This window comes from Myxocyprinus asiaticus, chromosome 26, assembly GCF_019703515.2.
Source record: "Myxocyprinus asiaticus isolate MX2 ecotype Aquarium Trade chromosome 26, UBuf_Myxa_2, whole genome shotgun sequence".
In the NCBI taxonomy this organism is placed as follows: Eukaryota; Metazoa; Chordata; class Actinopteri; order Cypriniformes; family Catostomidae; genus Myxocyprinus; species Myxocyprinus asiaticus.
In genome coordinates, this window is record NC_059369.1 from 4,891,131 (window position 1) to 4,963,219 (window position 72,089).

Sequence of the window (72,089 nt, forward strand, 5' to 3'; positions counted from 1 at the left end):
GTCATTGATGGCATTGCTATGGCATATCAAGCTCAGGATGTACCACCCCCAGCTGGGTTATGAGCCCACCACTCTACCAGGAGTTTGGCAGCCTCCTGGGCCCTGGCCAGTGGCACCTCTTTGGCAGACATCTGCAGAGCAGCGGGCTGGGCAACACCAACACCTTTGCGAGGTTCTACAATCTCCGGGTTGAGTCAGTTTTGTCCCGTGTAGTGGCAGGCACAAGTTTCGGGACAGCTGGCCGGGTGTACCACTTGTGCATAGCACCTTTCCCCTCCCTTGAGGGGAAGACGTGCGCTCTTGACTCCCAGTCAAGTCACAGACTGTGATCCCTGGATGACTTCCTGTGGCAGACGAGTTTGCGGAGAAACTCGCTGCCAGCTCAGTAAGTGCGCTGGTAAGGCCCTGTACTGAGGTAGGTGCTCCGCATGCGGTGGTTCACCATAGGTAACCCCATGTGTTATATCTTCCGTAAATTAGTTTCCCTCTTGGTAAACTACATCTTCCTTAAGCAGAGGGCCCTCTGCTCCGGTCACCATGCTTGTAGAACCTGTAGACCTTCCATGCGACTCTCCACATGACATACTTCCGACAAGACTCCATTTGATGTATTTCCACTTGAAGTACCCCCCCCCCTTTCTCTGGGCAGGGTGTGGTCTCTGCGGTGTCTTCCACTTGGGAGTGACACCCCCCCTCCGACGTGTACACTCGCGGATCCCAGTCCGTTAACAAAATTCCACTCTTTTTGGGGAGAAAAAAGAGGGAAAGAGGCCTTGGCTGGGCTAGCCTGTCCCCATAGTTGGGCAGTCGACTTGTTCCTGATGGACCGTTCAACGCCCTTAAAAGCGTTGGGGGAGGTTACGTGATGGCCTGGTGTGCTGGCTACGAGGCACACAGCAGTCTGCCCATCACACACCGCCAGTTCACGCAACACAGTTCAGCTAGTTGTGGCGTTTTGTATAGGGACCCCTAGTGTCATTACATCGACACAACGTCGAGTGAGTGACAGATAGGGAACATCAAGGTTACTTTCGTAACCTCCGTTCCCTGATGGAGGGAATGAGACATTGTGTCCCTCTTGCCACAACGCTGAACTACCCGCTGAAATGTCCAGGACCTTGTCTCGGCTCCACAGCACAAAACCTGAACAAGTGGTTGCATACCAGCTCCTTTTATACACGTATGTCCGAGGGAGTGGCATGCAAATTCCAATCACCAATTCTCATTGGCCTTTTTTCAAAAGATCAGAGTTGTTTCAGGCTCCCAAGAGTGACCCCTAGTGTCACTACATCGACACAACGTCTTGAGGTTATGAAAATAACCATGATGTTCCCTGAGTGGTAACGAGACGCTGCGTAGCTGGCCATACTCTCTTGCAGCTGCATAGGCTCGTGCCTTCCTGCAGAAAATCTGACTCAGTAGCGCAAAAGCGAGTGCCTTAATGATGCCCGTGACGTAGCTCCCTAGGGGCATCAGTTAAGCGCCATCAGCCAATAAATTTGACGTGGTGGTATAAGGGCTTCAGACCACGTGACACTCAGATGTGTCCCATAGCGATTACGCAGTATCTTGTTCACACTCAGGGAACCAGGGTTACATTGCATGTAACCGAGATGTTTCACATTGAACACTAAAGTGTCTAAACTAGGGCTGTCGAAATTAACGCATTTAATTATTTTACAATGTTTGACACTTTTTTTTTTTTTTACGAGATTTAACATAATTACCAAGTTGACACACACTACAAACAAATTCACAGCAGCAATTCCGAGTTCATGATCAAAGTGATGGAGAAAGGACCTCAACCTTATGTGGTGTTTGGGTCAAACTGACCCACTTCAAATTTATACTAAAAGAAAAATTATACAAAGATAAAATTTTTCAACCTGAAACTCCATGGCCTTGGCTTATTTTCTGTGAGGAACATGTAAAAGAAAAACAAATCATTGAGTACACATGCTACAATGCCCCCACACATTCATGTCCTTCATACGATGTTTGGGTCAATTTGACCCGCATACACACAGAGACACACAGAAACACACACACACACACACACACACACTCACACACTCACACATAGAGAAAGAGAGAGAGCACACACACACACACACACAGATAGAGAGAGAGACATACACACACATACACCTGCTACATTGTAACAATCCAAGCACCGAGAAGCCGTCTGCTCCCGCTTTCCCGCTCTCTTTACCCTCTGTAGTGTGGGAACCTACACAGACACACAGACAGACACACAGAAACATGCATACATGCACGCACACATGCACACACACACATGTTGGACTCTCCATAGACATAATGATTTTTATACTGTACGAACTATAGATTCTATACCCTAACCCTAACCCTCACAAAAAACTTTCTGCATTTTTACATTTTCAATAAAACATTGTTTAGTATGTTTTTTAAGCAATTTGAATTATGGGGACACTAGAAATGTCCTCATAAACCATATTTATAGCATAATACCCTTGTAATTTACAGTTTGTAACCTAAAAAAAAGTCCTTGTAAACCACTTAAACCTGCCCAGCCCCCCAACACACACTCACACACACACACACTCACTCATTCACTAGATAGGTACATTTCCTGAAGAAAATGTGAGTGGTGCTTGCTGTGGCAAACTTTCTCACCACGATGTCCCACCAACTGTCCCAAATTGAAAACGGCCATCCACATGACAGTAGGATGTTCTGGTCCAGAGATATTGGTGTTGTTCCATGGTTGCTAGGGTAACCACATCTGGTTGCTAGGCAGTTACCAGGGTGATTCTTATATAGACTCCTTGCTATCCTGAGTGAAATAAGTCAACCCGGACGTCTATACGATGTTCTGGTGCAGAGATATGTTTTGTTTTGCTATTTGGTTGCTAGGATAAGCCAATGTGGTTGCTAGGCAGTTTCCAGGGTGATACTAAGAAGGCTGCTTTCTGTCTTGAGTCATACAAGCCAACAATGAACTCTCTATGACATTCTGATCCTGAGATACACATCTAAGTGGTTTGGAATGGAAGTCAATGGGGTTTGGTTGCTAGGGTGCTCTAAATGGTTTCTAGGGCGTGGCTAAGTAGTTTCCATGATGATACTTGAAGACTGATTGCTCACCCAAGTTAAACAAGCCAACTCTCATGTCTCCAGGACATTGTGATCCAAAGATATCCCTCTCAGCCTTTTTGAATGGATGTCAATGGGGATGGTTGCTCGGGTGCTCTAAATGGTTGCTAGGGAGTGGTTAACCATTAAACAGAGTGATTCTTATTGGCTGCTTACTAACCTGACTCAAAGGCGCTAATCCGCAAGTCTTTAAGACATTCTGTTCTGAAGATATCCAAGTCTTTATTATAGTGGATTTTTTACATAATTTATAACTTTATCACAAAAAACGAATGACACTTCCATTGTTCAATGTGATCTAGCAGAGATTAATTGCAAAAATTAATCATATATGTTATCTATATTGTTTAGAATTGAGATAAAGACAATATATGTTAAGGAGTAATTTTATGTACATTTTTATTTCTGTATTGCTTTTAAAACCCCAATAATGTCCAAGGGGTCCAAAAAGTGAACACCATAAAAGGGTTAACAATAATTTTTTTGTACAAAACAACCCCAGATGCAGAAAACTAAAGCCACATTCACACGACTCGTTGGAGTGAAGCAGCCAGTGTTTCCTCAGCACCTCGTTGCTTTTCCGTCTTACCGGACTATTCGGATAAAGTATCATTATGTGGGCAGTATTAGAGCTAAAAGCAAAACAAATCCCTTTTCGGATGGTCATTGTTTCTCAGGGTGACGTCTGTAAAAGAAAACACATGCCTTCAGATGACAATTAATTCAGGGTGGGAGAGCGATCTCGGTCATCCTAAGAACCTGGAAATTTGCTTCTCACATGGTCAGTCATGAGTAATATTTGTTTTAGGGTGTGTACAGTTTAGTCGACTAGTCAGTTAGTTCTGCCACTAGTCAGCACATTGGGTTTGTGCCTACTAGTCGAGGATCACATTAATTCAGTTGCATCTGTTCCATATGGTGACAGCAAGAGGAAATTCCTCAGTCCACAAACTGTGTTCTATGTATTTTGTGAGAATACATTTTCAAATATAGGCTATGAAATTATATTTGGAATTACACTAAGGTGTAAATAGAGTGAACACGGTGCACTTTGCTCATGCTTTCATTTCTCACATGCTGAGATGAGAGTGCATCATCAGTTACGCACACGCTCTCTTTCTCTCTCCAGCACACAATGAAACACACAAACAAGTGCACAGGAAGAGAGAGAAAAGCCGCACATATACCACGTACAGCAAAGAAAATTTTGAAAATTCTGAGAAAAGTTAGATTTTATTTTATATTTTTTATTTTTTTTTCTTATACGTAAGTGCTCCCACTCAGTGTGGTGGAGCAGGGTTGTAACTTTATTAATGTGAATAATTTTCAACATTTCTATGCATGCACATTACCATAAATCTTGACAAATAATAGCCATGCAGCACTTGGCAGAGGTCAAAAAGGTTTTCCAAAATGAATTTTGCACTGATTTCTGCTTTTAAACTCAGAGATGTGGATTCAAATGGGAATTAAATTACCACACGACCTTGGTGTTTGTCAAAAAGCAGTAGGTAATTCGGCCAGGAATTTTCTCGTGGGTGGTGGGAGACAAACACCGACATTTAGGATTTGGACGGCAATAAAATCACTCACTAGCCCTGGTGAATGCTGGAATTACCTTACATCCTCATGTAAAACAATTAGCGTCCGAATAGGGCTCAAGACGCAGCGCTTTTCATGAGGAGTTCAAAGCGGTGTGAATCATGTGAATGCGACTTCACGATTGCTGGACAGCCACAGCCTATCGGACAATTAATATTGTGGAGGATGAGGGTTTAACCCTATGCGGTCGACGGATGCGCCAGTGTGTCCTGCTGGATTTTCCGCATAACAGCGGAAACAACGTAAAATACAGATAAGTGTAAGACATCATTAGAGACTATAAAGTGTCTACTATTATTTGTGTACACTCACAATAACAACAAAACCTTGTGCTTTTGTAAAATAAAGACTTTCAGTCGTCTCCACGAGCATCTTTCTGAAACACGTCACAAAAATTAAGTGAAACTCCGCGAATATTTATCACACAAACATGAAACATATGTCTAAAGAAAGCTTAAAATGTCTACTTTTAAATAAAACAATTCAAATTTAAAACAAATATTCTGCTGCAATGTAATCTGTATGAAACAAAGCGATGTACAGTTTCTCCTGGCTCAGCTCGTTATCTCTAATGTGATCACACCCACCAACAGAGTGCGCTATTCATACGGTAATGTGCTGAGGCGATTAATGCAAATGGTAAACGCCCCCAACAATGCCTTAAAAAACATCAAGTTCATCATCAGATTTATTCACTTTCCTGCACGTTTGGAAGATGGCATGCTACACAGGTGAGGAAGCTCTGCATATGGTCCTGGATAGTGACGAAGAGTTCACATTTTCCTCAGAAGAAGAGCGGGAATCCGACGAGGAACGTTTGCATCTTGAAGAGCGACTTTATCCAGCCGAGGATACAATTCCGGATGAGTAAGTCATTTAGTTTTACTTACATTAGTTGACATGCTATTTTATATAAACATGTACATATTTTACTAGCTGGACTATTTCCAGTCTTGCCAGCCAGGATTCAAAGTATTGAAATTTGAAATATGTCCTAATAGGCAAGTTTTAGTTACATTTAAATGTTGTTTCGGCTAAAGCAGGTATTTAAATTGTATGCTGTATGATATAAATATGATATGTAATATGATATAAAAATAATATGAATGTTTAGATTATATTTTAACTAGTGTTTATGCTGCCTCATTATCATCAATGAAGCTTGTGCTTGCAAATATCTGTTCGGGTGTAAATGTGTAAAATGTGCTGCACATATGCCCATATTATAAAATCAGCATATTAGAATGATTTCTGAAGGATCATGTGACACTGAAGACTGCAGTAATGATGCTGAAAATTCAGCTTTGATCACAGGAATAAATTGCATTTTACAATATATTCAAATAGAAAACAGTTATTTTAAATTGTAAAAATATTTCACAATATCACTGTTTTTGCTGTATTTTGGATCAAATAAATGCAGCTTTGGTGAGCAGAAGAGACTTCTTTTAAAAACATTAAAAAATCTTACTGATCTAAAACTTTTAAACGGTAGTGTAGGTCTAAAGTTTTTAAGTCTTTATGTAAAGAAAATGTATAGTCAGATTACTTCTTAACTTAAACTTGATTTTGTGAATAAGCTACAAACATTCATTCTCTCTCAGGGGAGGGGTCTTTGTCTCCTCAGGTGTGAATCACATCAATATCCATGATCATCCACGCCTCCTCGCATATGGCCTTTCTAACACTAAAAGTGTCTTACAAAAGTTAAATGACTATATTGTTTTGTATGAATAAGTGATCAGGATGGTTTCACATCATTTTTGTAGCAAAAACGCTACAAGATCCAGTCCTCAAAAGTCTTGAGAACAAATGTTTAGTATGTGTTATATGGCCTTATTTCAGTGACTTAACATTTTTGTTTTTTCAAAAACCACGCATAAAAGTTATTTTCTCAAAAATACAAAAATGTACATACATGTTGTTCACATATTATTGTAGCCCAGTTTGTGCTGAATACAGTGTTATCAGACTTTAGCCATTAATATGTTTTTAAGCAACTGAAAAAAACACAAATGTCAAGGCATGTCAGAACTTCTCCAGGGCCCAAAACACCCTCAGACCCCAGAGGGTTAAGAGATTTAATGTGCGTTGCAATGAATACGCAACCTATGTGAACAAGTTCTTTACATTTTTGTACCTCCCACTTAGACTTTGAGAAACGTTTAATGGTACTTGGTGCTATTTTAGTGCATTTCTATCTTTATAGTGTGAAAGGCTTTGTTTGGAAAATATTAATAAAACATTATTGCATATTGTTTTCTTTTCTTTTTTAAGTAGGAACTAAATGCACTTTGACAGGAAAATAACTATATTTCATATATCAGTCATATTTCAGCGTTTTTAAAATCTGTGATTAACTATGAAAAATCATGCAATTAATCATGATTAAATAATTTAATCAACTGACAGTGCTAATGTTTATACATTTATACATTGCCATTTTTTATGATTATTTTATACTTATATATTTCCTTGTGAAAGTTTAATTGAAATATTGCATTGCTGATGCTCAGGTGTCTTAATGGTCAGTCACATCTTTAAAAGCTTTTAAACCTTCTTAAACATTTGAATGTCAATATATTGCTGATTGCTAATAACCTGCAATGTACTTGCAGTCATTGGTCTAGTTTTAAGAATTTAGGGAAGTATAGCAAATGTATTAAGCAGTTCTGTGTGAGGAACTGAGTGAAACTTAAGGTGTTAAATGCTAAAAAGCTTCCCCTCCATACAGGAGGTTAGTCAGCATAATGTGGCCAATCCTAGCGTACCAGAACTCTGAAACAACTTGCAGACTTATCGTGTGACAGTGGCGATTGCTTTAAAACTGTTCTCGAGAAAACAGTAGAACTGCAGTAAAAGTGTTAATTTGTATGCAGTATTCCTGCATTTTCCAATACTCCAGTTCAAGTGTGGTAATTTGAATGCAATATTCCTGCAGTTTGCAGCACTGCAGTACAAGTGTGGTAATTTGGATGCAATATTCTTGCAGATTCCAGTACTGCAGTACAAGTGTGGTAATTTGGACGCAGTGTTCCTGCAGTTTTCAGTACTGCAGTACAAGTGTGGTAATTTGGATGTATACTGCGTCCAATTTACCAGACTTGTACTACAGTTAAAAAACTGCAGTTATTTTCTGTAAGGGTAATATTACTCCGAGCCATATCCTACATTCATCCTACACTCAAAGGCATATCCAAAATTGTGTCTAATAAAATGCTCTCAAAAGTGAGAATGACCCTCCTTCAAATCATTGTTCACATCTGTGATGCAAACTAAAAGCTATTGCTATTTAGAAAAAGCCCTTTGACAGGTCCAAACTTTATGTGTCTTGAGTTCGACTGGGACTTGCTGAAGTTTAGAGCTGTCATCTGTTTAATTTTTAATCCAATTAAAAACATGATATGCAGATTTATTAATCAAATTAAAATATGATATGCTGTTTTATTAATCAAATTAATAAGGTTCTAGTTAGCTTCTTAAATGTGAAGCCTGCTCTCTTATATTTTGCTACTCATAGGTAAGAATATCAAATGATTTCTCTAAAAGAGGGTGACCATACATCCTCTTTTTCCCGGACATGTCCTCTTTATCGGACCTTAAAAAAGCGTCCGGCCGGGATTTCTAAATTTGCGAAAATGTCCAGGATTTGGCTTTAGTTGCATTATGATGTGCATCTGGTCTAATACTTCATTGTGTGTGCATGCATATTTGCATTGCTTTGTAAGTCCCGCCTTCTCACACACCAATTGGACGCTTGAAGTAACTATTGGCCAAATTCCTGCCTGTCAATCTCTCTGTGAACATGCGAAGCACTGTTGTGTTCGGCATCAAACAGTTGCTTGACAGTAGCAGCAAATGAGAGCTGAGTGGAAACAATGCCCAAACGAAAGTGCAAATTTACAGAAGATTTGCACAGAAAATTCCCATGCTTTCATACAGGTCGAGATCTGTGGGAAGCAGAATGTATGACATGTAAAGCTGGCACTTATGTGTCAGTTGCTAATAAAGGTGCAAGTGATTTAGAAGCACACATTAGCTCTGCGAAGCATAAAGGGTCAGCAAAAGGTGAAAGTTCATCAGGTAAATTAACGGACTACTTTTTGCAACCAGGTAAAATTGTTATCACATTGCTTCATTTTCCATGGCCATTCAAAATAATAGTAATAGTAAATGAAGGTACACTCATGTCATCAAATAGTTTATTTTAGTACATGGACATTCAAAAGAATGTTGGAAATTTGTATTTATTTATATATATATTTATGTTATGCTAATAGAGTGTCTTTTTCACTGTATTAAAGTTTGCATTCACAGTAACTCTGTTTTGAACCCTATTATTCCACCCCTATTATATAATAAAACATATTGCCGTTAAATACACAATATCTGAAGATTGCCAAGCCTGTGATGGAGTTCTCCGAAATAAGGTGAGAACCAACAAGTCGCATTTCCCTTATGAGGCTGTCCTGATTGTTTGGTGAATTTGCCACAAAATCTCTTGGTTATTGGTTTTGTACAGATTTATGTTACAGCTTATGGACACTTTATGTTTAGAGCACAGCATCATTCAAATATCAGCAATGATACCCATTTATTACTCTGCATGTTTTTATAATCATCATAATCAAACCCTGACTGAAGGAGGATATATCTGTTGATATGGCATCAGGTATCGCACAGCTTCTGGCCCAAATTTCACCAGAGCGTGGGACTCAAGGGCCAAGACATGCAGCAAGAAAAGCCTCTTTTAAAAGTAAACAGATATGTAATTGTGAAAACAAGGAAGAAGTAGGCATCCAGCGCATGTGGGCATTCCTGGAATGTCGGACCCTCAGGACAAAGAGCTACAGTGATGGAAACAGCCACCAGACCGCAGAACTGAAGGAAAAATACCAGATTGTGACTGGAGAATTTTTCTCATAGTGAAAAGGGTCAAGGGACCCTAAATGCCTGTTCTTTGGCTGCCCTTTCTCCACATGAGTATTGTGGGGGAAGGCAAGCCAACATTCCCAGCTGCCTTTGTGCATTAATTGTATCAAGTTGAAATTACAGGTCGATTGCATTGAATTCCGTGAAATCTTTTGGTCTGCATTGTTCTGTGGCTTCAGGAAAAGGAATGTTTCAGCAAAGTTATCAAAAACAGCTCATTTCATTTGAAAGTGAACTTCATTGTGCCCTACTCATTTTGGAGGGCACAGGACTTGAAGACAGTCCTTTGATAGAGAGTCATACATGTCACTGGTACTTTATTTTGAATCAGAACTTTACTTTAATAGTGCAGCAGCAAAATTCATGTGTATAGCTGTCTTGTTTAATTCAAATTGCATGTGTCTGTGCAAAGGTTGCACTTGAAATAATTTGTATCCGTCACTTTATGGACTGAGTTGTAAAATTTCCATCATGGTCTATTTTTATCCGTCATACTTGTTTTCATTTCATAAGAGCTAGGGTTACATTCAGGATCGTAGCATCCGTTATAATCCATTAGTGGATTGGGGCTGGGTGACATGACGATATATATTATGGCGACGATATAAAGTGTCAATCAATAGAGACTTTGCTATTTCATGTCTATTGCGATATGTAAATATCCATGAGCGCAGCGTGGGCTTATATCTATCAGTGGGCAGGGCTTCACATGAGACAGAGAATTTGAGAAACATAGACAGGGTTTAGAAAAATGTTGGCGTCCCCCCAAGCAAATTCAATTACATTCATCTCACGATCTACATTTCATAAGCGCTTAATATGCTTCTCATCTGATGCGTGCATCAGTGTTTTATGTGCACGTCGCGTGCGCTATCTCTGGAGCACGCAAGTGTGCGCGAGTCCAGTATGCTTCCTGATATTAAAAGGAGAGTGCAAAGCAGGATCACACACGATACTTAATAATTTTATACCCTGGAAATACCCTGAGAAAAACATCTCCACAGAACGGGACAACTCCCAAACAAGTCAAGAAAATGAAAAGGGGCTTTTTATTAAAACAAGTGTGACATCTGTGGTGTATGTTCACAAAACCCACAACCGAGCAGAAAAATATAATATGCAAACTGTGTCATAATGAGATAATCACTCATAATAAAAGCAATTTGTTTTACCTAAAAATTAAGCATGCAAAAGTATATTATGAAAGGTGTGCTCCACATTAATTCAGCTATACATATATATATTTTGTGAGAAGTGTATATATTTATTTGATATTTATCTTCTGCAAGAAGTGTTTACATAATTTTGAACATGTTCCGCTATAAGTGTTTATTTTCATTGCAATATATATTTATTTATTTTACTTATGTATTATTCTCTATGTTGTACTGCTTTAGGTTTCTTGAGGAACGTTTTAATATTGGTCAACAACATATCAGACTGAAATGTGGCATACTGTGAAATTTAGTATTACGGTATTTTTTTTTAAAACAAGTTGTTGTTTTGTTTGTTTTTTGTACTTCTGACTATTGCTTTGCGGGGGCTCTAAGCGCTTGCTTGTACTGCTTTTCATGCTTTCTTTTTGTTCTTATACTTTTTAGCACTTAATTATCATGCAGTGACACAATAATTAATTACATAAAAATTAATGTTATGAACTCAGAGACACTCCATTCGAAATCTCAACACAAATGGTCAAAAGAGACACATATTGCAGGTAGAGAATTAATATTTAAACTCGTTTGTCTTGAACAGGACTTTAACTCTATTGTCTTTGTTTGTTATGTCCCGAGGCCTTTCCGAGCACAAAACCTCCCACCGCAGAATAAAACATGCAAGGACACATGCTAAAGAGCATAGAGCACTGTGTGTAATAATGAGTTTTGGCACAAGATCTTGCTCTTCCATTAGGTGCCTAGAGTTTGCAGATGAGGATGACGCATCGCAAAAGGGTAGAGAAAAAAACACAAAGGTTTGCGAAAGTCCATTATGTGACCAAAAGTTGAGAAAATGTTGACTTTTGCAAAACAGTGTCACCGATTGGAGAAAGAGAATTTTAGAGAGGTGGGTCCCATTGTGCTTTTGGAAATCCAATTCACTGTATTTAGGGGCCAAGTTCCGAAGGGGTGGAGCCCCTATTGTATTTGTTAGTGTTCCTATTATTATTATTATTATTCTGGCTGGGAGTCTATGGCAGCCCAAAGAACTGTACAAAGGAAAATGATTAAATTAGTCACTGATAGGGGTGGGCATGAAGAGCCCCCAGACAAAATTTGGGGTATCTATGACAAACTCTATAGTGCCACCACCAGTTTGACTTTTTGACTTTTTAACAGCTGATTACTTTTGAACCATATGGCCTGCAGAGATTAATCATATATCTTCTGATTCGTCTGCTCGTGAAATGTTTGTGAACACTCCAGTTTCCACCCACAACTTTCAAAAAACACTGACTCTTACCAACAGTTTGGCATATCAAAGCGAAACTTAGTCAACATTATTAGCACTATGCCCTGAACTGACCTAAGTAGTTTGGGTACAGTGCCTAGTTTTAAAATATATATAAGTCCTTTTAACTTTAAAAACCCTTGGCTTAAAGGGGTCATGCATTGGAAAATCAAACTTACCATGATATCTTGACATATAAGATTTTATAGCACTACAAAAACATACAGTAAATTTCACAACCGAAAACTTCTTCGTTAGTCCAAAAAAAGGCTTTATTGAAACCAAAGTGCCAAAATGACTTGTTCTCTACTTCCTCCTCACTAATATGTCATAGTGAGGTATTACATCAACACAGGCCAGGTTCTGCATAAACAGATCAACGCCTACTTTATCATCGACACTGCTCAGGCCCGCCCACCGGTCTTGCGGTTAGAGCGGTGAGATTATTTTTGGAACAACAGGAGATGTCACGATGGCCACAAAGATGTCAAGACGTTGTGCAGTGCCAGGTTGTGGGAAACTAGATTTCTTGCTTTTGCTTCGCAAGGATCCCAACATTAAGAAAGAGTGGCTGACGTTTATTTTTAATGAAGTCCCAGATTGCGCCGGTAAGAATGTGTTTGTTTGCTCGCTTCATTTTACAGATGATTCTTTCAAAAACAAGACACAGTTCGAAGCAGGCTTTGCAGAGAGACTTAAATTAAAAGTTAATGCAGTGCCAATTATATTGCACCCGACAGTGATGTCGCAACAAACAAGTGTGAGTATCCATGTTAATTGTTTTCTTCGTATGTTACAGACTGTTAGATGAGTACTGAGTATTTGATTTGATCCTAGTGATTTTAGACACTTGTGTATTAGTTTTAATGCACAGGGATCTCTAAGCAGCATATATTTTCTTGTTCTGTTGGCATGATGGCACAATTGCCACAGGTGCACCTTAAGAGTATTGATATCAATATATTTACACAATCTCTTTCCTTTTTAATGAAAACATGACTCATTGTTATGAACAAAGTATGTGTTTGTCACTACACTGAATATATGATGAAAGATGATAATATGACAAACGACAGTGCGACAAACACCGGTGAATGTATCCTGTATATGTTTACATGTTGCACGGTAAGTGTGTCCTTTCACAGCTATAAATGTGATTGCACCATGTATTTACAATTTATTTGGTACTGTCATGCATTACTCAGCATTTGTAAAACACGGAAATGTTTCACCTTTGGAAAATGCCCCAACTATGAAACAAGATACACACTGTTGTGTGCCGTCTTGGTTTAAACAACAATAAAAGTAAATGACAGTGATTACTTACCACGCTGTCACAGACTGCAGTATCTGTGGTGTTTGTTGAGGGGGATAATTTTCTTCAAATTCAGGATCAGACTCTGGCTCAAACATGTATGAATGAATTTCTCTGGTTGTCATTTTTTTTAACCATCCAAAGTTTTCAAAACAACCCCACATGCGCGTAATGGCGGGGGCATTTACACTTATCCACATGCAAAGATGTTACCCAATCACAGCAGTGGGCATTTACACTGAAGTCTTCAAGAACACACGCCCCAAAAAAACGGAGCATTTGAATCAGAGGCACAAAAACTGGATAGAAAATGACCAGTTATTCCTAAATTATGACTACTTTTAATTTAAAAATCACACTAACATTATAAGTGGACCTCAAGAAACATTATAAAATAAAATTAAAATCCAATTCATGACACCTTTAAATGAATGATTCTGATCTCTTCAGGTTCCTTGCGTCATACTTAATACAATGATACCAATCTTCCCAAAGTTTGCGATTTTGCATGTTGACTTTCATCTGCCGTTTCAAACTCGTCCTACAGCTTTCATTAGACCCTTCCCAAATTTTGGTCAGATAATCTTGAGACCTAGCTGATAAAAAGTTATCAAAAGATTTTTCATATTCCAAACAGTTTTCCTGTAACATGCCAACAAAGTTGACCATAAAGATGTCCATCAGAAGTAAAATTTTATCTCAACAACAATTTGGCCAATTCACACTACATTTGGCTTAAATGATTGTCAAACCATGCCAGACAAAACTTACTTAATGTGTGCTGTATATTAATTAAAGTTTGCAACAGTAGTATCTTAGCAATATTCATGTGTGCTACCTCTCATATTTGTATGTTAGTTCCACTATGACACAACAGTGTGTCTGTTGTGGCTCAGAGTGTTAGTTCATTTGTGATCAGAACATTCATCAGAGCGTGGGTTCGAATCAGGACTTGAATATGATCATAAATGCTTCAGTTGCTTTCCACTTTGTATCTTTTTCAGCACAATAAAGGCTGATGTCATAGACTAAGGTAGTCAAATGGATGTTTTAAATCAATGCTGCCTCTCATACTGGTATGCCTGTTCCGCTATGACACAACAGTGTGTCTGACTTTCATATTATTATGCCTCTTTTGTTATGATACACCAGCACAGCTAGTGTGGTTTAGAGTTTTAGTGTGCAAACTTGTAATTAGAACATTCATGGGAGAGTAGGTTCAAATCCAGCCTTGAACAAGATCATAGATGCTTCTGTTGCACTTGACTTTGTTGATAACAATAAAGGCTGATCCCATGGGCTAAAGGTCTAAAGTAGTCAAATGGATGCTTTTAAGTATTGGTTCTCAATCCTGGTTCTGAGGTTCCACAGCACTGCACATATTGTATGCATATTTTATGTGACACACTCATGCTGTATCCAAAACCAAAGGTAGCTGTCTTGTTGCCTCGCTGCCCTATCAGTCAATGACTCAACAGACAGCGTTTGTGTACGAAGTTACTGTACCTCCAGAAAATGGTTTCAGACAGGCTACTGAGGCAGCATAACATCACATCACTGCGAGGATACCAGCAACTTATTATCACCATCTGGTGTCCATCAAAGGTAACGTGTCTGCTTCATTTTGGTTCGGTTAGACTGAATGGTCTAATAACCTAGAGTGAACTTGGTGATAACCAAGTGTATATTTAATAATTACATTACTACTTTCTTGCTAGAAATGGAATTAAAAGTTGGAAAAAGTGAATAAAAACATACATTTATACACAAATTGGCTGTCAACTGCCTCTTCGGCTGCCATTTTTTTTTTCCTTCAGCTCAACTGCTATGGATCTGCACACACAGTCTTGTGGGATTTCATAGGCAGCGAAGGATACATCTATACTGCCTTCAAAAATCGATCAGATGAAGGTATCTCAGTAGACAGGAGGTGACACAAACATTGGATTCAGATGTGCCTGGGTCCCTTCCTACCTCCGTATACAGCCTCCAGAGGCAGCATTTTCCTGGTTTTGGATGAAGACTCAGTTCAATGCTGTGCTAACCAGCTGATGATTTGAATCAGGTGTATAAATTAAGGGAGCAGTGTGCAGTGCTGTGGATCTACATGACTATTGTTTATCTCTTTGGCCAAGTTGAGCTATGTGAGCGGAGTGGCGCAGTGTATAAAGCAGTGACCTAACACTGCAAACGCACCCAGTAGGGTGTTTAAGGGACATTCTAAAACGCTTAACGTGAAAAATGCTTAACATGGCTTAACGTACTAAAACAGTGATATTTGAAGACCAAATTCAGTATGTACATTATTAATGATGCATACTATATACGGGCAAGCAGATAAGCCCAATATCTAAATGCAGCATGCAAATTTGCACGTTAATTGTTTTCCTCCCATTGAAAACCGTTATAAAGAAATCCCTGAACATGCACAATTGCACGTTGCGTTTAGATTCTGGGCTCATCTGCTTGCCTGTATATAGTATGCAACAACAATAATGTGCTTACTGAATTTGAACTTCAAATATAACTGTTTTAGTATGTTAAGCCACATTAAGCATTTTACATGTCAAGCATTTTAAAATGTCCTGTGTTTAAGTCCCACTGAGACTGGTGTGAAACATTAGCTTTTGGTGATGCTTGAGTCCTCACATTGTGCTTACACATTACCACTACTGCAGCTTCCACGACTCATTGCAAGATCACTTTAATGTCCACCTCCTCCTCAACCCACACCAAACCCACCTATTAAACACTTTCTCATTAACACACATCGAGGCTACATGCTATTCATCTCCTCCTAGTCTAATGGGACATCAGGTCGATGAGTTTGGTTTCAGTACAGAAGTGCTGAGATGGTCAGTGGTGGACACTTCTGCTCGAGTGTGCACTTCTGTCCAGCAAAATCATCTATTAACCCAGATTCACTCTCTGTAACTGCATGAACACTTGATATTCTCAATCAACTTCTTTTCTGCTGTACAATTAGTCCTACACATGAGAGAAGCGATTTTTTTGACAAAAACACAAAACAGCTTAAACTAGACTAAGGTGGTTTGTCAGTCTTGGTTGCAGATGGTTTAACTGGTCTTCTAACTAGGCCATACTGGGTGACTATGCAACTAAGCGTAAGTTTCCACCAGCGCGTTTTGCTTTCAATTCATTCCTATGTAAGTCGAGACAATATTTCTGACTTCAAACAGACACCAAATGATGATTGCACACATTCATTGTGGCAGTACTTTGGCTGGGAAGGGCTCAAGTGTACTAAATCGACATTGTTTGTACACTGTAGGCATTCGGAAATGAAGCTGGCATCTTTCCAACTGTAATCGCGCAAATACAGTATAAGATGATATTATTGCTCGTATACTGAAAACGATGAGAGACAAAAAGCACTGGCTTTTTATATTACAAACATGCCCCAAGGCGGTAGCTGTCTAGTGTGTTGAGCAGGGTTGTGCATTTTTTTTCCATGCTAGCGGAAATGTACGGTTGCCTGTTAAGCTAGTTTAAGCAGTTTTTTTAGCAGGGCACTCACATATACTGTAAATGAAAAGGGTATTACATGTTCCCTGATGCCCAAAAGGTTTGCGAGTGTACAGTACTTTAATAATATGAATTATTTAATTTATTATATGTATTATATTTATAATTGAATTGGAAACTCTAAAATGCCCCGTAGATGTGAGTAAGAGTCTCCCAGCCACCGGGGGTTGCGTCAGGAAGGGCATCCATCGTAAAACCTGTGCCAAGTCAAATATGTGGATCATGGATGGTCTACTGTGGCGACCCCTAATGGGAGCAGCTGAAAGAAGAAGAAGATTATATTTATAATTATTTAAATAACATTATTTAAGAAATATATTTAGATTTTTTTAGGCCTTTCTAGGCAAAAATGGATCAATTAATTAATCAGCATATCATATAATTAATTAGATTAAAAATTTTAATCATTTGATAGTCCTAATAAAAACATGTGCTGTCACAGAGCGAGAGTGAGACAAAGAGACCCAAGAGCAGAGGAACAGTTCAAGGATTTATTTACAATAAGTTAACTTTTCTCTGTTGAAGTGTTGTGGGTGCAGAGAACAAGCGCACAGCAGACTGGAAGGTAACCACTCCCCCGACACGCGGGCAGAGATGAGGAATCCTCCGTTGAAGATTCGTAAGCTCATAGAATAACCGTACAGCAGACTGGAGGGTAACCACTCTCCCGACATGCGGGCAGAGACAAGAAATCCTCCGCTGAAGATTCGTGAGCGCAGGGAACAAGCGTACAGCAAACTGGAAGGCAACCACACTCCCAACACGCAGGCAGAAATGGGCAGCCAAACAGATTCACGAGACAGGTCCAACTAGGCAAAGAGAGTGAGGTAAGTTGCTTCACACCTAGCAGCTTTCTATAATGATAACACACAATTAATCACTACAGATTGCATTCATTCACTAAACTACACTCAACAATTCAGCAAAGGACACAAAACACGTAGGGATTAAAATAAGCAAGAACAAACAAGGGACAGGTGCCGCACGCCAGCTGAAAGTTGGCTTGATCAGCGTTCCAATGGAAACAATCAGGATTCCCATGAAAATGCTGATTCCGCATGCCAGCGGCACCTGAAACACATGAGGGAAAACGTCAACACAATTAGACCAAAACAAACAGAACATGGAGCATGAGTGTCCAGATCCCGACAGTGACCGAAACCGAACCAGACAGGAAGTCAGGATCCAGACACCATGCTCCGGACATGAACAAGACTGACCGAAGAGTGTACGGCAGTAACTAACAACCGGACCCATGCGCTTACACAAAGACAGTACACGAAACACAAGACAGAACATGGGGTGATGATGTGACAAAGTGACAGGACCATGACATGTGAAAACTTGAATGCATGCACAACAAATGTCCTGATTTACTAATGTTACTGAGGGTTGCGCCTTACAGATGTGTAAAATAGTGAATCATAAGAGAAGCTTGTTCTAAATGGCTCAAGTTCATGCAAGAACTTTTGTTTTTTCTTTGGCAAGGTTTCAGTGCGAGCAATTGTGAAGAGCTTCTCTAAAGCACAAAAGAGCTACAGTATGGCAGAAGTCAAGATTTTCATTGTAAAATAACATCATTTTTGGTTTCTCGCCAAAAGAAGACTTGAAATATGACACACAAGTCTCATGGACTACTTTTATGATACTTTTGGGTGCTTTTTAACCTTTAAAGGGTTTCACTATCTATTTTAATTGAATGGAAATCCACATCATTCTATACAATTTTCTTTTGTGTTTGGCAGAAGAAAGAAAGTCATAGTTTTGAATGAAATGAGGGTGAGAAAATTATGATATACGATATGATTTACATTTTTGGGCCATTTTTGGCAATTTTAGACAAATCAGATTTAAATGAATGTGTCCTTTCAATTAGTGTTCATGGTAAAACCAAAGTGTTTAGCAGTGCAGAGGGAACATATACAGTAAAACCAATGTGTAGTTAAAGTATTGTAAACAGAGGCCCAGGCTGAATTTTAATGAGGTGTCTGTGAAATGGAAAAAGAGGACACCACAGCAGGTAGACTTCGTGGTTTGGAGATGGCAAAGCGTGTACGTCTGGTTCCAGCATTGCCTAGAGTGACACCAGCACTAACAGCATTCTCAGATGGCAGCGGTCATGGAACATTGAATCGTGGCCATTGCGCTGTCAAGCAGCACCACGCAGACACGCACACTGCCAACCAACATCAAGCCCATTTCAAAAGACCTGCTTCTTTAAAAACTTAAAAATGTAGTTGGTATAGGAGTTGGACCTTCTAAATGAAGACATAGGTCCTGCAATACAAGACAAAAAAAAAATATATATATATATAAGGTTATATTTAGATACCACATTTACTACATAACCATCCGCAGGTCTCTAGTTATGCTTTGAGGAGTAGGTCAGTTCTTGCAGGAACCTGAAAACACATAGAAAACAGTATATAAATTCATTTAGTTATGATGAAAATGCCTTTTAATACTGTTTCTTTCCTAAACTAAAAGAGGATTGCATTATTCCTTAAATCTTTTTACTTACACATATTCAAATCTGGTGAGTTGATGATACAGTTTCTTCTTCTCCCTACATGGTGTTGAGTACACTCACAGCACTGTGCATTATCATGAATGTTCCAGATTTAAAATTGGTGAAGGTAAAAGTTTGTTAGGAGCTGGCTGGGTAATAGATTTGAATGTGGGTAAGGATATACAGGTGCATCTCAATAAATTAGAATGTCATGGAAAAGTTCATTTATTTCAGTAATTAAACTCAAATTGTGAAACTTGTGTATTAAATAAATTCAATGCACACAGACTGAAGTAGTTTAAGTCTTTGGTTCTTTTAATTGTGATGATTTTGGCTCACATTTAACAAAAACCCACCAATTCACTATCTCAAAAAATTAGAATACATCATAAGACCAATAAAAAAAACATTTTTAGTGAACTGTTGGCCTTCTGGAAAGTATGTTCATTTACTGTATATGTACTCAATACTTGGTAGGGGCTCCTTTTGCTTTAATTACTGCCTCAATTCGACGTGGCATGGAGGTGATCAGTTTGTGGCACTGCTGAGGTGGTATGGAAGCCCAGGTTTCTTTGACAGTGGCCTTCAGCTCATCTGAATTTTTTGATCTCTTGTTTCTCATTTTCCTCTTGACAATACCCCATAGATTCTCTATGGGGTTCAGGTCTGGTGAGTTTGCTGGCCAGTCAAGCACACCAACACCATGGTCATTTAACCAACCTTTGGTGCTTTTGGCAGTGTGGGCAGGTGCCAAATCCTGCTGGAAAATGAAATCAGCATCTTTAAAAAGCTGGTCAGCAGAAGGAAGCCTGAAGTGCTCCAAAATTTCTTGGTAAATGGGTGCAGTGACTTTGGTTTTCAAAAAACACAATGGACCAACACCAGCAGATGACATTGCACCCCAAATCATCACAGACTGTGGAAACTTAACACTGGACTTCAAGCAACTTGGGCTATGAGCTTCTCCACCCTTCCTCCAGACTCTAGGACCTTGGTTTCCAAATGAAATACAAAACTTGCTCTCATCTGAAAAGAGGACTTTGGACCACTGGGCAACAGTTCAGTTCTTCTTCTCCTTAGCCCAGGTAAGACGCCTCTGATGTTGTCTGTGGTTCAGGAGTGGCTTGACAAGAGGAACACGACAACTGTAGCCAAATTCCTTGACATGTCTGTGTGTGGTGGCTCTTGATGCCTTGACCCCAGCCTCAGTCCATTCCTTGTGAAGTTCACCCAAATTCTTGAATCGATTTTGCTTGACAATCATAAGGCTGCGGTTCTCTCGGTTGGTTGTGCATCTTTTTCTTCCACACTTTTTCCTTCCACTCAACTTTCTGTTAACATGCTTGGATACAGCACTCTGTGAACAGCCAGCTTCTTTGGCAATGAATGTTTGTGGCTTACCCTCCTTGTGAAGGGTGTCAATGATTGTCTTCTGGACAACTGTCAGATCAGCAGTCTTCCCCATGATTGTGTAGCCTAGTGAACCAAACTGAGAGACCATTTTGAAGGCTCAGGAAACCTTTGCAGGTGTTTTGAGTTGATTAGCTGATTGGCATGTCACCATATTCTAATTTTTTGAGATAGTGAATTGGTGGGTTTTTGTTAAATGTGAGCCAAAATCATCACAATTAAAAGAACCAAAGACTTAAACTACTTCAGTCTGTGTGCATTGAATTTATTTAATACATGAGTTTCACAATTTGAGTTGAATTACTGAAATAAATGAACTTTTCCACGACATTCTAATTTATTGAGATGCACCTGTATATCCCGAGGTTACCAGAGCCTACCAGATCCAGCTCGGGCCCAGCCCTATGTCCCACTCCCACCGCTATGTGTCGCTGAGCGATGACAACTAACCGCAGTCTGTGCCAACCTGAGATCGAGAGGCACTTTGACGATCACTCTGTGCATCACTTCAATCTATTACGATGGACTTCATGGAGGAGGAACTGCTACCAACTCCAACAATACAACACAGGATACTTAACTGGCCACTACCTGAACCTCTTTCTTAAGTCCAAAGTATATATCGGTTTGGACGCGAATGCTTAGCATAGTGGAGTATACTCCAATTACTGTGCGCACTTACTCAGACAGTTGGTGCATGCACGATACGACTGCTATTAAGTACTGGACTATTTCTCTTCAGGAGTTTAGACCCATAAAGATGTCTATATATTCCTTCAGTCTTGAGTCATACAAATGCAGGTGTCTCCTGACCTCCTCACACACGAATTCTTGACATGCACATCCACTGTTGTTGTTTCCAATTTCTTCTACTGTTCTTTAGTGGCGATTACATGTTCTTCTAGCACTTCTTCCTGACAGCAAAAGCTCAGCTGTTAGTGTTGCCACCATGTGGACCCACTAATTAGTGCAAATAATTCCAGGCGCATGCACATGTGCGTTCAGACTACGAGCTTTTAGACAAATTTGGCTGAATGCATTTAGTGCTCGAGCACTCTGCTGATGCTGAAATTGGCGTCATGCGTCCTGTATGCATACGCTCAGTGTTCGCGTTTGACCGAAGTATACTTTGGCCTTAGGATGGACTTCACTGGAAATGAACTGCCACGAGCTTCCAGCCGGATTAAGAGGCACACCTCACTGACCTCTGTGTAGAGGGTATATTTTGAAATATATAATTTTTTATATGAGAGACTTTTATTTTGACGGGCGATCTGGTTTCCACACGCCAGATGCACAGAGTGAGAAAGTGCTCAGTCACGGGAGAATCGAGAAGAGAGTGGATGCGCGAGAGTACCATGTCATTACCGCAGTGCTTTAAAGTTGAGATTTTCCCTTTGAAAAGCCAACAGAAGACACAAGATGGTTAAGTACCGACAGCACTTTGTTTTTGAGTCGTGATTCTAGTTTTGCTGCAGTGATTAAAGTGGAAGACAGAACTGCAGTTACTGATCATTTTTGACGTTTTTTGTTGTGTTTTATAGCACTACATAGTCATTTGCAGACCGTGAAACTGATCACAAGAGACTGTCTTTTCTGTCGATTTCTATCGATTAAGTGCACTCACTAGTGTGCATGTGAGTTTTTGACAAGCTTAACGCTGTACTTTTGAAGAAACAGAAGATTTTTGTGTTTTGAACATTTTTGTGACCTTTGAAACTGTTTTAAGTCACAAAGACTGAGTCATTTGCATTTTTTATTTATTTTTATTTTTATTTTATTTTTATATTCCTGCTCTGTTCAAGTGTCCAGTGCACGTGTATTGCTGCTGCTGCTGCAGTGCACCATTTTGGTTGAGAGATCACTCTGTGCTTTCGCACGGCTGTTAAAGTAATGCAGACATCTCATGTCTTCAATTATTGTTGTTACACTGCCATCCAGACGACATCTCCTTGCTAACTCATCTCAGTTCACATCAGTTCATCTAAAAACCAACTAATTCCACTTCAAATCAACCTGACTCATCCCTACTCAAAACATCACCACTCATCTCAACTCAACCCAGCTCATCTTATCACAGATCACTGCTACAGATTGGTATCCTCTTCTATTCATTCTTGAACTATATTGAAAATTGCACTAAAAGTGTATGGACATTGATGTTTAACATTACTTGAACTTTCATTGAAAAGGGAAAAGAGTATTGAACTGAATTATACTAAGCACTGATTTGAATCATTTGTATTGAACTGAATCATTTGAGTCATTTGAACAAGTCAATTGAGTGTTTTGCTTTTGGGTGAATTTAAACTTTATTTACTGATGACTTTGAGAAGTGAAAACTGACATTGAAAGAGCGACACAAACAATTTGTTTTTTCTTTCAATTGAATTGTGTTTTATTGATGCATTTCATTCACTTTAATTGATGAAACAGTCACATTTAATACAATTCATCTTCTTCAAAAGAAAACAAAACAGGTTTTCCTAAAAAAGGAGAGAAGAAAATAAATACTTTAAAGTGGTTGAATCTAACCTATGTGTTTTGCTTTTGAATTTCCCCTTCAGTTTGCTTACTGAACAAACAGGTCTGTGGATGATGCTGTCAATATGGGACTGCATTATATCCTGCAACACCTCGACAGACCTGGGACTTATGCAAGGATCCTATTTGTGGACTTCAGTTCAGCCTTCAAAACCTTCATGCCTGATCTTCTCTCAACCAAACTGACCCAACTTTCCATGCCCACAGCAATCTGTTGATGGATCACAAGCTTACTGACAGATAGGCAGCAGCTAGTGAGACTGGGGAAACTCACATCCGGGACCCTCACTATTAGCACTAGTGCTCCTCAGGGATGCATTCTCTCTCCACTGCTCTTCTCCCTGTGCACGAATGAATGAATGCAAAGGACCCCACTGTCAAGATCCTGAAGTTTGCAGACGACACCACTGTCATCGGACTCATCCACGACGGTGACGAGTCTGCATACAGATGAGAAGTTGAACAGCTGGCTGTCTGGTTCGGTCACAACAACCTTGAGCTGAACACACTCAAAACAGTGGAGATGATAGTGGACTTCAGGAGAAATCACCCCGTACCAAGACCTGTACGTCTCCAGAGTGAGGAAACGTGCAGGTAGAATCACTCTGGACCCCACACACCTTGCCCACTCCCTCTTTGAACTGTTGCCCTCTGGCCAGCGCTACAGAGCACTGAGCACCAGTACATCCAGGCACAAGAACATTTTTTACCCTCAGGCCATTTTCCACATGAACAATTAAACTGCTTCAGGACTCCCCCATAGTGCAATAATGTAAATAACATATGTAAATAATATATGTGAATGTACATATGTAAATTCACATATATAATTCAATAACTGTACATACCCTACCTTGAACATACACTACCACTTGCACATGTACATACGCCATTCAATGTTATGTGTCATATTATTTGTATGTCTATTTAAACTCTTACCTTGTTTTATATTCTGTGTCTCACTGTAATGTTCTATGTGCACTTGTTTCTCATATCACCAAAAAAAAAAAAAAAAAAGATTCCTTGTAAACGTGAGAACACTTGGCAATAAAACTCATTCTGGTTCTGAATGCTACCTTGGAGTAGGAGTGTCTCACTTCTTTTTTAGGGTTGGGAAGGTTGAGGTATGCAAGGCCAGACTCCTACAGTGCCTCACACAACATACACTGCACACTTCAGGAAGCCACCGTGTAACACATACTCACATGAAGCCCAGCTTGCCAATTCTTGTAGTGTTGAACACAGTAAGGTAGGAGAAAACAAACATTAATTTGAGTGTACAGAGACTATATGTACTGGGGGCGGGGACAAAGATCCTTGCGTTTCTCAGTCTTCCAGGGTAGTGTTGTGTTATGATGCCTTCATGTGCTATCGGAATTACCCTAATTCCCACTTCTGAAGTGGTAATTACGAGTACGTCGTGTTCACGTGCTTTGTTGTCAGAAAGAACAGGAAACATGGAAGACGCCAGGTTCATTCATACATATTTCTTGAGGAACTTTTATTTTGACACCACTTAGTTAGGCTGCTGACGATAATGGAATTTTGGTAAAATACAAGCTATTTTCACGGTATAAAAATGTACAACATACATAGAATGGTTGCTGATATACATAAATGAATATGACCAAAATGGCAAGCGCTAACAATTAGCTGTATTTAGAAAATGAACAAAACCTGTCATTCACTACAGAAACTGTACTCTCCTCTGCCATGTTGAAGTTTAGGACTCCTCCCAAAATTATTATTTCCCAGTCGTATTTACGACTTGAGAGGTCATTCATGTGCAACTTCAGAGTGGAAAACTCGTATTTACAATAATTCTGATAGCACATGAAGGCAGCATTAGTTCCCCCTACAAGGCAGGGCTTAACTCCCCCACTATATCTGCAAGCATCAAGAATAAGAATTTGGTAACACTTTATTTTAGGGATCAGAAATTAGACAGTAATTAGTGACTAATAATTGGACTTGTAAGGTACTAGTTACGGAGTTGTTTGGAATTATAAGGTATTTATTAGGCCTTTGTTCATTGATTTATTACTCTTTCCTAATAGCCTATTTACATTTGTTTTTTTTCCTAACAATGAACTTATTAGGTAAAAATAAAAGATACCAATAGCTAGTAAGGTGCAAAATACATCCTTAATAGGTTCTCATTACACTATGTGAATGTGCAACTTATAAGAATAAAATTAATACAGAAAGCAGAGACTCTTGATGCTTAGTGTAAATAGCAACAAAAAGCATCCTCTTTGCACCAAGGGCAAATAGTGTTAGATGCTATTATCACCCTAAATTAAATATTACCATTCAGTATACTGTAGTGGCATCACTGCAGCATGTTTATTGTGTTTATTTAGAGTCCCACAAACATCCTACACCAACCCCTACCCCTAAACCTAACCTTCCCTGCTTTGTTGAAATACTATAATGCATTCTACATGTATTTCATACTTACAAGTCACACATTCACATAGAGTACTGAGAACCTATAAAGGATGCATTTTGCATCATACTAGCTATTGATATGTTTTGTTTTTAGCTAAGAAATTCATTATGACAAAAGCAAATGTTAAGGGGCTATAAAGCAAGAATAAGAAATCAGCAAATAAAGGCTTAATAAATACTTTATAATGCCAAACAAGTCCATAACTAGTCACTTACAAGTGTAATTATAAGTCATGAATTACTGTCTAATTTCTGATCCCTAAACCAAAGTGTAACCAAGCATTCTACCGCCAAAATTGTAATATGCACAGTCATTCAGCCATACTGTAGATTGTTTATGTTTGTCAAGCAACTAGCAACTTGGCGTATTACATGTAAAAAGAATGACAGAGGATGTGACAAATTCAACAAAAGGTACTCATTTTGTTCAGCTATGCTATTAAAAGCAGCAGAGAAGTATCCTTTTCCTGTCACCATTGTCATACCTCTCAAGGCCAGAGATCGCAGCCCAATTATGGTTCGCCGTCTAATCAATATGCTTTTTATTCTCAAAGCAGCAGGTTCAGGAGTGGACTCCTGAGAGCTGTGATTCAAATTACTAACCAAACCCAAAGCTGTTCATTGAGATTCATCTGAGGTTTGCAGTCACCTCAGACTACACCATCTATCACCTTTTGAGTAGCATTAAATGGTTATCTTCATAAATGGCTCATTGTTCACAGATAGGGTCATTATTTAAGGCCATGCAACATCCAACATTTTTGGGTTGCGACCTACCAGTTGAAAACTTTGTTATATTTCACCCTATCTGACCCGTCACATTGGTAAGTCACTTACATGCTAAACTGTGTCAACAAGAGAAGCAGACTGAGGCAATGATGTCATCCCTCCTGCTCTGTGTATAACTAAGTAAAACAACATCAGATTAGTACCTTCCTTTGACCTCCAGTCGAATTACGACACATGTAGGCCAAAGGTGTCTCCTGAAAGAATAACATGTCAAAGGAATATCCTTACCCGCTAACCAAACAAAGTTACAATACAGTCAATTCCTAATGAATAAAATCAATGTCTATAGTGAAAAAAAAAAAAAAAAAAAAAAACAGTGGTAATAATAGTAAATGGTGTGTTTGCTTCAGCAATTGCGTTTTTCATCTCACATTTGCTTTTTATGACACTGTTGGTTAGGTTTAGGGTAGGGATGTAGGTTTTGTTGATTGAAAATGTAATAAACCTTAAAAATCTCATGTTTGGGAGAAAATTTAAGACACTTTTAGCACCACACCATGGACATTTCACCTCAGTACTGCCGCATTATGTGTGATAAATCACGTCGTTTAAATCACGTCATGTAAAAATCTTTAAAAAAAGGCTATATATATATATATATTAGCCTTTTTTTTTAAAGATTTTTACATTTCCATCCAACTGAATTGAGTAATCTTTAACAAAATAAAATTAATAAAAATTGAAATATTCGTTTTTATTTTGTTAATGATTACTCAATTCATTTGATTGAAATTTGTTATGAAATTGAAATGTGTAAATCTTTTTTTTTTCTTTTGGAGTGTATATTCATAGTTCCCTGGGAATCAAACTCGTGACCATGCACTATCAGTTTAGCTACAGGAACACTTCTTTGGGATTTCCCAATCATGGAATGACATGAAATTTTACAATTTGCATTAAAGATTTTAATTTCTATACCCAAAACATATCTTTCAATCAGGCAAATTTTTTTCTCTGTAAAGTATTTACAAACCACAGATTGTTCATCCAACCTAATACCTCGTTCCTTTGGCCTGATGCTTCTGCTACCTAAGTGCTGCATTTCAGCAATCGATACGTTAAAGAATCATTCAAAGCACTTCTTTATCAAAGCATGCTAATCAGGAGCACAACTGGGTATGGCAAAAATCTGTGGATAGATTATTCCTGTCTAATGTTCAGCTCAATCAAACGTTACAGCCGGAGAGAGTGAGCAAGAGACTGAGGGATCAAAGGAAGAGAGGGACGGGGGGATATACTTGTCTCTGGAGGATAAAGAGCAAATACACAACCATCCTGAAGAAGAAGATCTGCATGTATAGACAAAGGCAGCTATAGGTTTGGTTCATATTTCTTGTGTTCATTGTCATTATAGAGGACACAGTGAAGCAGAAAGCTACTTTGAAACTGTTAGTTAGCTATACTATAAGTTATTAAGACAAATGAGCTAACTACATTGAAGTAATTTTAGTAGATACTATCTTTTTAAATTAGATTTATTTATGTATTTTTTTTGGCAAACAAAGCCATACCATAAACCAATAAGGACTTCAATTAAAGTCACAGTATTATATTTCAACACAGAAATACTAAATACACTACGCTTAATACTGTACACTAAATACTAGCGATGCTCTGATAAAATATTAAATAATAAATAATACAAGTGCTTAATACAGTAAAAAAAAAAAAAAAATCTAAATTGTGTGAGAATAACTTAAATAATACATGATATATTCTCTCTAAACAAGTATTAATGTATAATTATGCTTCTCATGTACATTTATCTTGTTTAATGGATGTTTATATATTTGTACACTAAAACAAGATGAATGTGTGCACAATTTTCCGATATCTGGGACTTTGCACAGGTTCTGGTGCATGTTTGGTTATATAAATATGAAATCTTTGTGTACACACTTTCAGAATGAAATCTACAAGTTTTATACATGAGAACCCTGCTATTTCCTTTTGTATCATCATCTGAGATGAGTGGAATCATTCAGTTTTTGATAAGGAAATCAACTGCCTTATTAATGAACTACGATTTTCCATGTTGCTCACATAATGCAAATGAAATATGGAAAATTATATCTGTGATTTGCTCATCCTATTACTGAACGCTGGAGTGGAATAACACGGTAACAGTTCTGAGCGTCTGGCCCTGTGTTCGCTGTGGTGTTTGTGTGGTCTCCAGACCAAAGTCTTCCTTCCAGCCCTCCAAAGCCCCTCTGTGGACAAGAGAGGGTGTTTCAAGGGCAAACCAAAGCAGAGCCTTTTTCTTAAAATGCACACAACCCAAATGAAACATGACATAGTGATTAAAGCCACAGTGAGCTAGTTAGTCCAAACTACACATCCGTGGCACTGTTGATCATCCCACATTGAAATTCAGTTTATTTTAACGATTAGAAAGCCTGTTTCTCCTAAACAACAAAGTGTCCAAAAGAATATTTGGTGGGATGGATATGCAAGACATTGAAAGAGTTACTGAAGTAATAGTGAAATAAAAATATTCTATGGTTGCGTTCTCTCTTTTCCATACAATGCCAGTTCATAGCAGGGCCGCCCATAAGTGGGGGAAAAGGGGACAGCTTTCTGGGGTCCAGCAACTGGGTAGTGCGGCGATGTTCGGAGATCGCCCACCGGAGATCACCCGCGCGCATTGCCCACGATATATACTGCCGCACTACCATATACAGTACCAGCAGCTCTGAGATGAATTACACTATTACAAACTTTCATTTAAAGCAAAAAAGGACAAAATTCAGGCAAAAAGACAAAGGTACAAGACTGTGTACTTAATGACTTTCATAGGGGAATGACTTACAATCCAATAAAGCATCTTGAGTGTAGCAATCAAATTGAAAACGATAGAAAAATGGACAATTGTTGATAAAAGTTGCTGATTATAAGAATAGAAGTAATATATTTAAAGTAAATTGCAAAATATCCAGATATATACAAATATATAAGTAGTTTGAGACTGAAGGAAGACTGAATCGATTGCTTCATTCAAAATATGTCATGCGAGTGGGCGGGCGCTGCAGAGCTCTTTTGCTGCGCTTTGTTTGCTGCAATTCTCTGATTGGTGATTATCCCTTCAAGATTATGGGTTGTGTAGTTCTTCACTAGGACTTCTGCTATTAAACAGTTTTCAACAAATGATGTTTGGCGGAAACATATACCATGAATATATGCTGAATGAGCCTGGAGCTCACAGTTGGTCTGTTTTTAAAGGTTAATAAGTTACTGTTAAAAATCAATTCACCTATGAAGAAAATGAATGGGATTTTCACTTCCAAAAGCAGACTGTTGCGCTCTGTTGATATCAAACCAGACGACACGCCCTTAACGGCACTATGTTTGATGTGAGAACTGTGGCAGAGGGGAATATGTTCAGTGAATGTTATTTTTTGGGTGAACTACTCCTTAAAGAATCAAACAAATGGAACTGTAGCTTGCACAAATGATCATTATGTTATTTCATTTATATTAAACCTCTGATGACACATCATATCTTCTGAAACCACAGCTCATCTGCATTTCAGAGCATGCTTGGGCGGTCGGTGAGTGGTGTTAAGCTCTTCAGCGGTAGGGGATAATGGAGGGGGGATGAGGTCTGGTCGTCTGGTTCATTGAGGCCGCTCAGACGCTGAAAGGGGGCATTGTGCAGTAAAGGGGAGGGAAGAGGAGAGGGGCCAGTGGGTAAAGCTTAAACACTCGTCTGCTCCACTCGAAATGGGCTGTGGTTTGGGGCCTGGCTCTTTGGTCTGGCCTGGCCCCCTTACAGTCACCATAGAGACAATACCTGAGTTGCCTTGCTGAGAGAGAAGAGAGACAGAAAGAGAGAGGGAGAAAGGTTAAGCTGTTTGTTCAAACAATCTTTTCTCTTGGTCTCTTCACAGGCTGTTAAGTTTGCACTCAACTTGTCCAGATGCAGACAGAGAGGTGGAGACCATTGTGAGAGATAGTTTCATCCATCGCTTCACTGGAAAGAAAGAAAAAAACAGGTCTTTTTTTATTTCCCTAAAAAAACTTCTTTTTTTTTACCTACCCATGACATTTTGGTTATAATTAATTAAATTAGCACAAAGTTATGCATAAGTGAGCATCTTTTTAGTCGATTACAGTACATTGCAAACAATCTGAAAAGCCTCTTAAAGAAATATTTCAGGTTCAATACAAGTTGAGCTCATTCAGCAGAATTTGTGGCATAATATTTCTTACCACCTAAATGAATTATGACTCACCCCTCCTTTTCCTTAAAAAAAAGCAAAAATCTGGGTTACAGTGAGGCACTTACAATAGAAATGAATGAGGCCAAATCCATAAACGTTTAAAATACTCACCGTTTTAGAAGTATAGGCACAAGACATGCGTGTTAACGTGATTTTAGTCTGATAAAATCGCTCACTAACCGTTTCTGTGTAAAGTTATATCCAATTTTACTACTTCATTGCCATGGTGATGTAATGCTATAAACCCTAAAACAACTGTTAAAATGAAAATTTAAACAACTTTACAGCTCAAATTATTCATGAGTATTAACAGAATTAATGTGTGCTTTAATGAAATTATTAGCTTCACATTTCTGCCTTTAAACACTTTAAACACAAAATATTATTTACTAAAACAACTCCTATTATTTACTAAAAGTAATAAAATAATCTCAGTAATGAGATCCAATAAGTTTAAATAAGATATGGAGCTTGCAGAATGGCCGAGCACTGCTGTCCCATTGCGGGAAGCTTCCTTTGTGAGTAAAGTGTTTTAATTACATTTACATTTACCGTTTGTAAGTAAGGAATACAACACAAGCGATTAATGTTAAAGAGAGGGGGAAAAAAACAAACACCATTAAATTATATTAGGGAGCAGTCTGTTGCTCATTTGCTGTTTTAGCACCATCCACAGGCTGACGGAACATCACTGAGAACACTACAAAGCTCAAACAGGATTGATTTATTAGGGGTACAAGCGCTTAGCGCTGAAACCCTATTGTAATTGTTAAGATTTTTATTAGGGGTTCAAGCACTTAGTGCTGAAACACTATTGTAATTGTTAAGATTTTTAGGGGTTCAAGTGCTTAGCACTGAAACCCTATTGTAATTGTTAAGATTTTTATTATTAGGGGTTCAAGCACTTAGCTTAGATTTGACTTGGCCAAATCGGTCAATAGGGGGCGCTACAGCGATCAAAAATGTGAAACTGCTCATAACTCCTAGACTGTTTGTCATAGACTCAAGTGCTTTATACCACTGGAATCCTTGGCTCAAACCAAACAAAACGTATATATCTCCGATTTCAAAAAATGTCCGCCATCTTGGATTTTTCATAAAATCTACTATTGCGAACTAGTCCTAGGTTTTTCTTCCGATCGGGACCAAACCAGTACCAAACGATTCTATGGAGTCTCAATATTAAAAGCTATCAAAATAAGTTTGAACTTTCGACTTGAGCTAGCTACGGTATGTGAAAACATCGGAAGTAGGAGTGGCCAATTTTACGTAAATGGCTATAACTCTTGAAGGAAATGAGATATCTTCACCAAATTTGGCATGCTTATGGTCGCCCAGAAAAGTTGGTGCGGTTTTGCCACATGGTGGTGCTATAATACCAAAAAAAACATGAAATTGGCTGTAACTATGAAACCGTTAATCCTATTGACTTCAAAACTTGCATACATTGTCTTTGTCTCAGCTGCCATCATTGTCTATATGGACATTCATGTATGTTGAAAAACATGGCTGCCATTGGCCAATCAAATTTCAGCAGCTATTACACAAGGTTAACAATGACTGATCGGAACGAAACTTGGTGGACCTATTTGACTCTTGGTCTGAGAGGGTTGTGCAAAGTTTTAAAAAAATCGGCCACTAGGTGGCACTATCACGATTTTTGTAGGTGTTAATGGTTGTATATAATGCATTGTGAAAAAACACAAGTAATATATATCACCTGATAGCTCTTCTCATTTAAACAACTTTGCCTCAAGAAGCATTGGTGTCTGTCAAACCATTTGGTAAATATTTCAGATAATGTTAAAAACCTACTTTTGCAAATTTGAAAGAAATCGGCCAGTGGATGGCACTAATGAGTTTTACGTCTCTGTAATCACGTGGTGTTTCACACATACACACAATGGCTGTGTCCCAATTCAAAGGCTGCATCCTTCAGAGGACTCGGACTTCAAAGGTCACACCTTCGAAGGGCACGAAGGTCGGACTGAGCATTGTTAATTGGGACAGTCTAGCCTACGGAGGACTGTTCTTGTCACCTAACAACTGTGACAGCTGCCAAGTGACTGTAACATTTGTACTGGACTTTTTTGATAGTTATATTAAATTGTCTGAAAACAAAACAGCGTTCACAAACTGTCTAAATATTTTCACCATGGTCCATTTCTGTATATAATAAAGAGTATAAACTATATATAATCGCATCTTAGTAAGATATAAGTCAACATTTGAACCGCTTTAAAGTTTTTTTTACATTTGTATCATTAGATATTTGAGTAAGTTGAAACCCAATACTTACATTTAAAAGTGTAATTCGGCAATTTCTCTCGAAAAAATCCTGTTGTCACTGGGGCGCAATGAATTCTGTGGTAGGCAAGGCCACGAAGGATCCATCTGTTGTATCCTTCATTTCATGGGAAACGAAGGATGCATTTGGAGGCCGCATTTGAAGGAGCCTTCGAATTGGGACAGCCTTTGTCGCACAGCAGTGACGCATTCGGCCTTCGAATGCGACCTTTGAAGGATGCAGCCTCTGAATTGGGACGCAGCTATAATTCATATCATTTGTTAGATTTCCTCATACTGAACAACTTTGCCTCAAGAACCACTGCTGTCAATCAATTCATTTATTAAATATTCACGATTATGTAAAAAACCTACTTTTGTGAACTAGTCCTAGGTTTTTCGCTCAACCTCAATAAAACCAATGCAGTACAATTCTCTGGACTCTCTAGGTCAATAATTATCAAAAAAACAGTGTCCTTTAGAAAATGGATGTGGTCAATTGTACAAATAAGCCCATAATTCCTAAACAAAAACTCAGAACTTCACGAAATTAGGTGAGCACATGTGACATATGATTCTAAATAAGCATGCAGACTTTTATGGAGATCGGCCCATAGGTGGCGCTATGAGCTTTAAAAAGCTTTAAAAACCATGTATTTCCTTAGTAAATTGCCTGTATTGGCTGTAAATGGTCTATTCCATCTATGATCTAGGTGGTTACATTCTTGCAAAATAAAACATAATACTTTTTTATGCATGTGCTTGCAGTTATAATTTTATTAATTTATTATTATTATTATTATTATAATTTCCCACTAGTCAAAGCATGAGCTTACACATGAGTAAAGCACCATATTCTTCTGAAGAAAAATACACAGTTGAGAACTGAGTAAATCGTTTTTATTCATATACACTGTATTAATCACACCACAATATTCATAATTAACAGTAATGATACAGTAACACAATTTAACCATTATTTATTGTGTCCAATTATTGTGTCATTGTTTGTCCAATTATTGTATAACTGTTACTAGTTACTTTCTGCAAATAAAAGGAAGCAAATAAAAGGATTTCTCATATTCCTTCATGATAAGGGCTCTCTCTTAAGATAGACAGTGAATGTGACACGATTTATATTCACATAAATTACAGTTATATTGAAGTGAAAATGACATACGTATACTGCATACATGCAATAATATGAAATAATATTGGCCACTATTAGACAGATGGTATGGTTAAAATCAGGGTCACTGTGTTAGGAAATATATTATCGCATTTGACGCAAAGTTGGATTAATTGTCATATTATACTAACTTGTATAAGTGCATGTATAAGTGTATAGGGGACTTTGCTAACCCAGTGCTGCTGCTCACCATCAGCAATGGCTTGTGAATATTCACATTCATTGTGGTCGATAACTTGAAATACACATTGTAAAACACATTCTCTATTTTACTGGATGAAGCAACACGAACGTGACTCAGTGTGCAATGAAGATTGTCCAATCTGCAGGAACTCCTGTAAATAACGCACGTGAAAAGTAATTCCTGCCTGAGTCATCGTGAAGCGAGATTCATTCACCAATCAGAAAAGTTGCTGTTACCACAGAAATACGTGGATTTTCACACATTTACATTTGCAGCCCAGAATCTGCAAAATGCCAATTATGTTGTTATAATATGTTTTTTTTTTTTTTTTTTTCTTGTTTATTTGATTACAACATTCACAATGTTCTCAATTCAGGGATTTCCTACAAACCCCCTGGCTATTTCAAAAGGGCCCCAGTTTGAGAAATGCTAAGATAATTCACATGCGTGTTCTCGAGTTGACTGACAGGCAATGTCTGTAATTAAAAGGCGATTGGCTCTATCATCTGGGAGGCGGGACCTCCTTTTCTACATCCGTTGGCCATTTCAGTTTCTCCCATTTATATTAACCAGGGCTGCAGTTAGAAAATCTTGGAAAATGTTCGCCCCTCTGGCTGGGCTCCCCTCAAGCCCAGGACAAAAGGTCCAGTTATCCCCTCTTATCAGCAGCCCTGATATTACTTATAAACTATCTTTGGCATTACCATATACTTTGGAAAGCAATGTCTTTAGGAAGCTGAAAACTGAGTTTTCAAATGAAAACGGATTAGTGTGGATGTGGCCTATATCAAAACAGTCTTATTTTTTGGAGCCGAGTTTGTTGGATGGTAATTTTAGTCTTGGTTATCAGGTATGCTGTCCACACTTAGTGTACAAACAACTGACTAATGTTTGACTATTTTTAATTGTCCTAATGAATACTACAAGAAACATCTGAGACAAGTACATTTCAAGTCTCCTGAGAAATTAAAGAGAAAAGAGCAACCCCTGAGAAATGAAATTTCCCTCTTGTTTGAGTCACCTATTGCAAACAACTTTCTTCAAAGTATAAGTGCATTTGTATTGAAGAATATCAGTAAATATGCAATGAATATTGTAGGTTTTCATAATATTATCTCTATATCTAGAGATGCCTTTTTGAGTCATGCTTACTGTTATTTGTGTATGTACATGTGTCTGATGTCCCAGGACAGTCTGGGCGTGTCAGGCCTGGCTCCTCTGAGAGGGTTTTTATTTAGGAATTCCATTCTGGTTCGTTTTTCCCAGGTTGATGCGTCATTTTGGTGTATTATGATAAATTCTGTGCAGGTGTCACCTCCGCTGAGGCAGGTGAGAATTGATGTGCTGCCGACAAATGCCATCCATCAACGCTGTGTATCGGGATTTGAAGAATCTGTTCCCAATCACGCACTGATGTTGGGTGGCATGGTAACGACCCCTTTCTGTGCTCCGCCACAGGAAATCAATGGCAGGTACTGAAGGTCAGTGTCATGTTGTAAGGCTACTTAAGCTCTGATGGATAGACTCCACTCCAAGGGAAGTCGTAAGAGGAAACGCGACAGGAGAGATCACAGCGACCGATGACACAATGATAAACAAAACTAAATATACATTTTTAATCACTGGGTCACTGTCACATCAGAGGGTCACGGTCACCCTCAAAGTGCTGACGCCTTTCCTCATGTAAAGTCCCAGAAATGGTCATGAGAGGTTCTGCTGTGGAGCTGCTCTGCAAAGATAATCTGAGTGTTCCTGCAGCCACCTATAGCTGATACAAAGACAACAAACAACTAAATATTGCCCATCTCCCTGAGATCAACTACAGCCTGGATCCCAAAACAGGGACTCTGAAATTCAAGAGTGTGTCAGTATGTGATGAGGGCCTAACGGTTGGGAGGCACATAGGAGCTGCGCGGGACGTCACACAAAGATTACAGAATTGGAGTCTTGCTGCTCCTTGTGTCCTGCTGTCTAGCCATCTGTCTGCACTGTGAACGAGGGTGCTGTCGCAATCACACCCCATCATTCATTGTTTGATGACTGATAGTTAGTATGGACAACACTGTGCTGAACTTCTTTTCTGCACTCGGCTAAACCTGTTTTGAACACTGGAGGGAAATGTTTCAGAAGTGTCTTAAAGTGGAGCAGTTCACGTGTTTCAACAAATATGATCGGATTAAACTTAGGACAGTATCTAACTGTATATCAAGTGCACTTCTTAATGCTTATGCATTGATGAGAGGCCTGTCAGAGCAGGAACAAAAAAACAGCATTAACAGTGGTTACCCCTAGTGGTAAGGTTGGATTGCAGTTGATACTCAGTCTCAGCTGTTTCTCTCTTGTATTGCTGTAAAAAAGCTTATTTTCTCCATTTATTTTTGGGCAAAATAGATATTAATATTTTAGTTTTGGACAAATTTGGGTTTATACATGCTCTACGTTTTTTAATACTTGTCACTTATCATCTTATGCAGGGAGAGATAAAAAAAATTCTGATAATGGATTCATTCATCAAACCATTGAACACAGAGGCCCAGATACAAATGAGGTAGTCCAATTGATTTGAGAAGAAACATGCTTGACCTTTCAAGCAGGTTCCCTTAAAACAGTTTAAGTCATTGAAGGTATCTTGAGGTACAGATTGTTTCTTGATAACATGATCTTGAAAAGCTGGACAATGAGAAAAGAAAATTAACATCATGGGAAAGAATCAGACGCAGGTTCATATTGAGGCTGTATCTGTAAAGGTTATAAATAATTTATGTCATCGTAGAAAGTTTAATCAAGATCAATGGACTGGTTTCTCCATGTGTTTCTGTTCAAGAGGAGTCATAAGTTGTCTGATGTTGGATATCCACCAGTAAAATGTTATTTGCTTGTGATAAAAGCTGCACTATGTAAAAAAAAAAAAAAAAAAAAAAATTGCCTGTAATTAACAAAAGTTCATTCTTGCTTGAGTACATAAAAAATCCATGTTCAAAACACTGTCTTCTTAACCCAATTCACTACAGTAAGCCACAAATAATGATTTATATTTAGAGCTGTTGGTACTGATTTGGTGCAACATTGCAGGCATACGTCATTCAGACTTGCGTGTTTACATCATGTCTGTATGCTCAGAAAGAAGGTCAGTGTCTGAATCTTGACAGTAGATGCAGAAAATCAGTCTCCTAATGGATGTTTAACTAAAGTGTTTGGCGAAGTTGTTTACTTGCTATAATGCTTGAATATGTTTTCAGGTAGGGTTGTTGAAGATTATATTGGTTGCTATGCTTTAATGAATGGAACATTACTCCTGTTTTTACAGATTGCAATGTGTTTATAAGTTTTTTTTTTTTTTTTTTTTTTTCTTGAACTTTGGTGTAACTTGTTGACTAATATACATTATTTCCAGGGTTGGGGAGTAACGGAATACATGTAACGGGATTATGTATTTAAAATACAAAATATAAGTAACTGTATTTTGTAAAGGAAGGAGAGTTACAATTTAAATCATTGGTAATTAGAATACAGTTACATTCAAAAAGTATTTTGATTACTGAAGAGATTACTTTGCATTTTATTGTCATTTGTTTCATTTAATATTTAGTCCTTTCAGATGGAAAACATTTATACATATAAATGATGTGATCCAAAGTGCATTTGAACAGCGGTGAAACACTTTCTTATGATGTGTTACATTCAAACGAGCAGACAGAGAAGTAAGTTTGAAGTAAGTTTGGAGCAGAAGAAATAGAAATAAACTTTGTGTAAATTGTCAGCTTTACGCTAAGCTAAAATGCTATTTCTAGCCATTTTACATGCACGTTACCAGACACGATCATATTTTTTATCAAGAAAATTCACGTTGGATCATAATTTCTTTTTTTCTTGTAAGACCTTTGATATTAGGGCAAAAATCATATTCTTAATAATAATTTTTGTATTGTTTTCCTGTAAAAATATCTAAAAATCCTTAAAACAAGATCAATTTGATTGATCTTGTTTTAGAAACAACACTGCATAAGATATTTAGGTTTTTCAGAGAATGTATTTTTAACATGTGTATTTTGTCTTACTGTACTGACAGAGTTTTTATAGTCAAAACAAGTGAAAAAATCTACCAGTGCTGAAGAAGTAATCCAAAGTATTTAGAATACATTACTGACCTTGAGTAATCTAACGGAATACGTTACAAATGACATTTTACAGCATGTATTCTGTAATCTGTAGTGGAATACATTTCAAAAGTAACCCTCCCAAACCCTGATGACTTCTGAGTATTTTCTAATATTGCTGCAGTTTCAAGGTTCCCTCAGTGTGAGTGTGCTGCTGTTTTCTCATTTATTTTACTCCAGACACAGAAATGCAAAAGTTGTTGTCACTTTTCATTGCACTTTCAGCAGAAGGTGTGTTTAAAAAGAGTAGACAATTTAAAACTGCATCTAAAAGCCACTATACTTACAAGGTGGTTCCCCTTGAATGTATGCTCATCTCAGGTTGTTTCTAATGTAAAGATGTCATAACAAAGTAATGTATATTAACATGTTTAGTGTGTAACCATCTCTCCATTATAACTTTACTTCCAAAGAAACAATTAAATAAACTGTTTATTTATATTTCATCCATCATTATTGAATCACCATTTTGTGTTTTTCAATGAATGTCTTACTGTTTGCAGTGCATAGACCTACTATTGTAGCATTACGGTTTATTTGCAATGTCCACTAAGGCTGTAGATTATAATATAAATAGGGTGGCCAGACATCCTGTTTTTCCTGGGACATCCCGCATTTCAGAACTTTTCTAGTGTCCCGACTTATTCTGAAAAAAAAAGTGTTTTTTCCTGTATTTCACCTTTCCTAAAATATCTTCATCACCTATGCAGCTTTCTCAGTCACGTGTGTATTCTAATCAAAGGTAGCCAAGGATATGGCTTGTAAAACCAAGAAAATCACACCATGCTATTTGAAGTACATGACTGGATTAAACTATCCATTCACAGTTTCTTATCAATAGACGTCCAGTTAGTGAACTGATTGAAGAGTCAGTTTAAAAGAGCACACAGATGAAATTGCAGCTGGAAAAATGTCAAAGAAGTGTGCATGTACATTTAATGAGGATCTTCAAAAAAGGTTTACATTTCTAAAAAAAGGAGTCACAGACAAAGCCTAGTAAAGTGAGATTTGTGAAGCTCACTTTTCCAACGCCCATGGAAGCCGCATCGACATTGCACAGCATGTTCATACAAAAAAGCATGTGGATGCTGCTAAAAGTAAGTGTGCCACACCAAGTGTTAGCTAGTTTTTTTGTGAATTTAAGTTCAGAATCTGATCAAGTGCACGCAAGTGAAGGACTTTTTGTTGTGCACGGCCATAGTTTTCAATTGGCTGACTGCACAACGAAATTGATCAAGAAATTGTATAATCTGAAATTTTCTTCTGCCCACACCAAATCTGAAGCTGTCATATGCAATGAACTCACTCCTTTGTCAAAGGAAGAAGTTCAGAGTGGTTTGGACAAGTGCTCATTTTTTACATTGACTGTGGATGTGTTCCCTGTGCTTGTGCGTTACTTTAATCCACTAGATGGTATAAAAGTCGAGATAAATGAGTTTCGTTTACAACTGAGTTTAGCCTTGATTTAAAAACGAATTGCACTCTGTGTGGACAACACCAACACAAACTTTGGCTTTAAGAGAGCTGGTAAAGGCAGTATCTGGTAAAAGCTGCAGTCAAATTTTGGGGATTGGCTGTAATACACACATCATCCATAACACAATGCAAACAGCAGTGGATTGTCTTTGGATAGATTTAGAGAGTTTTGATGTGAAGGTGTACAAATACTTCCATATCTGCATGGAGGAGCTTAAAGACTTTTGTGATTTGTGCAGCTGGACTATTAGAAATTACTGCAGCATGGCAACACATGTTTCCTCTCTCTTGGTCCAGCTCTTGAAAGAATACTACATCTTTTCGATGGTCTGCGTGCATACTTTCTTTCTTATGAAAAATGCCCAAAGTTACTAAGTGAAATTTTCAGCAAACCTTGCACTAAACTTTGGATTGGCTTGGCACTCAAGCAAACAGCCACTTTTTCACCATGCACTGGAGATAGTAGAGCAAGACCACATATCTGCCACAGAAGTTTCTTTGCACATTCTTGCCCTGAGAAAAGTCTTGCAGACCAGGCTGGAGGAATCATTCACACTCTCTGACATTAAAAAGAAGTTGGATGTCCTGGTTGAAGCTGACAAGCGAGCAGATGATTCCATTAAGCAGTGAAAAACTTTAATTCAGCATCTGTTTATTACCTTCAAAATTGGAGCCGTACATTGGAGAACACAGAAAAACTTCAGTGGGCTCTACTGAGAGACATACCAGAGTGAAAAAAAAAAAAAAAAAAAACACTTTCAGAGCAACCTCGACCACTTCTACTCCAGAATCCCTGCTCTCAGTTTGATTGACAAAACCACACTCTTTGATGAGTGGGCTTGTGCAAAAAACAGTCAGCACATCACTGAGTGGAACATGAACAAGATGGCCATGTCTGAGAGATGGACAGACATTTTTCATGAGCTGGAGAGCAAGACCGTCAACTTGGGAGTCTTAGCCAAGGTCATGGAGTTTGTTTTATGCCTGCCTGGAACATCTGCATCTGTGGAGCGTGTGTTCTCATTAATGAACGCAGCATGGACACCAGATAAATCTCGACTCGTACGTCTTAATTTTGGACTGGACTGCTCTGCATTTTACAATAAACTCTTGAAAGACAAGCACACACTGAGAAAAATTGCTGCCAGTGAAATGTACTAGGTGACAACAGTTACAGATGTGGATGCACCCTCTACTTTGCATTGATCTGCACCTAGGTAAGGGTACCACAGTTTCACATTTGCTGGGATGGGGCTGTCCCGTTTTTCACAAGCAGGAATCTGGTCACCTTAAATATAAAATAAATGTCTTCAATTATCTTTTTTTTTTATTATTGTTATGTTTAGTACAATACAAACATTAATGTGTACTGGATAAAACACTTGAACAATCATATTAAAATATATAATTAAGAGTGTTTATCTTTCTGAAAACAAGTAATATCTCTTTAATAATAATGTTAATAAATGTTTAAACAAATAACATAATATCAACATGAAAATAGCATGTCATGACTCTGTGATGTGATCTCCGTGATCACAGGCAAAGTTGGTAACCTTAAAACATGAGATTGATTATGTGACTATTTGAAAGCGGAGACTTTGTTGTATAAAAAAAAAAAAAAAAAAACACAAAACTCAATATTTGTGTTATTTGCTTAATTTGCTCAATGCAACTTTGATGCATTGCATAATTTTAAAGTTTTTTTAATAAATTCAGCAGGCTTACACATCATGAATGTGAGACCAAACCTTGCGTTTCATAAATTCAAACAGATGGAGGGTTATATCTGGGGCCTATAAAATGAAAATGCAAAGACAGAAACTAATAATAAAAGTGATATTGTTCATATATTTTACATGTGCCTTTTTAAACATTTTAATTTATTCATTCATTATTTATTTTTATAGTTTTAACAGTGGCATTTGTAACAAGACCATAGTAAACACATGGAATCATGGATCTTCTTCACTACCATGGTTAGATGTAACATGACTTCTATAAAGCAAACTATGGCATTTTTGTAATTATAAACAGTAGACCTACTCTAAACAATAAATGCAAAATAAATATTTATAAGTTGTACCAAAAAATTATTATATTCCCTCACTCCCCTAATGTAGCCTATGACAAATTTAATCCAGCTGAAGTAGAGATATGATAATATTTATTATCATTGTATTTCTGCCTAAAGTACAGTAAGTGTTACTATAGTAAATTCAAGGGTGGTGATGTAGAATACTGTGCCGAATTCAAATGGTTTCCGCTTCTCGACCCTTGTTTCTTACTGATTCTCACAAAGCTGCAAGTTTAAGAGCTCGAGATTTAAGAGCTTTGCGCTCGCGAGGCTTTGTCCATTAAGCCATATCCCTCTACAGAGCCATACAGGTGCATTAGCCGAGGTTGTGCCTCCGCCTGTGTATTTGACACTGCTAAACCAGATACTTCAGATGCGTCGCTAGACTTCAAAATCAGATGAACCACAGTACAAATGCATACCAACCCCTATAATTGAGAACCAACTGATATACTCCAAGTCTAGATAAATGTTTTAATGCAAAGAGAAACTTGACAATAGATTTGATTATTATGACTGATAAACGCCCCCCATTTGTAACCTAATGCCCCCCTCTCTATTAATTTGCTCTCAGCACCCCCTAGCATCCTTTGAATGCCCCCTGGGGCTCTACTAGACACAGCTGAACAATGTTTTAAGATTATTTAAAGATTTTGCTTAGTTGATGTGTAACACAAATTAACCAAAGTGTCTCCAAACACTGTGGACTTTTTAGTGGTAATTTGTTACATGAATTGCTGAATGTCGTATGGGCATCCAATGGTGAATGTAAAAGAAGTGGTAATTTACCCAAAATGTAAAAGTCACTGACTTTACTGTAAAACTGAATGGTCCCGCACTTGACACACATTAGATCCATCTAAATGCCATGCCAATGGTAATTCAAAGTTTTTTAATGAGAAACAACTTATTTATTTATTTATTTAATTTCAACACTTATCAAATGTGTATTCATATTTAAGTTTCAAATTTATGAAAGGAGAGATACTATTATGGCAGAGAGAGATGAGATAAGTGATAGGGACAATTAATTGACTCTTTGGTATAACCACTTTTGATTTAGAAATATTACACATAACACAATTTAAAAATAAATGCAAGTAAACGTTTGCACTTCCTGATTAAAAAAGGAAGAAAAAAAGCACACAAAAAAAAATACATACAATTATTAACATAATTAAATTATCATCTTACTTTAGCTTTGACCAAAATAACTTTAAATTATTCAAACAGGAATTTAGATGAACTTGTATCGACAAATTGTGCATGAAGCAATTCTTGTTTGTTCACACTTTACTCTTCTTCTAGTTACCTTTAAATATAGAACTCTAGGAACTAGTCCCTAAGTATCACTAAGAGATGATTACTACACCCTAAAAAATATTGTTACATGCCCCTCCCCTCAGTGGAAGTCTTTATGTCACTATAATAAGGCTAAAGATTCTGAACATGAACGGTGCTGGCTTGACCTTGGTGGTCTAAAAGGGAAACTGAATATTAAAAGGACCAAGTCATTTACAGATTTTGCAGGGCCTTTCTACTTGACAGAAAGTTTGGCTATATAGCTATGCTTAGCACGTGGCAGAGGATGAAACCTGCCAGGCAGAATTGATAGCACATCTAAACTCTGCCAGCCAATGACCCCAGTGACAATGGTTGTTTTTGACATATAAGCAATCATAGTTTTAAGGGTACAGTTAATACGCTCAGTGAGATTGGTCTGAGGTTCATAGGCAGATTGTTTTTGTATAACTCCCCATTGTCTGCTAATTTAGTTTAACAAGTCGAGAATTTAATATGGGTCTGCAATCAGACACAAGGTAGGCAGGGACACCTCATGTAGAAAAAATATCCTCCACAAGAACACAAACAGATGTTGATTTGAGATGACCAGAGAGTTTGATACTAAAGGTTTGTATTTTTGTATAATACTTCCAGACATACACTATATTGCCAAAAGTATTCGCTCACCCATCCAAATAATTGAATTCAGGTGTTCCAATCACTTCCATAGCCACAGGTGTATAAAATGAAGCACCTAGGCATGCAGACTGCTTCTACAAACATTTGTGAAAGAATGGGCCGCTCTCAGGAGCTCAGTGAATTCCAGCGTGGTACTGTGATAGGATGCCACCTGTGCAACAAGTCCAGTCGTGAAATTTCCTCGCTACTAAATATTCCACAGTCAACTGTCAGTGGTATTATAACAAAGTGGAAGTGATTGGGAATGACAGCAACTCAGCCACGAAGTGGTAGGGCACGTAAAATGACAGAGCGGGGTCAGCGGATGCTGAGGCGCATAGTGCGCAGAGGTCGCCAACTTTCTGCAGAGTCAATCGCTACAGACCTCCAAAGTTCATGTGGCCTTCAGATTAGCTCAAGAACAGTGCGTAGAGAGCTTCATGGAATGGGTTTCCATGGCCGAGCAGCTGCATCCAAGCCATACATCACCAAGTGCAATGCAAAGCGTCGGATGCAGTGGTGTAAAGCACGCCGCCACTGGACTCTAGAGCAGTGGAGACGCGTTCTCTGGAGTGACGAATCACGCTTCTCCATCTGGCAATCTGATGGACGAGTCTGGGTTTGGCGGTTGCCAGGAGAATGGTACTTGTCTGACTGCATTGTGCCAACTGTGAAGTTTGGTGGAGGGGGGATTATGGTGTGGGGTTGTTTTTCAGGAGCTGGGCTTGGCCCCTTAGTTCCAGTGAAAGGAAATCTGAATGCTTCAGCATACCAAGAGATTTTGGACAATTCCATGCTCCCAACTTTGTGGGAACAGTTTGGGGATGGCCCCTTCCTGTTCCAACATGACTGCACACCAGTGCACAAAGCAAGGTCCATAAAGACATGGATGAGCGAGTTTGGTGTGGAAGAACTTGACTGGCCTGCACAGAGTCCTGACCTCAACCCGATAGAGCACCTTTGGGATGAATTAGAGCGAAGACTGCGAGCCAGGCCTTCTCGTCCAACATCAGTGTCTGACCTCACAAATGCGCTTCTGGAAGAATGGTCAAAAATTCCCATAAACACACTCCTAAACCTTGTGGAAAGCCTTCCCAGAAGAGTTGAAGCTGTTATAGCTGCAAAGGGTGGGCCGACGTCATATTAAACCCTATGGACTAAGAATGGGATGTCACTTAAATTCATATGCATCTAAAGGCAGATGAGCGAATACTTTTGGCAATATAGTGTATCTATGAACACTTGGCCAATAGGCAGTTTCCAGTAACCTTAGTTACTGTAGTGTTTTCAGATGCTTCAGTCCATTTCCAGGTTGCACCTTTCTGTTTCCGTGCATGAAGTGGAGCTGACAGTCCTAAAAATGGGGGATGAAAGGATGGTACCAGCCAGGTAATCCCAAAAACCTTTGAACATCCTTGAGCAATTGTGAAACTGGAAAATCACAAACAGCAGCTACTGTATTTTCACAGGGTCTGTCTTGATTCATTTTCTAGATACTACAGTGCATGACTTAGATATGTTACAGACTTTTCAGCCACTTTACATTTCTTCAAGTTTAAGTACGCCCTGGCTTATGCAGACAACTGAACACTTGACTAAGATGTTTCAGGTGATCTGTCTTGTCTCTAGAGTACACAACGATGTTGTCTACAACACTTCCCACACAGATCCTTATGTACACATTTCATCCATCTTTGGAACAACCCAACAGCTCCCTGCTCATAGGGAAGTCTAAACATGACCATTGGTCAGCAAGGGGGTTAGTACTTTACAAGGTTTCCATCCTTCTGTGTGCATGAGTCTCCATCATGACTCCTGAATCAATGAAAGAGTACTACCAGGGTCAACCATTGCATACAGATAATATCCACAAAGTAGAATAGGAGGCTGGGAGAAGGAGAACAGTAAGGATTGACACCTGTGGGAAATTATCTCTATCAGCTGTTCTGTGTTTCAGTGAGAGCTGGTGGGGGATAAAAAGGGTCCCGTAGGGGAGAGAGCGAGACACACACAGCCAGTGTGTGCATTTATATTATGCTGAAAAGTGAACCTTAGGTGCTTGTACTGAAAAGTGTACCAAATGAAGACTTACTTGGATTCTTTATCCAGCCCCTGCTTCCTCCTTCACAATCCAGCAAGAGATTCATCACACTTAGCTTCAGTAAAATGTAAATTTTTCTCTTAAAGGCTAATAGCGCTTTTCACAATACACATTGTTTCAAAGCAGCTTTACAGAAAATGATCCTGTAGTGTCTGTAATGTCTTTAATCTCTTAAGTCCCTATTTAGCAGTGTGGTGGAACCCCCCCCCCCCCCCCCCTCGTCATCATCACCCTGCTTCTTAGGGCCGTCCTTCAGCCAGGCCTACAATGGGAGTGGAACCTGATGTGAGTGGAACTTCATCAACTCTGCCATAAAAAAACATGCGCCTCTTCTCGGGAATCCGGCTTCTATCTCCTTCCTGCATCCTCGTAGATCCAGGAGTAGAGTGGGGAGGGTACTGGCCGAATTAGATGCTCGTTGGACATGCTCCCTCCCGGGCATGGATTTCTACCCCTTTTCATATTATATAAACATTATAATTAAAATATTTAATATATACCTTCCACACAAAACCCATTCAAACTGCCTGTCCATGTTGGAAAAAGTGTAATACATATTTTATGCATTGTGGTTGTTTACTTTGTTTTACAGAGAGATTTGCTTATACATCTGTTGCAAAAGTGGATAAGGCAGCATTGGGGCAAAGTGTCTGAATTCCTAAATACCTGTATTTTTGAGGTGAGACAGACAGATAAATTCCATGCATGAGCATAAGATAATAATGCTTTAAATATTGAGGTATTTGACAGTGCCCAAACACAGCTGAAAGGTAATTTAATGAGCTAATCCTGATACTGTAGGTACGTAATTACCCATTCCTGTGTGGAAAATCCACAACTCATATGAGAGGAATTTGCCAGACTGTATAGAGCTCATCAGAAACCGCCCATGTTTTTTCAGCAGCCTTCTATCCTGAAGTATTTTTCTCATTCGTTTTCTCCTCTGTGTTAAAAATAATAAAAAATAAAAAAGGACTTCCAAGCCATGAACCTAACTAGAGATGAATCACAACATCACAAACTTTGATTTGTAGCAAATAAATAAATAAATAAATAAAAAAGCATTTTAAATAATAAAAAAAAGGTAGAGGACTGTGTACTTAACATATTTTATGAGACAACAAACTACAATCCAATGAATCATTGCAAATGACATATTCAAATAATAAAAAAGGTAACATAATGCTTTTAATATTCAGTGACAAAAGTTAATATTTTTCATTTATAGCAAGATATTATGATTCAACTTGATTGGTAACACTTTACAATAAAGTGCCATTTGTTAACATTAGTTAATGAATTAGGTATCATTAACTAACAATGAACAAAATATTTATTACAGCATTTATTAAGCTTTGTTTCTGTTAGCTTATAAAATTACAATACTTCATTGTTAGTTAATGTTAGTTCATATTGCATAAACTAATATTAACAAACATCACTTTAGATTTTTAAAAAGAGTTAATGTGTAATTAACATTAATAAACAATAAATGCTGTAAAAGTGTTGTTCATTGTTAGTTCATGTTAACTAATTGTGACGAGGTGGAGGGCTAATCAGCCGAGGAGAGGGATAAGTGCAGCAGAATGCGGCAGTTCGGGAGAGAGAGAGCCACATGCAGCTATCATGTGTGCGTTTATGTTTTCGTGTCTTTTTGTTTAACCCTCTGGGGTCGACGAAAATAAACAGGGTGCGCTTTCAGCCGTCTATGTCTCCGCGAGCATCTTTCTGAAACACGTCACAAAAATGAACTGAAACTCTGCGAATACTTATCAGACAAACATGAAACATATGTCTAAAGAAAGCGTAATATGTCTACTTTTAAATAAAACAATTCAAATTTAAAACAAATATTCTCCTGCAATGTAATCTGTGTGAAACAAAGTGATGTACCATTTCTCCGGGCTCAGCTAATTATCGCTAATGTGATCACACCCACCAGCAGAGTGCACTATTCATACGGTAATGTGTTGAGGCGATCAATGCAAATGGTAAACAGTGCCTTAAAAAGCATCAAGTTCATTCACTTTTCTGCACGTTTGGAAGATGGCACGCTACACAGGTGAGGACGCTCCTGGATAGTGATGAAGAGTTCACATTTTCCTCAGAAGAAGAGCGGGAATCCGACGAGGAACGTTTACATTTTGAAGAGCGGCTTGATCCAGCTGAGGATACAATTTCAGATGAGTAAGTCATACTTACATTAGTTGACATGCTATTTTATATAAACATGTACATATTTTACAGTTGGACTAATTCCAGACTTGCCAGCCAGGATTCAGAGTACTGAAATTTGACATATGTCCTAATAGGCAAGTTTTAGTTACAATTAAATGTTGTTTCGGCTAAAGCAGGTATTTAAATTGTATGCTGTATGATATAAATATGATATGTAATATGATATAAAAATAATATGAATGTTTAGATTAGATTTTAACTAGTGTTTATGCTGCCTCATTATTATCAATGAAACTTGTGCTTGCAAATATCTGTTCGGGTGTAAATGTGTAAAATGTGCTGTAAATATGCCCATATTATAAAATCAGCATATTAGAATGATTTCTGAAGGATGTGACACTGAAGACTGCATTAATGATGCTGAAAATTCAGCTTTGATCACAGGAATAAATAGCATTTTACAATAGAAAACAGTTATTTTAAATTGTAAAAATATTTCACAATATCACTGTTTTTGCTGTATTTTGGATCAAATAAATGCAGCCTTGGTGAGCAGAAGAGACTTCTTTTAAAAACATTAAAAAATCTTACAGATCTAAAACTGTAGGTGTAGTGTAGGTCTAAATTCTTTAAGTAAAATCTTTATGTAAAGAAAATGTATAGTCAGATTACTTCTTTTAATTTAAACTTGATTTTGTGCATAAGCTACAAACAATACATTCAATCATTAAGTCTCCTCACATTCATTCTCTCTCAGGGGAGGGGTCCTCAGGTGTGAATCACATCAATATTCATGATCATCCACGCCTCCTCAAATATGGACTTTCTAACACTAAAAGTGTCTTACAAAAGTTGAATTACTATATTGTTTTGTATGAATGAGTGATCAGGATGGTTTTCACATCATGTTGTAGCAAAAACGTCCTGGTTACTTGTGTAACCTCCGTTCCCTGATGGAGGGAACGAGACGTTGTGTCGATAGTAGTGACACTAGGGGTCACTCTTGGGAGCCCGAGACACCTCTGGTCTTTGATAAAAGGCCAATGAAAATTGGCGAGTGCTATTTGCATACCACTCCCCAAGACATACGGGTATAAAAGGAGCTGGTATGCAACCACTCATTCAGGTTATATGCTGAGGAGCCGAGACAAGGTCCCGGACTTTTCAGCGGGTAGTTCAGCGTTGTGGCAGGAGGGACACAATGTCTCGGTCCCCGCATCAAGGAACGGAGATTACGCAAGTAACCAGGATGTTCCCTATCTGTCACTCACTCAACGTTGTGTTGATGTAGTGACACTAGGGGTCCCTATACAAAAACACCACAGCTGGCTGAACTGTGTTACGTGAACTGGCGGTGTGTGACGGGCAGACCACTGTGTGCCTCATAGCCAGCGCACCAGGCCGACACATAACCTCCCCCAACAAAGTTATGAGTGTCAAACAGCCCTTTGGGGACAAGTCGACTACCCAAAAGATAGAGATGGGTTAGCCCAGTCATGGCCTCTTATCCCCTTTTTTTCCTACTCCCTAAAAAAAGGGGGATTAACTGACTGGGTCCACCAGGTCTAGTCGGGGGGTGTCCCTCCCAAGGGGAAGACACCGCAGAGACCACACCCCACCCAGAGAGGGGGGTATTTAAGTGGAAATACATCACATGGTCTTGCCTAGCTATGTCGGAAGTATGCCATGTGGGGAAGTCCCAAGGTAGGTCCTGCCCTACAGGAGAGGAGTTACTACAAGCATGGTGACTGGAGAAGAGGGGCCTCTGCCCAAGGAAGATGCAGTGTACTAACAGGGAAACAAATTAGCGGAAGATATACGTCACATGGGGTTACCTACGGGGAACCACCACATGCGGAGCACCTACCCCAGTACAGGGCTTAGTAAGCACGTGTACTGAGCCAGCAGTTTCTCTGCTAACTCGTCTGCCACAGGGCTCGGAGGAAATCAACCAGGGAACACAGTTTGTGAATACTACTGGGAGTTAACGGCGCACGTCTTCAGCTCAAGGGAGGTGAAAGGCGCTATGCGCAAGCGATATACCCAGCCAGCTGTCCTGGACTTACCTGCTTGTGCGTGCCACTACACGGGACAAAACCGGTTCCACCCGAAGATTGTAGAACCTTGCAAATGTGTTGGGTGTTGCCCAGCCCACTGCTCTGCAAATGTCTGTTAGAGAGGCGCCCCTGGTCAAGGCCCAGTAAGCCGCTACACCCTTGGTAGAATGGGCCCATAGCCCTACCGGGGGCGGCATGTCCTGGGCGTGATATGCCATAGTTATGGCGTCAGTGAGCCAGTGGGTGATTCTCTGCTTGGATACAGTGCTTCCTTTATGCTGTCCACCAAAGCAGACAAAGAGCTGCTCAGAGACTCTAAAACTCTGCGTGCGATCCAAATAGATGCGTAAAGCGCGTACTGGACACAGCAACATCAGGGCTGGGTCTGCCTCCTCCTGGGGCAGCGCTTGCAGGTTCACCACCTGGTCCCTAAAAGGGGTCATGGGAACCTTGGGCACATAGCCCAGTCAGGGTCTCAGGATCACGTGAGAGTATCCCGGACCAAACTCCAAGCACGTTTCGCTGACAGAGATTGCTTGCAGGTCTCCTACCCTCTTGATGTAAGTGAGCACAGTCAGGAGGGCAGTCTTCAAGGAGAGTTCCTTAAGCTCGGCTGACTGCAAAGGCTTAAAGGGGGCTCTCTGTAGACCCTGAAGAACTACAGAGAAGTCCCATGAGGAAACGAGGCGCGGTATGAAGGGATTCAACCTCCTGGCGCCTCTCAGGAACCTGATGATCAGGTCGTGCTTCCCTAAGGACTTACTGTCCACTGTGTCATGGTGTGCCGCTATAGCGGCTACATACACCTTCAAGGTGGAAGGGGACAGCCACCCTTCCAACCTCTCCTACAGGAACAAAAGCACCGATCTGACTACACATCTCTGGGGGTCTTCGCATTGGGAAGAACACCACTTAGCGAACAGACACCACTTAAAGGCATACAGGTGCCTCGTAGAGGGGGCCCTAGCCTGAGTGATCATGTCCCTAGCTGCTTAGGTCTTCCGTGTCCCATCCAGGGACCAGATATGGAGATTCCAGAGGTCTGGTTGTGGGTGCCAGATGGTGCCCACTTCCTGAGAAAGAAGGTCCTTCCTCAGGGAAATTTGCCGGGGGGGGGGGGGCTGTCGCGAGGAGCGTGAGGTCCGAGAACCACATCTGGGTGGGTCAGTAGGGTGCTACCAGGATGACCTGCTCCTGGTCCTCCCTGATCTTGCACAGGGTCTGTGCGTGAAGGCTCACTGGGGGAAATGCATATTTGCGAAGTCCAGGGGACCAGCTGTGTGCCAGCACGTCTATACCGAGGGGTGCCTCGGTCAGGGCGAACCAGAGCGGGCAGTGTGAGGATTCTTGGGAGGCGAACAGGTCTAACTGTGCCTGTCCAAATCGATTCCAGATCAGCTGGACCAACTGAGGGTGGAGTCTCCACTCTCCCTTGAGGGTCACCTGCTGTGACAGCGCATCCGCTGCAGTGTTGAGGTTGCCCAAGATATGAGTGGCTCACAGCGACTTGAGGTGCTACTGACACCAGAGGAGTAGACGGTGGGCGAGTTGTGACACACAATGGGAGCGCAGACCGCCTTGACGGTTGACATATGCTACCGTTGCCATGTTGTCTGTTCGAACTAACACGTGCTTGCCCTGGATCAACGGCCAGAACCTCCGCAGGGTGAACAGAATTGCCTGCAACTTGAGGCAGTTGATGTGCCCTTTGCAAACAGCGCCCCAGCCCATTTTGGAGACATCTGTCGTAACCACGACATGCCTGGAGACCTACTCTAGGGGAACACCTGCCCGTAGAAACGTGAGGTCGGTCCAAGGGCTGAAGAGGCGGTGACAGATCGGCGTGATGTCCACGCGATGTGTCCCGCGGCACCATGCCCATCTCGGGACTCGGGTCTGAAGCCAGTGCTGAAGCAGTCTCATATGCATCAACCCGAGTGGAGTGGCCACCGCTGAGGATGCCGTATGCCCCAGGAGCCTCTGAAAGAGTTTCAGTGGAACCGCTGTTTTCTGTTTGAACACCTTCAAACAGTTCAGCACTGACTGTGCGTGCTCGTTCGTGAGGCATGCCGTCAATGAGACTGAGTCCAACTCCAAACCGAGAAAAGAGATGCTCTGAACTGGGAGGAGCTTGCTCTTTTCCCAGTTGACCCGAAGCCCTAGTCGGCTGATTTGCGAGAGCACCAGGTCCCTGTGTGCACACAGCATATCCTGAGAGTGGGCTAGGATTAGCCAATCTTTGAGATAGTTGAGAATGCGAATGCCCACTTCCCTTAACTGGGCAAGAGCTGCCTCTGCGACCTTCGTGAAGACGTGAGGGGACAAGGACAGACCGAAAGGGAGGACCTTGTACTGATACGCCTGACCCTCAAATGCAAACCGCAGGAAGGGTCTGTGTCGAGGTAGAATCGAGACGTGGAAGTGTGCGTCCTTCACGTCTACCGCCGCGAACCAATCTTGATGCCAGACGCTCGCCAGAATGCGTTTTTGCATCAGCATCTTGAAAGGGAGTCTGTGTAAAGCTCGGTTCAGTACTCGCAGGTCCAAGATTGGCCGCAACCCACCGCCACTGCACACTGGTTACGTGACCAGGGAACGAGGAAACTGCTCTTTTGCTGAACTGTTGGGTACCACAGCCACTTGGGCTCCACCGGGGGATGGAGTTGTCTGCTTACCAGCTCCAAGGTGGGTTTCATCCTCCCTGGGTCGCCCATCTCAGGGGTGCTTCGAAGCCTTCCGAGGGTTCTTGGCGGCCGTGAGACGGGTGGTGTCTGCTTCCTGCGGTGGGCTCCACGCCGGGGCCAGGCCGAAGGGATGGTCTGCGGCGGAGCCGGTGCTGTCACTGCAGGGGGAATCTTGAGCTGTGCCGGTGCAGGATGTGCCGGATAGCCTCCGTCTGCTGTCCGTGTCATCCGTGTCTTGTCAGCCTTACCCATCTCGACCAGGTTGAGCCAAAGGTGGTGCTCCTGGACCACTAAGGTGGACATCACCCACCCGAGAGACCGTGCCGTGACCTTCGTCGCCCGGAGAGCAAAGTCGGTCGCCATGCGCAGCTCCTGCATCAAATCTGGGGTGGAACTACCCTCGTGCAGTTCCTTTATTACCTTGGCTTGGTGGACTTGCAGGAGAGCCATGGCATGCAGGGCGGAGGCGGCTTGTCCAGCGGCACTGTAGGCTTTGGCCGTCAGGGACGACGTGAAAATACAGGCCTTGGACAGGAGCTTTGGGTGTCCGCGCCAGGTGGCGGCGCTCTGCGGGCATAGGTGCACCACGAGCGATTTATCCACCGGGGGAATGGCCAAATAGCCCCTGGCCGCTCCGCCATTGAGGGTAGTGAGGGCAGGGGAGCTGAAAGATCGGGCCCGGGCAGTAAAAGGTGTCTCCCACGATCTTGTCAGCTCCTGATGCACTTCCAGGAAGAAAGGGACTGGAGCAGGGCGTGGCTGCTTTGAGCGGCGCCGCGAGCCCAGGAACCAATCATCGAGCCACGAGGGTTTAGGGGAGAGCGGAGAGTTCCACTTTAGCCCGATGCTCACGGCTGCCCGGGTAAGCATGTCCGTCATTTCCGCATCAGCCTGTGACTGGGCAACCGCACCAAGGGGGGGGAGCCCAGCTGAGGCTTCTGTGTCCGACTGGACGAGTCCACTCTCCGATGCTGCGCTCGAGAGCTGATCAGCTTCGCGGGCTCCGAACAAGAGGTCAAACTCACCGTGAGATGAGCTGGCGGACTCATCCGGAAGCCCGATCCGGAAGCCCCAGACGAGCGTGCTGGGGAATGGGAGGTCCGTGGGGGGATACCCAGCGGAGGTGGTCCCATTGGGGTCCCCAAATCGCCCCCAGTGCTAGCCGCGCTGGCCTCATATGTAGGTAGAAGGACCGAGGCGGGGAGCCGCTGGGGTGGCTTGCTTTCTTACAAAAGCAAGCCGCGACAGCAACGTTGCCATGGTCATGTTCTCGCAGTGAGTACATGATCCATCCACGAACGCTGTCTCCGCGTGAGTCACGCCCAGACATGAAAGACAGCGTTCGTGACCATCAGAAGTTGAGAGGTAATGACCGCAACCAGGAATAACACACAATCGGAAAGTCATCTTTAAAAAGATGTGTCTTTAAAAAGATGTTATGTGTGTGCCACTCTTTTAGAGAAATATACTCTTTTAGAAAAATATACTCTCTTTTTTCTGCCGAAGTGCCCAGGAGCGTTCTCTGCAGTGCACCAGTGCAGAGGAGGGAGAAGCCGCTAAAATGCGCCGTCAGATCCAGCAGAGGTGAATGAACAGTCAGCTCAGTAAACATTGACCGTTCGGCTCCGAAGAGAAAATCTGAATGAGTGGTTGCATACCAGCTCCTTTTATACCCGTATGTCCAGGAGAGTGGTATGCAAATACCACTCGCCAATTTTCATTGACCTTTTATCAAAGACCAGAGGTGTCTCGGGCTCCCAAGAGTGACCCTTAGTGTCACTACATCAACACAACGTCAAGTGAGTGACAGATAGGGAACTCTAGGCTTCAAGATCCAGTTCTCAAAAGTCTTGTGAACAAATGTTTAGTATGTGTTATATGGCCTTATTTCAGTGACTTAAAATTTTTGTTTTTTCAAAAACCACGCATAAACGTTATTTTCTCAAAAACACAAACATGTACATACATGTTGTTCACATATTAGTGTAGCCCAGTTTGTGCTGAATACAGTGTTATCAGACTTTAGCCATTACTATGTTTTTAAGCAACTGAAAAAAACACAAATGTCAAGGCATGTCAAAACTTCTCCAGGGCCCAAAACACCCTCAGATCCCAGAGGGTTAAGTTCCTATTAAAATATTACTTTGATTGTTCAGCCAGTTCCCGCCTCCTCCTTTCACATTTTAACCTTGTTACATTCTTTTTTTTTTCTTTTTTTTTTACGGTCAAAATAATATTTAATGAAACAAAAAGATACAGAACACAAATGCACACACTGCAGCTGCATGTGGCTCTCTCTCTCCCGAACTGCCGCATTCCGCTGCACTTATCCCTCTCCTTGGCTGATCGCCCTCCTCCTTGTCACACTAATGTTGTTAACTAATGTTAACAAATGGCACTTTATTGTAAAGTGTTACCACTTGATTACTAGCTAGCAGTCGCTGCTGCGCTCTTTTGCTAAAATGTTTGGTTCCATGGTGACAGCATCTTCTCTGATTGGTGAATCTTTCTTCAGGATTATGGGTAGTGAAGTTCTTCACCAGGATTTGAAATGAGCTTCTTCAGATTTACATAGTATCGTAAGCTCATTGTAGATGTGTCTTGAAAGCACTGCACGTTTATCGGGTGCAGTTTATTCTTAGTGAATTCACACCAGAGTGTTAAAAACTTGCAATAATCCAGTATAAAAGACATTCAACATATTGCTTAAGCTGCATTGAATTCAGTTGCATTGCTTTACCTTTAATATTACCCCACAGGCCCTCACAATATATCAACGGCCGCCATCATACTAAACTCTCCTCCATCCCAGAAAACTGAAGCCCTCGTAACTCTCCTGGGCTCTCTGGTCTGCGGGAGCGCTGGTATGTGTGTTTATGTGAGTGTGTCTGCATGTATAAAGATGCCATGAATAAGGGTGCTCATTTGGGTGAATTAGTGGGCTAACCTCGGCCTTGGCAGCGCCATCGAGCCAATGAGGATCCCATTGCTTTTTCCAACCTCCACTTCTGCAGCCACTCTCGGACTGCGTCACACAGGAGTCAGGTTTCCAGCAAGCGTTTTAATTACAGCTGCCTGCTCAAACAAGGTCAACGTGAATGTCTGCCAGGACTTATCTCTGACTTCCTGTTCTCCTCGAATAAACTGAGTATCAACTCCCAAACACTTGCATTTATATTTTGAAGGTTAAGTATGCTGGTCTTTAACATTAATTTAACTCAATTACTACAAAAGAGGTTAGACTTTTGTCACCTCAGTTGGGTTGTCTAGTATGGCTGGGCGATTAATTCTAAATAATGTCCTAATATCGCAATGCCCCAGTGTGATTATTACACTTACATTTTATGCATTTGGCAGACACTTTTAACCGAAGTGATAGTGCTTCCAAGAAATACATTTTATCAGTAGCTGTCTTCCCTGGGAATCGAACCCTTGACACTAGCACCATGCATCAGTTGAGCTAAAGGAACACAACAATGTTGAAGGAATATTATTAAACTGCAAAAGCATGCAATTTAACCACATATGTATATAGTCTGCGTACACTGAAATACTCAAAGCAGGTGTGAGTGTCTTTATTTGTTGTTTCAGCGTTTTTAGAGTGCTTGCAATATGTGCACTACACAAACTCCATGTGAAACTCAGGTGGTGCTTTGAGTTTGGTTCATTCACTGAATGCGTTACAATTCGCTAATTGCGTGTCTAGCTTCACTGCAATTTGTTTTGAAATTGTGTAATTTCAAACAAGTTACAAATAATATGTACTATGTTTGTAATATGTTGCTATGGAGTTGACAGCATTTCACCATATAAGGAAAGAGAAGCACAAATATGTGTACATACAGTGTATGTATATAATTTATGTATTTATTTATTTTATTTTATTTTTTAACTTGGTCTCATGGAATCACACTGCTATGCCTACATTTTTGCTAAATTATTTTTAAGTGACTCATTGTACATATCATGGCAGTTTTCCTGGTGAAATGAACACTAAAGGCACTAAAACAACAATGTCTTTTATTCACTTTTACACAAATCAAGGGTACATTTGGAGATCATCAGTTCTTATTACATGGCTCTCTGAAATACTCGATTCTGATTGGTCAATGGCAACATTTAGTGGTCTGATATTGCTCAGTAACAACCACACATCCACATATCAGACCACTCATCAGGGTATCTGCATTCTTTACTACTTCTCGGATCACTGTCCGATCTCTACAGGTAAGCTAATACAATAATTTAAACTTAAAGGGATAGTTCATTCAAAAATGAAAATTCAGTCATTGTTTACTCACCCCTGTGTTGTTATAACCTGATTTGACTTTCTTTCTTTGTTTTTTTTTTTTTTCTTAACACAAAGGGAGAAACTGTAAAAAAGATGTTGTGCTCAGTGATGCCATACAATGGCAGTTTATGTTGACCACCACTTCAAGTTTCAAAAGCACGCCAAAGTATAATTCAGAAGTCTAATAAATTATTCTATGAGGCTCATGATTGTTATGAAAGCAGATGAGAAGGTTTGGTGAAAAACAAACTGAAATCGAATGTATTATTTAGTGAAACTGTTGATTTACCATTGCTCTCCACTGCACATTCATGAGACTGCACAAGAGCAACAGTTACGCTGTGAGATTAGGTTTTCAAGCATAAACTAATTTTGTTTATCTAAAAACTAGCCCGCACCTGCAATAGAAACAATAGAACACAACACAGCTGCACACAAACCAGAGAACTGAACGTACTAAACATGTCTGATGAGTTTGTAGTCGGAGAATAGATGCATTTCTGTGCCTACCCTTATTTGTTTGAAACAGAGTATTTGGAAATCAAACTAATAAAAAAACTGTCCCCTGAAAGCTGTCCCCATTTCCGCTCCTTATGGGCGGCCCTGCATGTTATAAGTTGGACAATGTACAGTCAGCCGGTTTTAATCGCAAAATAAACCCCTTCAGGATGATACAAGACCCCTCTGATTCGTGTCGGGGTTTATTTTGTGATAACAACCAGCTGACTGTACATTATCCTTTATGTGAGCCGAAAATGCCATGGAAAATGACTTGGTTGCTTCAGCAATTGCATTTTTCATCTCGCATACATTCTTTTTATGACACTGTCGGTTAGGTTTAAGGTTTAGAGTAGGGAGGTTGGATTTGTTGATTTAAAACTCGATAGAGCATTAACCTTAAAAACCTCATCTGTCTGAGAGAGCATTGAACTCGCTTGTACACTGAAAACCCTAACAAATGACTTTACACAGTTGAATTAGTATTTGAACTGTATTTGAGTATTTGAATTGAACTTTTGTTCTGGGTTGATGATGCAAGACGCACAGTTGAAGTACTGTATACAATTATTTTATTGTATACAGTCTTCTTATTTTGTGTATACTGTATATTGTATATTATTAGGTGTATATTGTGTTGTGTAACAGATGTGTAAACTGTGTTATGTGTAAATCAGATGTTTATTGTAATTGTCATACTGCTATGTTGCTTGGAACCACACACAAGACTTTCACCCACTGTTGCACTTGTGTATATGGTTGAGTGACAATAAAGGGATTTGATTTAATTTGATGTTGATTTGATTTTTGTTCTGGCTACGCAACATGTCTGACTCAAAAAGAACCGAATGAGTCGAAGTCCTGTCGAAGTTCGCAGAGTATTACCGAGGACTTGCTTTGTGTTGAGACGTTAATAGCAGTAGCAGAATAAAACATTTATAAATCTACAGATGTATGTTTCTTTTTTTTTTCTTAGTTTAAAAATATTAGCAAATGAAGTTCTTGAGAATTAAGTATGCATTTTTACATGATGATGTTACTAATACAAATTATTGATAATATATTAGTTTTCTAGTTGTATGTGATGGACATTTTCAAGAAATCTGAATTAACTTATGTATCAGCAACAACATACTAAAACAAAACTAAATGCAGACAACTAGAAGCCTGAGACCAAATTCGAAATGAATGAGTTGGACTCTAGGCGCTAGGCGGCTCTTAGGAGTTACTGGTTTTTGAACCAAAGAACCTATGTTCGAAGAAGTGATACGAATCAAACCTACAGGCAGAATCGAAAGTGAGCTTTAATTAATTAATTAATTTATTTATTATCCGACTGAAAAATAACCTAATGAGCCAGTCCAAATGACGGTCGAAGTTTGCAGAGGATTACCAAGGAGTCTGATGAGTGAGCTGCTGAAACTATCAACATGCGTCTATCGAGAACTTGAATGAGCCTGGAGCAAAATGTCAGTTTCTTTAATAACAAACAAAACGTACTGGAAATATACTTATGACTAGTTTTATTAAATAAAAATTGTATTAAAACATGCAAAACCTTTAAGTCGAGAAATGTAAATGAATTTTACTATTGTTTATTGTGCATGCAGATTATATTTTAAATTGTTGTAAACTGAATCATGATTTCTGGTGAGTTGATTAAGACTAGTTTATTCTCTTTATATGCTTTAGACTCATAGAACACATCCGTGTTTGTGCATCAGTGTCAGTATTGGGTGCTTTAGGTTTTTGTCAAAGATGTTATCAATATTTGTCAGTCGTAGGCTATTCGACATGCAGAACCAACGAATTAAACACTGATGACAATAAACATCCTTATTATAATAACTTAATTGAATAAAATGTAATAATCAGCAATATGCGTTCACATATGACTTTATTTGAATGTTTCAGCATGAATAATATGACATGGATGTTAGAATTACATATTAGTGACATCATTATGTGATGACATAAAAGAACTGCTGAATCTTTTTTTGAACCATTGAAACAAACCCTCCGAATGAACCGGTTCATGGAAATGAATCGGACATCCCATCACTAATGGTGACATCACACGAAACAAACAACAAAAATGATACTACAAAAGATCATAAACATTAATTAATCCTTAATAACAATTATTTAGGGGGCCTGGGTAACTAAGCAAATATTGACGCTGACTACCATCCCTGGAGTTGCGAGTTCGAATCCAGGGTATGCTGAGTGACTCCAGCCAGGTCTCCTAAGCAACCAAATTGGCCCGGTTGCTAGGGAGGGTAGATTTACATGGGGTAACCTCCTCATGGTCGCGATTAGTGGTTCTAGCTCTCAATGGGACACGTGGTAAGTTGTGCGTGGATCGCAGAGAATAGCATGAGCCTCCACATGCTGTGAGTCTCCGCGGATAAGATGCGCAGATTAACTGTCTCAGAAACGGAGGCAACTGGGACTTGTCCTCCGCCACCCGGATTGAGGTGAGTAACCGCGCCACCAGGAGGACCTAGTAAGTAGTGGGAATTGGGCATGCCAAATTGGGGAGAAAAGGGGAGAAAATTAGAAAAAAATTATAATAATATTTAAATACCCTGTAAGTTCCCTTTGACCAAGGAAACATAATTAAATAATTCAAGCGCAAGGCATTATGGGTATTCCTCATGGCCTCAATTTTGTACTCAATTGTTTTAGTTAGGAACAGTTAAAAATGTAAAGTCTATAGATTTTTAAGAAAAATAAGTTCAAGGAACATTGTGTTGTGAGCCCAAAACTTGACATTTCAAGTAAAGTTTAATTAAGTCAACTCGATGTTTCAGTAATTACAACATTAGTGTTTACAGTGTAGTGCCACACAGTAAGTAGCAATAGCAGTAATGCAGTAATATTATTTTGCAAAAGTCTCACCACAGTCACTTAATTTTCATGTGATCAGGCTGCATCTTTTCTTGCAAATTACAATTAAGTAACATACTGAATTAAAGAAGAGATAAAGTGCAAATCAACATGTTTCTGCTTGTCTGAGCTATTTGCTGCCAAGCTGCATGGATAAAGCTTATCATGTGAATTTTGAAATAATGTCTGTATAGTAACAGGAAGCAAAAATTGCTTGGCTTACTTTAAGAGTGCCACATTATGTACATTATGTTTGTGTATCATGATCATTTACTGTTCCACATAACGCCTGGCTGTCAGTCATCATAATGATACTAAACCTAGATCCAAGATTGCAGACCGCTTCCAGGCCCCATGCTTCTGCAGAATCTCCCAGCTGTGCTTGGCACCAACAGCAAGCGGCATAAACAGCTTTGTCATGTATGAGAAACATTCACTTCCTGTAAGAGCTACAGGATCATCTCACATTACCACACCAAAGCCCACAAGGTACTTTCAGTGTGGTCACAGTTGTTAGTAAATCAATAGATACGAACATCTATTATGACATCCTGTAGCTTAGCTGAGCATCCTTAATGTCGAAAAGACCCTGTTGATACACATACAAGATCTGCTACTGTCTATCTCTCAAAGCGACCACAGAAACTAATTGTCTCAGTATGAATTATGTTTGTACATCCTGATGTTTGGTTAGTGGCTTCACCAAGTGTGGAGTTTTTGACACCTGGAGTTTGCTGCTGAATTTCTTGTGAATTTGGGTGGTGCATTTATGCAGAAATATACATTTACATTAGCACGCACAGATGGTAAGAAATTGAGTTTGATTTTACTCTTCCTGTTAATGGGTTTTAAAGGAAACTTAAAGGAATAGTTCACCCAAAAATGAAAGTTCTGTCAGTGAAGGTTTATAAAGGGGTTCACTGATGACTAATAGGTCATTTACAAATGCATTATAAATCATTTATATGCAGTTATAGAAAACATGTATAAAAAGGGACAACATTCATCCAATACTTGCCAAAAAATACTTGTTATAAATGCTTAATAAATACACTTATACGTATTTTAACAAGAGAAAAAAATGCCCATATTCATTAATGCCACAATACAGCAAAAATACACTATTATAATGAGATTAAAAGTAGGGTTTGTCATTTTGTGTTTATATTGATTACTGTAATGTCTTGACTCACTTATGTTGTCACTTTCCTTGTCACGTTGATGTCAAAAGAATGGTGTTACTCCGAGTGCTGTCCCATCTTACCTAGTCCTGTTCTCATTCACAGCAGATATCATATAATAAAGCCTAATGACCATTAATCCATACTGAAATTTATGCACTGGTTTCTAATGTTGGCAGCTACCTATATAATGCTTCACCAATGTCCACTTTACATTAGGGTACATGGTCATAGGTTACTAATGTTTAATAAGAGTTATTAAGCATTTATAACATGTGAGGGAAAATGCTCACAAATTGGCAGGTTTGCATGGAAGTCATCCCTTTTAATTCATGTTGTTGTATCTGCATATAAATGATTTATAATGCATTTGTAAATGACTTGGTGATTAATAAACCCCTTTATAATCCCTTGACAGGGGAAATGTAAAGTCTCACTATTTCAGTTATTTGCACATGCTGTGCATGACTAAATCAGCATTGGTTGACAGTGTAAACATGGCCTAACTGTCAAACTTTGATCTGTCCATGACAAGGCATATGGTGATGACTTAGTTTAACTTAAATCATTAAGCATTCTTAGACTCAGTTGATAGGTTACTGAGCTTTCACACCATTAGAACTATATTTGTGCTGTTCTCATAGAGTTTTGTGATGGTTTTTGTTTTGTATGTTGAAGGCATAAACTGCATGTTCCATCTAATCACTTCACTCTTTTCATGCAACCTACTACTTACAGCTAACATCTTTTTACATGCAGTTTCCACATCTTACGCCTGAATGGCTGAATGTTATTTCAGACTTTTATATAATTTACAAGCAGCTTAAAAAACTCAAATGATCATCTTCAAATCAAAAATGCAGAAGGCACTGCGTTAGCTCGTAGCCTTGTATGAAAAAAAGTCCATACCAGGAGAAGGAAAAAACATAAAAATTAGCCATGCTCTCAGACACTAGTCGTTATGCGGCTACTGCGTGGCTTTTCCTGCGACCGCAGGCTAAATGAAGTGCCAGCCGGCTCGCTATCAATCCTGCAGACTGCTCTATTCAAAGACAGGAAAAAAAGATTATTTTGGACAAATTCGTCATGGAGAGAAAGAGATAGACATGCAATTAATGGTGTTTCGAGTGAATGTGTGCCATTGCTTTAAAAGCGTCTGTCCAGGGTTTTTTTTTTTTTTTTTTTTTTTTTTTGGAGCAATGCCTTCATCTCTCATCTCCCCTGAAAAGATTGCTGGTAACAGAAGTGGAAAGGCCTGAAAAACAATCACCTAATGTGCATTTGTGCCATTAAAATGCATTTAATGAATAAGAAGAAAATTCAATTATACTAAAGCTTCATTTTTTTCCAAATAAAACTGAAATATTGAACTACTCTAAAAGGCAGCAAGCACTTATTTGTTTTTAAGACATCTCAGTTTATGATGAAATATGTTTTTTTTTTTTGTTTTTGTTTTTGTTTTTTGTCAATTGTAGATTAGCCCCCTGCCCAGTAGATGGTGATATGCACGAACAATGTGAATCGGCAAAAACAAAAGAAGAAGAATGTGAAAGTGAAAGAGTTATACTAAAAAACGACTTAAATATTGATCTGCTTCTTACCCACACCTGTCATTTCACTTCTGAAGACATGCACTGTAAAAAAAATTCCTCTTAGATTTACAGTAAAATACTGGCAGCAATTTCACCAGCAATATACTGCAAATATACAGCACACTTAATGTTAAGCTCAAATGCAGCTTTTTACTGTATTCATCAAATACTGACAGCTACTGTTTTTCAAAGTAAATACAGTACAGTTCAACAGTAAAATGTTGCCGCTTCAGTTCCCGGCATGAAAAAATTACATGTATTTATTTAATGGACAATTTAATGGTTTATTTTGCTGTTGTTTTTGTTGCAGTTTTAGTTGTATTTTAAGGTTCAGGTTTTAATTTTATCTAAAAGTATGATTGTTGATTGTCACTATTGTTGAATTTTTTCTGTGCTGAGTGTTGATATCTGTGTGTGTCTTCTTGACAATTCAAAAGTTCACCATTAACAATAGACAGTCAGTATAAAAATCTGCATTGCAGAACTCTCTTTGAATGCTTATAATTCAATTTCTTAAGTACTGTATAATGACATACGGCTACTGCCTCATTTAGCGGCATTTGCAAGTTATGATCAGACTAATAGTCTTCCCTTAAATTTAGCTTTTTTTTTTCTTCCTAGTAACACAGTGCAAATGATTGTATTTAACTACAACATATTAACACTGGTTGGAAGAACATTAAGCAAAAAATATATAAGGTCCCAGGTCCCAGCCCAAGGGAACACCATTCACCATAATGGTGACTTTAAAGGGGTCATGAACTGCTTTTTTTTTTTTTTTTACTGTTCTTTGAGGTCCACTTATAATGTTATCAAGATTTTTACATCAAAAAACATCATAATTTAGAAGTAATAGGCTATTTTCTGTCCTGTTGTGACCCTCCTCATCGTAACATATCGTTTGAATAGGCGTGGCGGATTGTAGACTCAGAAGTAAACGCCCACTGGTATGATTGGCTAACAGTTTTGCATATTTAAAAATCCTACATCCTTCATAGATGGACGCTGCTGTGATTTAGGTTAAAAACGCATAAATACTCAATACATATCAAACGATCTGTAATAACAGACAAAGCAATAGTGACCACGTAATAAATTACTTAAGTTACTCACACTTGTGTGGTGCGACATTACTGTTGGATCCAATATAGTCGGCACAGCATCGTCTTTTAGTTTCAATCTTTCTGAAAATCCTGCGTCGAATTGTGCCTTGTTTGTAAACGAATCCACGGTAAAATGAAGTGAACAAAGGACCAAGTTCTTACTGACGTGGTCTGGAACTTCATTAAAAATAAAGTTCATCCACTCTTTCCTAATGTTGGGATCAGAAGGAAGGCAATGCAAAGACTGTGTTTTTCCACAACTTGGCAATGCACAGCGTCATGTTGTCTTCGGAGCCATCTTTATCGTTTGGTTTCTGCGTAGACCTGCGTTTGCCTCTCTCGTTATTTACCTACTACATGCGTGAATCGGTGGGCGGGGCTAAACAGGCAGTGTTGTAGAAGCAGGCATTGATCTTCTTCTGCGGAGGCGGTGTTTAGCCACAATATTACGTAATAAAGTGGCACATTCCACATCCTGTCGTTTTTGCAGATTGGCTTCAATATAAGCTGTTTTTAGACAAACGAGAAAGTTTTGAGTTCTGAAACTTGTACGTTATTATAGTACAATGACCTCTTATATGTCAAAAGATCAAGGGAATTTTGATTTCTCAGTTCATGACCCCTTTAAACAAAACAACTATTTAGGATAATAAATAAATAAATAAATAGTGCTAAGAACTCTATTAATTATGAATTAAAATGTCTGTACATGTCCCCATAAAACCCTGATGCATTACCCAAGCACATAGTACTTATTCAAGTGCAAGTCCTGATCTGTATTTTAGGATCCCACAATGCAGTGCAACATTGTTATTTTACATTTATACAGTACTTTTTTTTTTTCTTTTTTTTTTTTTTTTTTTAAGGTTTAATTGTACTTTTTTAGTTGCATTTAGACAAGTGAAGAATGAGGGTGACAGGGTTGGATCCAGTATTGTTTTTATGTGTCAACAGTGTGAACACTGACAATAAGCCATAGATCTATAGTACACTTTGGGTTTTAAAATATATGGTTCAAAATGCCACTAGCTTTCACCAAAATGGCACTAGAATTTTTTATGTTCATCTTTCCAAAATGCTTAGCAAATAACAGCTTTTTACTGTTAAACTAGTCACTTCACAATGAGCCTGCTCTTTATCTCCCAGAATGCAATTTTTTATTTATTTTTTTACAGCAAACTGTTATATTTAAGAATTACAGTAGATTGCTGTTAGAATTCGGCTGTAAATTTGCAGAAATTTTTAACAGTGTGGATTTAACCACTGAAGTCGTATGAATTACTTTTATGCAGCCTTCATGTGCATTACAGTGCTTCAAAGTTCTGGTCACCATTCACTTACATTGTTTGGACCAACAGAGCTGAAATATTCTTTTAAAAATATTCCTTTGTGTTCTGCAGAAGAAAGAAAGTCATACACATCTGGGATGGCATGAGGGTGAGTAAATGATGAGAGAATTTTCATTTTTGGGTGAACTGTCCCTTTAAGTCACATGGCCTGTTTTCCAAGCGTTAGTGAGCTGCCTTGCTGTCTCCTGCCTACACTGGCAGCTAACTCCTAAGGCAGCATCCTAATCCAATGGAACCTCAAAAGTGACTGAATTGTAAGCTCTTCATGGGCAGCAACTCTATGTGCCACACAAATCACACTCCTTATGAGGACCGCACAACAAACTCAACAAAGGCCTGTTTCACAATGCATGTGTAAGCACAGTAATTGCAACATACTGTAAGACTCATGTCCCTCTTTCACACTGAGCGTGTTTACATGCACATTCTTACACCAATTATGTATATTAAGCCGACAACGTTTGTGGTCATGTAAGCGCCTTAAACAATTTTAACTTTATCGGGGTAAGTTCATAAATGGTTTAAGCAAAGAAAGTTTAGCACACATCGATTTTTGCCCAGTACTTCAATTTACACCTTTACCAGCATTTTCACAGGCTTATCCAATGTCCACAAGTGTTGTGCGCAAGACTGTTTACATTTAGACGTCAAAAGCAGAGAATAACCCGATGATATGAATTCTCATGTATACATGGTTTTCAAGTTTTGTTGGATTTTTTATTTTTTTATTTTTTAATGAGCTGATTTTTGGTAGTTATCAGGGTTGCGGTGTGCATGTAAACATACACTCTGACAGTGTTTCAGCTGTGGCCCTGTTCCAAAAGTAAAGTAATACCACATTGAGTATTTTCTTTAATACAACCCATACATTTTAGAATGGTTATCAGGAGTGTGGAGTGAGTCAGTAGTGCAAAATCTAATTTAAATGGCAAGGGGGACAACATTTCAATCCAAATGGTAATCTACACAGAACCCAATGTGCTTTCCACTGCTTACATTTTTGGGATACATTCAGATTTGCTAAAGAGAAACTGTTTGTGTGCACCTATATTGTGTTGATATACAGATTTCTAGTACATTTTCAACATATTTGAGTTCAGCACTCTACACGCTACCCTTACAAAAATTTAGATTTTGCCACAGATCATTTTTCACATGCAAATTAGCTTTGCGGTAAACTTGCGGCAAATTGTTCATTGCAGGGCCGTAACCACAATATACTTTGAGGGGGGACAAGTCCCCCCCAATAATCAGATATGGCCAGATTGTCCACTCCAATAATTGATATCCTTGTTGCTGTTCTGCTGCTGTCCATTATGTACCACTGTCTAATTGTCATTAAGTTGCTGCATGGATGACATAATGGTTAAAAAAAGTTTCATTTTTAGCATGCTCAGTAGTCTAACACCGCTCGTTAATGTCATATGAGATAGCCAAACAAATCGATGAAGGCGGGACTAAAGTTTAAGACACTAAGTGGGAACCTTGTGGATTATTCCAGCGCCACACAACAGCAAACAGTTCAAGTTAAGAGTGTTTGTGTCATGTGAGATGAAATTATATAACTAAACATGCAATATTTGACCACTGTTTCAAATGTTGTACTGACTGTCATTAATTTCCAAGGGTACAAACTATTCACCATTTGGGGAAATTTGCCATTTTGAATTTAAAATATGCCATGTACAGTACATGAGTTGTATGTCATTCATAACTGTGAATGTAAAAATATTAATGGAGCAGTTTTCAGCGAATCAGGCTTAGGACAAAGAGCGAATGTGTGTATATTGTAAAGGAAATTAATGAATGTTGTAATCTGGCCAGTTTTTGAAGTAGCCTTTTAGAAAATTCACTTGACATTGTCTTAGAAAATGATCCATAAAACACAAAGTAAAGCGTTATCACCCAGATCAGAACTAGAACATGGTAAGACCTGTGACTTGTGACTTCTATTGTGCTTTTAGGTTGTGGCAAGGACAGTGTCATATATTCTTAATGCAAATATTATTAGGTAGTAATTTAAAATCAATTTCAGATTTTCTAAATAATTTCTTTGTCTTTAATTAATTCTGAAAAAAAAAAAAAAAAAAAAAAAATCTGAAAAAATTAGCCACCAGTTAAATGAGTAGTTCACCTAAAAATGGAAAATGTACTTTTACTCACTCATTTACTCATACTTGTTCAAAACCCATATGCTGGGTTTTTTTCTTGGACCATAAAAATAGATATTTTAAAGGTGCAGTATGTAAGATTCAGAAACCCTTGTTATTAATGACTGTGGCCGTTAAGTGAACTGCAGTCAGCTACCTGTTGCTCGTGCTTGCGCTCATGCACACACTTCATAGGGATGCCAGCGAGCGAGCATCGACCAAAACAATTCACCAGCATCATGCTGACAGATGAGGTAGCATAATTAAAATTACACAGTTATGATTGTTTTACTACAAACTTTGAGACTGTATATTATATTTGAATCTCCAGTGCTGGAACAGGGCTAAAGCAAAGTGTGGATATAGGTCTGACTATGTGAGACTGTAGTTTGAAGTAATCACTTTTCTTTGCATGATACATTGACTGCATTTATACGATAGCCTATGTCGGCATTAGCTAGCTAGCCAGCTTTATCAATAGCTGTTAGCTAAACTTGGTGGATGATGACAGTAGCTGTTTATAAAATAGACTGCACATTATAAATATGTTGACTCAATTCAGTATTGATGTGATTCCATCACAACTGTCATTTTGATTGATTTTGATTGTTTTATAACAATAGAATGTATATATTTTCTATATAACCATGTTACGTTACACTAATGAATGGGTCTTTTTGCATTATCTTGAACATTGTCTAGCATTCATTTCATGTGTTATTGTAGTTTACCTTGCTGAATAATTACAGATTAACATTGTTTATGTCAGTTACTGTGAATCAGCATACCTGACTTTTAATATAAAGAGAAGATCGTTGAAATTATTTGAAAGTTACGAAGCAAGGTAGCTTGTAATTCGTCAGCCTCAGCAGGCAAGATCAAGTTATCTAAAATTACACAGATCAATCCTTATGGCACTATATTTCACATGCTTTGCAGTTATGTAAGCTTACCTGTCCAATAAGAAGAATGCCAATTCAGGGTCGCTTTTGATCCCCTAAACCGAACGAAGGTCCCTCCAGGAATCAAATGCCCTGCCGATGTTCACTCTAGTTTTCGCTTGACCATGATCACATTCCCGCTTAGCCAGATGGGATTCAGTAGATAAATGTTTTTTTGCGCCTTTACTATATTAAAGGACCAAAGAGAACCATTATATTTGTGAGCTCAACACCCGTGACCCCCCACCCCCAAAATGGTTTGGTCCCCCCCAATGTTCAAGACATGGTTACGGCCTTGGTTCATTGTTGTCAAAGGTTCAGTGCAAGTTCACTGCTAGCGGTGAAGAGCTGCAAACTTCTGGCAAACATTTGCAGCGAATCACAAGCTCATTTGCATGTGAAAATAATTAGCGGCAAATCTGTGGCAAGTTTGCAGCTAGTTTAGATTTTTTAACTACGCAATGATGTGCTGAATACACATGCACATTTGAATGCTGTAAACAGTTAATATGGGCACCGAAATATTTATGCTTGCGTCGGTGTATTTTCTCTCAACACTGTTTGTGAGGTTTAGGAGTGTCTTATTTTATTTACAACATAAATGTTTTCGAAAATTGGACACACCGTGCTTTTCACGTCATATCATTTCAAAGACGCACTGTAAGTGAAAGTACTCAATTGCAAAGGTACATGTGCTCAGATGTAGTACCTGATTCGGCCACTGGGGGGCAGTTTGGAAATTCAGAGTTTGTAGACTGATTTCAGCAGAAAAACATTCAACCTTCTGTTGCCGATTTTCCCATGTGTTTTTTTTTTTTTTTTTTCCCATCTCTATTTAGCTATAAATCATTTATAAAGAGCTCATTTTGGGCACATAATCTCTAAATAAATAATGACATTGGTCTTAGATCTGTAAGTTTTTAAGATTTGATTGAAAGCTGCTTGTAAATATGCTTGACGAGAAAAAATTATCCTTGTTCCTGGGGCTGAAGCTTTCCTTTATGATTTTATAGAAATGGTTGTCCATTACATAAAGGTGATCACATTTTCTACTAGCAACAATAATTAAATAATGCTAGATGATTGCTTCTTTTAGTTATTGAAGTGTCAAGAGAGGGATTTGGGTAAATAAATTATTTTTTAGCGCATGTTCACACCAGGGGAAGCATTAGGACACCTCATGATTGTGGTTCGTCAAAAGTGTGTCTCAGAAAACAACGCCAGAGCAGCAAAACCAAAAGCCCAGCACAAATTTCCCCTGTGGTCATACTTCATGCCAGTTACACAGCAAACAACAAAAACACTCTGCTGGCCATCTGAGGACATGAGGCAGCTGTAAGATCCACACTCTTTCATTCTGTCAGCCAGGGCAGGGTATATTTGTAGTGACCTCCGACACAGAGACACTTCTGATCACGTTCTCACACAGTGGTTCTCAATCCCATGCTGTAGGCCCCCCAAAACTGCACATTTTGTATGTCGCCATTTTCTGACACACCCAGTTTAAGTCTTGGAGCAGAGCCCTTCTAGGGGAGGCTACAAGCTTAGCCTAAAAAAGCATAACGCGGCGCTCCCATAGACGTTTAATGGGCAGTACAGTAGTGTGGAAACAAGAGGCCGTTCTTTTTGAATGGATGTCTATGGAGGAGATGCTTCAGTGTGCTGAATAATCTGCCTTTGTGATTAAAAAAAGTTCATCACTTAATGAATTGACTGCCTTTCTGCTAATCTTCAACATGTTTTTCACTAAACAATCCTTTTGGAATGAACTAATATGATAAATTGATGTTTTATAAGAGAAGTCACAGACGATTCATTTGTACGGTATCCGCAAACGGTGAATTACTGTCGTAACACGCTAGATGACCGTTACGCTCTATCCTATGTTAGAACCGCAGAGGTTGTTATCTCATTAATTAAAAGTCATTATTCACAATCTTCCCCTCTGCCGTAGCTCTACAATAAAATGTAGCAATGTTAGATATTTTGCGTTTGACGTCAGTGATATTTTTTCACTAGATAAAACCTGTATTCACCCAGCGAAGTCTGTGATTGTGCTCCAATTGAAATTTACAGCTCTCTTATCAGTTATATATACTTTAAAAATAAAACAGAAAGACAGAACACTGGTATGTAAATCAGTTGAAGAAATGGTGGAGGTGCTTTGTGAAATAAATCTATAAGAATTACTCATGGGAGTAAAATAGTCGCGTGCTTTTAAAATTCTGAGTAGCGCCTCTTTATCTGGAGTCTTAAAACACAGTAGTTAGTGGTGCCGCTGAAAAACCTTGTCAGCACTTTCACACTCTTACTATTTAATATTGATGATTCTCACAGGATCAGATGAGTTAAGTCCAGATATGTTAATCCTTGTCCTTTTTTTTTCTTTCCTTGCCAAAGATTTCATTTTGCCATTTCAATCTGCATCGAGTGGACTTCAAGGTCGAATTTGTCAAAGTATATGAACACTCAAAAATCAAACGCATGTTTAATGAGACACATAATGTATTTAACATTCAGTTGTTGTCAGTTCATTGCACAGGGTCTCTGAAATATAAAAGCAAAAATGAAGCATTCATTGATGTTGTTCACTGCACTCACAGAGACAAATATTAGTTAAAAAAACAAGATCTATTCATGCAGGACACTACATTAGTAAAAGTGCACAAAAATATGAAGCAGAGGACAAGTAAACCCTAGACTGCAATGTTAATGTGTAAGTGTTTAGGCTATCCATTGATGAAACACACACCCACACACACACTTGTTTTTATGTCATTGTGGGGACTCTCCATAGACTTCCATGCATTTTATGGATTTTATACAGATCTAACAATAATTTC